General features: G+C 42.9%; 3 protein-coding genes, 3 long non-coding RNA genes and 1 pseudogene across 6 annotated transcripts; 5 read left to right on the top strand and 2 right to left on the bottom strand.

Moving 5' to 3' along the window:
- Nucleotides 1–2,411: 2,411 nt before the first annotated feature.
- LOC118936257 (nidogen-2-like) lies at nt 2,412–4,254 on the top strand. The gene is made up of 5 exons (XM_036968111.1): nt 2,412–2,547; nt 3,057–3,120; nt 3,731–3,862; nt 3,954–4,046; nt 4,130–4,254. The coding sequence occupies exons 1-4, from the start codon at nt 2,434–2,436 to the stop codon at nt 3,983–3,985; spliced, it is 342 nt and encodes a 113-aa protein (XP_036824006.1). The 5' UTR covers nt 2,412–2,433; the 3' UTR covers nt 3,986–4,046; nt 4,130–4,254.
- Nucleotides 4,255–11,175: 6,921 nt separating this feature from the next.
- Nucleotides 11,176–11,713, top strand: LOC110509355. Its single transcript, XR_002471421.2, has 2 exons — nt 11,176–11,229; nt 11,452–11,713. It is a non-coding gene; the product is annotated as an uncharacterized LOC110509355 (long non-coding RNA).
- Nucleotides 11,714–16,822: 5,109 nt separating this feature from the next.
- On the top strand, nt 16,823–18,356 carry opi-1 (oocyte protease inhibitor-1; the record flags this gene model as incomplete). The annotated part of the gene is given in 4 exon segments (NM_001124445.1): nt 16,823–16,837; nt 17,342–17,405; nt 18,041–18,172; nt 18,264–18,356. Coding segments are annotated over 3 exon segments (264 nt in total). The 5' UTR covers nt 16,823–16,837; nt 17,342–17,353.
- Nucleotides 18,357–31,925: 13,569 nt separating this feature from the next.
- On the top strand, nt 31,926–33,091 carry LOC118945316. Its single transcript, XR_005040465.1, has 3 exons — nt 31,926–31,951; nt 32,287–32,350; nt 32,969–33,091. It is a non-coding gene; the product is annotated as an uncharacterized LOC118945316 (long non-coding RNA).
- Nucleotides 33,092–33,164: 73 nt separating this feature from the next.
- Nucleotides 33,165–33,490, top strand: LOC118945317. Its single transcript, XR_005040466.1, has 2 exons — nt 33,165–33,283; nt 33,367–33,490. It is a non-coding gene; the product is annotated as an uncharacterized LOC118945317 (long non-coding RNA).
- A 26,424-nt stretch (nt 33,491–59,914) lies between these two features.
- Nucleotides 59,915–60,066, bottom strand: LOC118945460 (annotated as a pseudogene).
- A 3,813-nt stretch (nt 60,067–63,879) lies between these two features.
- On the bottom strand, nt 63,880–69,480 carry LOC110509544 (pro-neuregulin-1, membrane-bound isoform-like). Its single transcript, XM_036968250.1, has 3 exons — nt 68,587–69,480; nt 66,954–67,154; nt 63,880–65,244 (listed from the first exon to the last, which is right to left on the bottom strand). Exons 1-3 carry the CDS (start codon nt 68,658–68,660, stop codon nt 64,539–64,541), a joined length of 981 nt encoding a protein of 326 aa, XP_036824145.1. The 5' UTR covers nt 68,661–69,480; the 3' UTR covers nt 63,880–64,538.
- Nucleotides 69,481–72,089: the final 2,609 nt, after the last annotated feature.

Below are 72,089 nucleotides of genomic sequence, written 5' to 3'. Positions count from 1 at the left end.
CTTGTCCAACTCCTAGGATAGGTGAGATCAGAGACCTTATGATTGACCCTGAGGCCTCTGAGTTGGTAAGTACCTTTGTTTCAGACATGGACAATCTTACCCAGTCTATCAGGGCATCCTGCTCTCCTGCACAGGGTGAGCAGATCCTTCTTGAAAACCATCAGAGTAAGATCTGGTCTTACACTGTTGGCTTTTACTACGACATGAAAAATACGCTGAAGAGGATTCTTACCTGTCCAGAAAAAGGGGATCTCACAAGTACATTTGTGGAGAGCACAAAAGATTCTTTCACAATGGTTCCAACTTTGTGCCTGGACGTCGGTCATTCCAGTAATGGTGAGGCTGACACATCGGACTCCATTTCTTGTAAACCACTTTTAATAACCCCCTCATCTATGAATGAACACAAAGGACAAAGTGAGACCCCAAAACCTCTCTTGGCTCTCAAAAAGTATTTGCAAGACCAAGTCCTCCTTGACACCACAAAAGCGATTGCCAGCCAGGTTCTTGTCTTGTATAAGACTGAGGTGATGGAGAAGTTATCATCTTCTGTTGGAGAGTGTGATTCTGAAGAGTCTCTCTCCTATTTTATAGGAGCTATTTCATAGTTTTGATTTGTTGTTTTATTCTACAATGTAGAAAATAGTAAAAATGCAGAAAAACTCTTGAATGAGTAGATGTGTCAACTTTTGACTGGTACTGTATTTCTCAACTTTCCTAATATTAAGCACATTGCTTGTATTTACAACAGGTGTACAGCCTGCCTGGCTGTCATGAAAATTAACGAGTAAGTGTGATTCACGATTATTAGCGTCCTCCATTCGCTATTTAAGTGCATAGATTAAATTCTTTTTTTACCCCTGCCTGTTTCAAGTCAGGTGCATGATAATTGTCCATTCTAAATCAAAACAAATTTCACATATTATTTAGTACATGTAAAGACAAGATTAAATCAAGAATAGTCTGATGGGTGACAATATTAGCCCATCACTTGTGAATGATGCCCAGTCGAAGGCAAGAAACAATGCAGACCTTTTTTTTGGCAACTTTTTCAAATTATAGTGCGACACCTCATGTAGCCTAGCCCATAGGCCTATATGTTTTGATAAGGTTTGTGTAGACTGGCGAAAGTCAACCCAGCACAGGACACAAAAATGATTTGGGGTTGTTCATACTGTCGAAGCTTACAGTTAAAATTGAATAATGTCGGAGGGAAATCACCACAAGAGGAAGTCACCATGAAGTTAAATTCAGTCCAAATCACAATCAAGTTAAATGAATCTGTATTAAAGTGCATAAAATCAATCTGAGTAGTGTCTCTGCTTTAAACACACTGCCCACGTGACACCCTAACCCCACATGGAACAGTAGATCGTCACCCACACAGCAGCTTTAAATAATGTAATGATTAACTCCACAACATGTCTCTGAGAGCACTGGTATTCAGCTAGCAAGAAGCTAACATCCCCATGTCAATCCAAAGGAACGTTGGACCCACGATGTATTTCAGTAGCTCTCCAGTGTAATTGCTTACTCTTCCACACAATCCCATAACTGCTTGCACACCTTATTCATGAATCTCTTAAAGGGACAGTGCCATCTAGTGGATATAAATGAATAAAACTATGCCGTTTAACCACCTGGCTGCATTTGAATTACAACTGAAGTGACCAAATAACCTTTTTACAATGGGTGTAGAGCCTAACTGGCATGAACATGCAGCGCATGAGTTTCAAGTTTGGGGAAGATCATTTTCAAAATAAAAATATCATTTCATAACAAAAGCATTACATGAATAATCATACTATGAGGTTGGCTGAGTCCTACTGCGTGGGCTTTGTCCTGCAGCAGGCCGGCAGCCTGGGAGAACGAGACACTATCGTTCATCACACCTTGTAACTCTTTTGCAGTAAAATCTCATAACCCAAGGAGTTCTCTGCAGCTACAACAACAACATCTATTTTCTGTGATTTATGTTCTATTTCTGCAGTACAGTTGATAAACATGGCTATGAATGCTAAGAAACCAACCTTGCTGAAACACATCGTATTCCTGTCACTCTCTATTGGCCTCGTCATACTCACGGGAGCCTATCAGGATCCCTCGAAACTGGACCCATCTTCCTCTACTACTCTCTTCCCTGCCTGTGAAGATTTCTTCAGAGAAAATGACTCAAGTAAAAGTGAAAGTCACCCAGTAAAATATTTATTGAGAAAAGGTCTGAAAGTTTCAACAAATATCTTGAAGTATCAAAATTAAATTATATTTCAAATTAAATATAATCTTTGGGAATGTAGTTAAGTGAAAGTTGTCAAACATATAAATAGTAAGGACACCCCCAATAAAACTACTTTATTAGTACTTTCAAATATTTTTACTTTAGTACTTTACACCACTGGCTAATGGCCGACATCGGCAACTCTCGTTGGGTTAATGAGGCAACTAGTCACACCTGTGACAGGTCCTTTAAAAGGAGAGGTGGAAGAAGTAGACCATAACTCACAGACAACAGAGACACCCAGTCAATCCCTTGGAAGAGTGCAGAAGGTGAGATTGTGTCATTATTTAATAGACTATCTGCATCTCAAATGGCAACTTAATTTTATGTGACCCTGGTCAAATGTAGTGCACTATTATAGGGTGCCATTTTGTGGAGTGACCCCCTGAATTTAAGAGCATAGACTAATAGTTACCTTTGCAGTAAAGAGGTAGTCTATGACTCGCTCTAGGATGCTTCCCCTTCCCTATCTAGTGCACTGTGGGCCTTTGTCAAAGCTGGTTCACTACAACAGGAATGAGGAGCCATTTGGGAAGGATAGATTTTCCTGTGTGCCAGGCTCTTCAACCACATACAATAGATTTGATACCTGAATTTTGGCGGAAGAATTGTAGCGCCGTGTTGCCAATACTCGGTTCTTGAGGTCCTCAGGACTGGGTTTAGCAATTGTTGCATAAGTTTTGTACTTAACACAGGGTTTCCTTAACCTCTCCTCTAGTACCCACAGCCATTCCAAATGTTTTAAAATGCTCAACTAATCTCTCTCGTTCTCTCTCAGGAGACTATCACCATGGCGACATTAACCATCATTCTGCTTGTCAGCACAGCTTTTGCTCTGGGAGGTAAGACCTCACACTTGCTCCCAAAATGTTAATAAAAACATTAGTGGGTGTTGATCTGTCCTCTACACACACGTATGTATTAATGTTTCGTTTCATAACGAGTTGTCCCTTGGCCAGCCATTATCAACTGACACTGGAGAGAGGTTTGTCTTGCTCAAGGGCACATGGACAGATATTTTAACTTGTCATCTCAGGGATTAAAACTTTTGTGTTACTGGCCAAATTCTCTAATCATCTAGTTCCAGAAATGTATATTGGTGTCTAGATGCTGGACTGCGGTATTCTGATATGAATGGTTTGATCATTCATTGATTGGATTGTCTACCAACTATCAGAAAATAACACTGCTACAATTTACCCCCACTTTCAGTCTTGGTTTCATCAGCTGTTTTCAAATGACAGAAACTGAATTTTGGCTGCACAGGACTTTTAAACAAGGAGCAGAATTTCAATATTTAGCCAGGAAGTACCTAGGTTACATCTGAAATGGAACCCTATTCCGTATATAAACTACTTCTGACCAGGGCACATATGGGACGCAACAGAAGATTACGGCATGCATGTGCTGCAATGTTATATCCACATTACAATGCATGTTACTTGTGTCCAGATGCTACGATACGACCCATGACCCCCTGTGAGCGTGCTAGATATGCTGCGACACATGGCCCAATTGGAGCCTACATCCCCACGTGCGACGCCGCTGGACGATACACCCCTAAGCAATGTTCGGGCTCTACAGGTTAACACGGACGCACATACACATTTAATTCAGTTGAATGTTACACATACAATATTTACCCATTTTACTGTAACATGTCTATTTCTGGTAGGTTACTGTTGGTGTGTGACCACTACTGGATAGAAGATCCAGGGTACGGACACTCCACCAGGCACTGCTATCAACTGCTAGCAACTGTTCCAAGGTGTGTGTTTGTACATACTCATTCACTAAATGTTCATTCTTTGCAGCTGATTCTGGATGTTAATGTTTTTTGTCTAATTTTAGATGAAGGGCATTGGAATGGAGTCGTTGAAAAGATGGACATTTGTCTTTACTGTACTACAGGAACTGATTCACATCCCATTTAAATACATGAAGAAATCCAGAGATTAAACTGTTGATTTACTTACTTTATTGTTGGTGTGATATGCTGAACAATATATCTGAACCAGTCCATTTCTGGGAAATGGAGGAAGGAGTAGGACACTATTACCGGCAGTTACAAGAATTGAAGGTAGTCAAATTCCACGTGACCATTTAGTAATTAGGCTTCTCCAAGCTCTGATGCTGGTGATGGTCATTAGTAGTCTACCGCACTTGCTAACTGCCTGGTACTCAGCACTCTATTGTCCCTCTAATCACTCTGTCATCAATGCAAATGTAATTTGAAAATCAAAATCGCTTAATGAGCTCTATAACCTATGCAATTGCGGGAGAACAGCCTGATGGCTTGACTTTAAAAGAGGATCCCATCAGCTTCTACAGGCTAGATCTACTATATTTACAGTACCAGGCAAAGTTTGAACACACCGACTCATTCCAGGGTGTCAGTAAAAATATTTTCTGCAGTGTATAATAGTGATGACATCGAGTATGAAATAACACGTATGTCTTAAACAAATCAAAATATTTTGATATTCTTCAAAGAAGCCACCCTTTGCACACTCTTGGCGTTCTGTCACGATGATTTTCAATCCCAATGATGACTAATCAATTGCTTTGACCAATCCGAGGTTTGTAAAACAATGGGTTTAATTAGGCAAAAGATTAACACATTTTATTCAGAACTTTCTGAAGTCCATTATACAAAGACATCCATTTTATACTGGCTCCTTACTTACAGTTTAATTGTTCTTGGTATTTTCTTAGGCACATTTTACTCTCTCCCAGTCCAACCTAGTTGGCGTTGTTTAATGTTACACCTCCATATCTGCCGTGGAAGATGGTGGACCTAGAGCGGTGTTTGTCAAACCATGAGTCATACCTATGATCGGTCTTCTCACAACGTCTCTAGCTTCTGTACAGTTTGACCTACAAATTCGTATGACCACTCTCTGGAAAGGGGAGACCCTCACGAACAGGGTGGTATACTCGATTTTTCTCTACATCCTCCACAAGTGTCAGGGGACTCGTCAGAACGTCTGTGCCAACTTCTGTTTGTACAATCTTTGGGCTACAAACTAATGTGAGGGGAGGAGGCCCTGGTGCAATCCACCGTGCGCCCAGCGGGAGGCCCTGAACTGCCCATGGCCAAAGCCACAGGTGCCGGGCGCCGCTCGAGAGGTCTCTTGTCTAGCTGGAGGGTCCATTTGGAACGCCATCAACCGGGAAACAAGAACCACAACCTTGGCCAGACCACTTGGGTCAGCCGGGTAGGTCCACTTTAAAGACAGGGTTTGAGAATATGTGTCTCTGGCGCCGATGCATTACGGGATGACCACCACATGCATCGCAGCCTGGGTGTGTCACTCCCCGCACCGGAACACCAATGTAGGGCCACTGGGTCGGCTGGATCTCGCACGAACGGTGCGCGGCTGGAGCGTTTCGAAATAGGGGTCAACCGTCTCCAAAAGGGGCTCCCCTGATAGAGGCCAATCCACATGGGGCGGGAGGAACCGTCCATCAGAACACCAGCCGATAGGGGCCCTCCCAGGTGGAAAACAAATGCAAATCGGTCAGAGGAAATTAAACTGTCTGGACAACAGAGGAGAACCATGGAGACGCACCGTGAACCAAGCGGGGGCTCAATATCCTCCCACCACCAAGCTGGGAAACATGGATCATAAGTTAAGACAAATCGGGCGCCGATTTTCAAATAATATTTTTGCAGGAATCTCATTGCGAATGATTTTTCCGAAGATTGTATCACCGCCGGGCTGGGCAACCTGAGCTTTTGTTATCTTATCCGCCATGGCGCTAGACGTTGGTCTAGACGTGGGGCTTGTTAAACCACCAAATCGGTCACCGGCGGAAAAGGTCCAAAGTACCATGGTTCAGAGGAGCTCACATCCCTCAAGTGTCCGTTTCTCATTTTCTATCCGGGCTGAGCAGTTTGGCACCGCTCCCGTCTCTCTTGGACATGGAACTCTTGTTGTCAAAAACCAGGTTTCTGATTTTGCGCCGGTACCTGTCTGGTCCACCTGCTACTGAGTGTGTCATCACCGGACAGGCCTAATTGTTGACATAAGCACCGGGTGATTGGATTTCGGCAACTGGTAACCTAAACTGAAAAACGGTTCTCAATGCATTTACCGGTGTTCCTAATCTTCATGCCCGCTATGGGAGCACCCCACTACGGCCCTTTATCAATGGGGGCCGGCCTGAGTGTTTTATGGAAGGTTTCAAAAAAAGTTCCCACATCTCAGAAATTGCACTATGTTTTCTGTGCAAATGGTGATTGAACGGGTTACCAGTTGACGATGGGGGGGGGGGGGGGAGGCGGCGGCTCCTGGTGCCACCAGAGCTGGACTGGGTGTCCATACACGGGTTAGGGAGACCCCATAGGGGGGCCCCACACACCTCACCAAGGTCACCTGGTAACCCAATGTAATTCAATGACAGATTCATACTTCTCTCTCATTGCATTAAGTGCAGCATGTGTACCTGGTGATTGAACTGGTTACCAAGGGAGCTCCATATATCCATGCCTCTGGGCTTACTCTCTCTACCCTGCCTGCCTGCCCTCTATCTTGGCCTGTCACTTCAGCTCTGTGCACCTGGTAACCCATAACACCCTGGTTATTCAGATCCCCAGGCCTCCATACATTCTCAACTGTGACCAAATGACACACAAAGACAAGGGTGAATTTTAAATAAATGTTCTTTATTTATCAGTGAATCATGGATTGATTTGTCCCTCAATTAGTGACTGCGCCCGGCTGGCGTTATGAGGCAAACTATGGTACCGGTAGTACCGTGCCTGCGTTTCCAGAGAGTGACACATATGGTCAGCTACAGTTCCCCGGTCTGTAACCGACCCTTGGTTAAAGTTCAATGTGGCAACGCTTCGTCGAATTGTACCGAAGTCACTTTACTTCCAATGCCGAAATCTGCAAATATCTGGCCCACATACTCACAGAGATTACAGTACGGTTGACCGCGGGATGTGAAAAAGAAGAGTTCTGTGTCTGAGGTCATTCCACTCAGATGAGGCCTGATCTGATGGAATCGTTTAAGCTTTTGCGACTAGCAAACCCGTATCCGGGAGCGTAATCATAGGATCAAATGCATTAGCATAACGCAGCGGACATAAATACCACTAGAAACTTTTCCTATTCATGAAAATCGCAAATGAAATGAATAAAATATATTCAAACAGAAGCTTAGCCTTTTGTTAACAACACTGTCATCTCAGATTTTCAAAATATGCGTTACAGCCAACGCTAGACAAGCATTCCTTGTTGGAACTTTTAAAGAACCGTCAGACCTAGAGTTCAGAAACCTGTTCTAGACCTCAGGTCGATAGTGCGTGGTGAGTTAGGTGGCCCATATAGACAGGCCCCAACGTTTCTGTCCGATAACTCATTCAAGGACCCCGTAGCAAGTCATGGAAAAAAGTGGACCAATTCAGCACCAATTAGGGTTTTGCTCAGACACCAAATGACCTATCGAGCCGACACTTGGGATTCGGGGTCGCCTCAGCTAGGCCTACACATAACATAAGAAATGGACCCGCAGCTAGAACGTAACTACGTGTTTTATGGTTTTTATATGGTTTGAACCGAAGGCGTTGTGAATTTTGGGCCAGCTCTGAATTATGTAATAGTTGGCTACTAAACGAGTTGGAAAAAGTGGGTTTGGTGTCAGAATGATATCTAATTGACTGATGGACTCTTGTCCACTTGACTCTTGTCCATTTGCAATATGTTCAAACAGTGAGGTACCATCACCAAAGTGACATTCTGAAATCAACCCTAACGAGCGATTGAGATGAACCAGAATCACTGCCCAGCCATCCCGAGTTCATCGGGCCAGTCAATTTCACATTCCTGCAGAATTTTTATAGCATGACAAATTCGTGATGGTACCTGCCCATTGAACCATATTGCAAATGCACAGTGACTTTTCAAAAGTGAGAAAACATAAACAAATGGACATAATGAAATCATGAAAACAATGCGTATCCATCAGAATATTTTAAACAGTCAATTGTTACTTTATTTTTTTATTTTACCTTTATTTAACCAGGTAGGCAAGTTGAGAACAAGTTCTCATTTACAATTGCGACCTGGCCAAGATAAAGCAAAGCAGTTCGACAGATACAACGACACAGAGTTACACATGGAGTAAAACAAACATACAGTCAATAATACAGTATAAACAAGTCTATATACAATGTGAGCAAATGAGGTGAGAAGGGAGGTAAAGGCAAAAAAGGCCATGGTGGCAAAGTAAATACAATATAGCAAGTAAAACACTGGAATGGTAGTTTTGCAATGGAAGAATGTGCAAAGTAGAAATAAAAATAATGGGGTAAAAATGAGCATAATTCATTAATTAAATACAGTTGGGAAAGAGGTAGTTGTTTGGGCTAAATTATAGATGGGCTATGTACAGGATGCAGTAATCTGTGAGCTGCTCTGACAGTTGGTGCTTAAAGCTAGTGAGGGAGATAAGTGTTTCCAGTTTCAGAGATTTTTGTAGTTCGTTCCAGTCATTGGCAGCAGAGAACTGGAAGGAGAGGCGGCCAAAGAAATAATTGGTTTTGGGGGTGACTAGAGATATACCTGCTGGAGCGTGTGCTACAGGTGGGAGATGCTATGGCGACCAGCGAGCTGAGATAAGGGGGGACTTTACCTAGCAGGGTCTTGTAGATGACATGGAGCCAGTGGGTTTGGCGACGAGTATGAAGCGAGGGCCAGCCAACGAGAGCGTACAGGTCGCAATGGTGGGTAGTATATGGGGCTTTGGTGACAAAACGGATTGCACTGTGATAGACTGCATCCAATTTGTTGAGTAGGGTATTGGAGGCTATTTTGTAAATGACATCGCCAAAGTCGAGGATTGGTAGAATGGTCAGTTTTACAAGGGTATGTTTGGCAGCATGAGTGAAGGATGCTTTGTTGCGAAATAGGAAGCCAATTCTAGATTTAACTTTGGATTGGAGATGTTTGATATGGGTCTGGAAGGAGAGTACAGTCTAACCAGACACCTAAGTATTTGTCCACGTATTCTAAGTCAGAGCCGTCCAGAGTAGTGATGTTGGACAGGCGGGTAGGTGCAGGTAGCGATCGGTTGAAGAGCATGCATTTAGTTTTACTTGTATTTAAGAGCAATTGGAGGCCACGGAAGGAGAGTTGCATGGCATTGAAGCTTGCCTGGAGGGTTGTTAACACAGTGTCCAAAGAAGGGCCGGAAGTATACAGAATGGCACTCAGGACGGCCCCCACTGATAGAGGGCCGTAGTAGGGTACTCCCATAGCGGGCATGGATGACAGGAGTACCGGTAAATGTATTTAAAACACTATTTTTAATTTTTGGGTTACCAGATGCACATTTCAAATCACCAGTTGCACGGAGGAAAATCACAATCTGCATCCATCGTCATATTTTAAACTGTCCATAAAGCACTCAGGACGGCCCCCATGGATAGAGGGCCGTAGTAGGGTACTCCCATAGCGGGCATGGACAATAAGAGTCCCGGTAAATGCATTTACAACCATATTTTTATTTTTGGGTTACCAGTTGCACAACAATGCACGTGCATTTGCAATATGATTCAATAGTGAAAAAAACATCACCAAATGGATATGATGAAATCAACACAACGAGTGATGGAAATGAACAACTATCACTACCCGGCCATCCCGAGTTCATCAGTTCAGTCAATTTTGGCCCCAAAAAAAGTGACTTTTGACTTCCTATGAAATCATATTGCAAATGGACAAATCATGTTCCTTATGCACAAGTAAAAAAAAAATATATATATATGCTAATATCATTTTACAAAAGTATATTCATACAGTTCTTATACATGTGTAATTGACAAAAAAATCGAAAGAATTTCGAAAAACGGTCCAGAAAGCCCTTTTTTAAGGGGTGATAAGTGTTTGACAAAAAAATATTTTTTTCAAAATTTTGCTTTTGGATGTTGACTTGGGTTGCATTTCCAATATGAAAAACCCCATTGGAGCGCACTCGCCACCTGTTGGATTTTTGAAGTGTTACAACTGGCACTTGCCATATGGCATTTGCAATCAACTTTGCACGAATCAACGCCACATTGGGTGGTATTGGACATCGTGTACATGGTTTGTCCAATGCCAATGTTTTGCCATTCATTTTTGTCCATTTCAGGGGGGTATTCCCTTACACCGATCTGACTTCCCCTTTCCCTCCTAAGCAACTAGTAAACATTCACCCGTTTGGTGTTTATTTTTCACATCCTCCGCATCCATTTAGCTGTCGATATTACTGTGTTCGGAGTTTGTTATAACCAATTTATTGATTTGATTATGATAGGCTATAGGTCAGTCCCTATTTGTCACATGCATGTGATGCTTACATGTTTCACAATAAGAGAGCAAGGCTGAGGAAATAGGTCCTGCTTTTTGTTTACAAGTTAGGGATTTCGCTAACAGAACTTTTCAGTCAGAAACGAGGAAGAAACTAAATGGCTGAAATTATGTTGCGTCTTCAGCATGGACAGCACAATAAACACTTGCTTGTGGTGCCTTTTCGCTGCAGTAGGGAGGAGAGCGAGACAACGTGCGCCTGTCACACAGGCACTCGCTGTCATTTCTTTTAATACAGTGTCACCATCGGGCTCTTTCTTGAGTCGTTTGTGTGTCTTAATTATTTAATCAAACAGTGTGCTTAAAGCATCAGACAAGCTCAGTGCCTATGTAGGTGATTGTATTCAAACACATAGGGTGTGTCTGATATGGAAAAATATATTTTAACATTACAACAGGATGACTCTCGGTCGACAAAGATTGTTTGTTGTCGGGGACAGCCCTACAACCAGTCTTACCCTTGCTCTACTCAAAGGGCTGTATTGGAATGGCTTCATACAGTATCTACGTGTTAATCATTGACTAAATTGTCTTTTTAGACCAAGAGGACAAAGAGAAACAAAGTGGAGCAGATCACTGATACAGATGCAGGTCATAAATGAAACTCTAATTTCACTGAATGTAATCCTTTTGCATGTAAATGTAATTTATCTATTTATCTATTGAGCAGAGGACTAATAGCAGAGTGCACACGTTATCCTTTCTTGGGTACTTAACTTCACAAAGTACACAAAATTGGCTAATACATACTTGCCTCAGAAGGTTACATGTTTTCTGACTTCTTTACCTTGGTGAATGCTGCTTTGCAAACAGGTCCCTCTACATCTGTGGAATTCTCTGAGATGGCAGTTCAGGGGACATCTCACCAGGGACAATCTAATGAAAAGATCCTAAGTGAGTGTGTCTCCGGGGCCTGTCAGACCAGGGCTCTTGACCTCCCGCCAATCAATCTGGATGCTTTCAACCCGATTATCATCCGGTTTCTGGAAAAACTTACTGAGGAGTATGTCCAAACTTCTATTGTAGTATTTGAATGCAATGTCACCTGGAGGATTTTATAAATTGTATGTGTGTTGGTGTGCTTTTTGGTGCTAAAAACATCTAATTATCTCCTGTAGGCAATGGAGGCAGTAAAGCATTGTCAGGATGGACCCTGTAAGTCCCTTAACCTTGAAAATGATTCATAAATATATGAATAGATGTTTCAAGTATATTCAACAGTAGTGGAGAGGGTAGCAAGTTTTAAGTTCCTCGGCATACACATCACAGACAAACTGAATTGGTCCACTCACACAGACAGCATCGTGAAGAAGGCGCAGCAGCGCCTCTTCAACCTCAGGAGGCTGAAGAAATTCGGCTTGTCACCAAAAGCACTCACAAACTTCTACAGATGCACAATCGAGAGCATCCTGGCGGGCTGTATGACCGCCTGGTATGGCAACTGCACCGCCCTCAACCGTAAGGCTCTCCAGAGGGTATTGAGGTCTGCACAACGCATCACCGGGGGCAAACTACCTGCCCTCCAGGACACCTACACCACCCGATGTCACAGGAAGGCCATAAAGATCATCAAGGACATCAACCACCCGAGCCACTGCCTGTTCACCCCGCTATCATCCAGAAGGCGAGGTCAGTACAGGTGCATCAAAGCTGGGACCGAGACACTGAAAAACAGCTTCTATCTCAAGGCCATCAGACTGTTAAACAGCCACCACTAACACTGAGTGGCTGCTGCCAACACACTGACACTGACTCAACTCCAGCCACTTTAATAATGGGAATTGATGGGAAATGATGTAAATATATCACTAGCCACTTTAAACAATGCTACCTTATATAAATGTTACTTACCCTACATTATTCATCTCATATGCATACGTATATACTGTACTCTATATCATCGACGGTATCCTTATGTAATACATGTATCACTAGCCACTTTATACTATACTATGCCACTTTGTTTACATACTCATCTCATTTGTACATACTGTACCCGATACCATCTACTGTATCTTGCCTATGCTGCTCTGTACCATCACTCATTCATATATCCTTATGTACATATTCTTTATCCCCTTACACTGTGTACAAGACAGTAGTTTTGGAATTGTTAGTTAGATTACTTGTTATTACTGCATTGTCGGAACTAGAAGCACAAGCATTTCGCTACACTCGCATTAACATCTGCTAACCATGTGTATGTGACAAATAAAATTTGATTTGATTTGATTTGAAGTATATTAGATACAAGCCTTTTATCTATCTACAGTATCATCCACACTATCACAAACAGTTACATTCAAAGAGCTTTTTAGTAGCCTACTGCTTTTCATGATTTCCAATGTATGCCACTTTCATGATTCTCATGAACATATGTAAGATGGTTGGTATCTCTTCGAGGAGCTTGGTTTCAGAGCCCGGCTATGAGTAATCTACCTACACTGTTTCGGTCCTACATGTGATGAGGGCACTGCTTGCAGAGATGTGCCTGGAGATTGTGCGGTTTGTATCTGAGGCCATCCTGAAGGTCATCATCCCTGCAATTTTCCGTTTTGTACGGACATACAGCCATGTGTCTCCAGTATCCGGCAAGTCTCTGACAGAATCAGAGAGATCCTCTAGCACAAACCTGAAGGTTCGCAAGAGAGGCAGCAGCAAATCCTCAAGGTCTTGCACGGCAAAATCAAGCTCCTCTCGTAATGGGTATCTTCAGTCATTCCCAAAGAAACCGGTTTCACCTAACTATTCATAACCCATTTTGTGAAAATATGTTTTGTTATCTGTGTAAGAGTTTACCCTTAATGACCAATTTAATTGATTACTGAATTATGTATTAATGTGACTACAGTATCGACTTTCGAATATGGAATGCTGTATTGTTTGCTTTGTATTCTCAAAGGTCTCAGACAGTGTTGCCAAATACTCAGGGAGATGGTGAGTCTAAATCATCTGAGCCACTCTGGGACTTTTTTGGGATCACTGAGGACAGTCTCCTCACTGGTGTCCAGGATTCCTTCAAAGAGTCGCTGAACAATGTCCTCTGTATACAAAGAGAGGGCCAGGTAGACACTCAAAGTCTATCCCGGGTTATTGTTGGAGAAGTGTTAAAGAAGGTCAATTCCATAATCTCTGTGGCCATCAGAACTCCCATCTCTGGGAGAATGTCCCCTGTCATTTTTGCCAGTGGTGGTGTCTCCAGCACCAAGGTGGTTGAGGAGATGGTGTCTGGCATTTCCAACATACTTCAGATGTATATTAATGGGAAGAGTGTTGAGCAGAATGTTGTTCTCAGAGAGGATGGTGTTGAGGTGGATATGACACATTTAACAGGACAGGTGATGACAGCCCTCAGTGGCACTGTTTTGAACTTCAGCAATAAGGAGGAAAATGACCCCGACAAGAGGGAACTGCTTTGTGTTGTTGCTGACCATATGAAGATGCTTGAATCTTCTAAAAGTTCTGAGGAGATGCTAAAACAAGGAGAGAGCAACCTCAATATCAAAGGTGCCAAATCTAGTCTTCATCTGTCAACACAAAGTATGGACAGACTACTCACTGAGGAGTTTCAGACCAAGGCCACTGAATCGATCCGGGAGATCGTTAAAAGATTCAGGGGTTGTACATCATGTTGTTCTGGCACTACATCATCTTGTCCAACTCCTAGGATAGGTGAGATCAGAGACCTTATGATTGACCCTGAGGCCTCTGAGTTGGTAAGTACCTTTGTTTCAGACATGGACAATCTTACCCAGTCTATCAGGGCATCCTGCTCTCCTGCACAGGGTGAGCAGATCCTTCTTGAAAACCATCAGAGTAAGATCTGGTCTTACACTGTTGGCTTTTACTACGACATGAAAAATACGCTGAAGAGGATTCTTACCTGTCCAGAAAAAGGGGATCTCACAAGTACATTTGTGGAGAGCACAAAAGATTCTTTCACAATGGTTCCAACTTTGTGCCTGGACGTCGGTCATTCCAGTAATGGTGAGGCTGACACATCAGACTCCATTTCTTGTAAACCACTTTTAATAACCCCCTCATCTATGAATGAACAAAAAGGACAAAGTGAGACCCCAAAACCTCTCTTGGCTCTCAAAAAGTAATTGCAAGACCAAGTCCTCCTTGACACCACAAAAGCGATTCTTAGCCAGGTTCTTGTCTTGTATAAGACTGAGGTGATGGAGAAGTTATCATCTTCTGTTGGAGAGTGTGATTCTGAAGAGTCTCTCTCCTATTTTATAGGAGCTATTTCATAGTTTTGATTTGTTGTTTTATTCTACAATGTAGAAAATAGTAAAAATGCAGAAAAACTCTTGAATGAGTAGATGTGTCAACTTTTGACTGGTACTGTATTTCTCAACTTTCCTAATATTAAGCACATTGCTTATATTTACAACAGGTGTACAGCCTGCCTGGCTGTCATGAAAATTAACGAGTAAGTGTGATTCACGATTATTAGCGTCCTCCATTCGCTATTTAAGTGCATAGATTAAATTCTTTTTTTTACCCCTGCCTGTTTCAAGTCAGGTGCATGATAATTGTCCATTCTAAATCAAAACAAATTTCACATATTATTTAGTACATGTAAAGACAAGATTAAATCAAGAATAGTCTGATGGGTGACAATATTAGCCCATCACTTGTGAATGATGCCCAGTCGAAGGCAAGAAACAATGCAGACCTTTTTTTTGGCAACTTTTTCAAATTATAGTGCGACACCTCATGTAGCCTAGCCCATAGGCCTATATGTTTTGATAAGGTTTGTGTAGACTGGCGAAAGTCAACCCAGCACAGGACACAAAAATGATTTGGGGTTGTTCATACTGTCGAAGCTTACAGTTAAAATTGAATAATGTCGGAGGGAAATCACCACAAGAGGAAGTCACCATTAAGTTAAATTCAGTCCAAATCACAATCAAGTTAAATGAATCTGTATTAAAGTGCATAAAATCAATCTGAGTAGTGTCTCTGCTTTAAACACACTGCCCACGTGACACCCTAACCCCACATGGAACAGTAGATCGTCACCCACACAGCAGCTTTAAATAATGTAATGATTAACTCCACAACATGTCTCTGAGAGCACTGGTATTCAGCTAGCAAGAAGCTAACATCCCCATGTCAATCCAAAGGAACGTTGGACCCACAATGTATTTCAGTAGCTCTCCAGTGTAATTGCTTACTCTTCCACACAATCCCATAACTGCTTGCACACCTTATTCATGAATCTCTTAAAGGGACAGTGCCATCTAGTGGATATAAATGAATAAAACTATGCCGTTTAACCACCTGGCTGCATTTGAATTACAACTGAAGTGACCAAATAACCTTTTTACAATGGGTGTAGAGCCTAACTGGCATGAACATGCAGCGCATGAGTTTCAAGTTTGGGGAAGATCATTTTCAAAATAAAAATATCATTTCATAACAAAAGCATTACATGAATAATCATACTATGAGGTTGGCTGAGTCTTACTGCGTGGGCTTTGTCCTGCAGCAGGCCGGCAGCCTGGGAGAACGAGACACTATCGTTCATCACACCTTGTAACTCTTTTGCAGTAAAATCTCATAACCCAAGGAGTTCTCTGCAGCTACAACAACAACATCTATTTTCTGTGATTTATGTTCTACTTCTGCAGTACAGTTGATAACCATGGCTATGAATGCTAAGAAACCAACCTTGCTGAAACACATCGTATTCCTGTCACTCTCTATTGGCCTCGTCATACTCACGGGAGCCTATCAGGATCCCTCGAAACTGGACCCATCTTCCTCTACTACTCTCTTCCCTGCCTGTGAAGATTTCTTCAGAGAAAATGACTCAAGTAAAAGTGAAAGTCACCCAGTAAAATATTTATTGAGAAAAGGTCTGAAAGTTTCAACAAATATCCTGAAGTATCAAAATTAAATTATATTTCAAATTAAATATAATCTTTGGGAATGTAGTTAAGTGAAAGTTGTCAAATATATAAATAGTAAGGACACCCCCAATAAAACTATTTTATTAGTACTTTCAAATATTTTTACTTTAGTACTTTACACCACTGGCTAATGGCCGACATCGGCAACTCTCGTTGGGTTAATGAGGCAACTAGTCACACCTGTGACAGGTCCTTTAAAAGGAGAGGTGGAAGAAGTAGACCATAACTCACAGACAACAGAGACACCCAGTCAATCCCTTGGAAGAGTGCAGAAGGTGAGATTGTGTCATTATTTAATAGACTATCTGCATCTCAAATGGCAACTTAATTTTATGTGACCCTGGTCAAATGTAGTGCACTATTATAGGGTGCCATTTTGTGGAGTGACCCCCTGAATTTAAGAGCATAGACTAATAGTTACCTTTGCAGTAAAGAGGTAGTCTATGACTCGCTCTAGGATGCTTCCCCTTCCCTATCTAGTGCACTGTGGGCCTTTGTCAAAGCTGGTTCACTACAACAGGAATGAGGAGCCATTTGGGAAGGATAGATTTTCCTGTGTGCCAGGCTCTTCAACCACATACAATAGATACCTGAATTTTGGCGGAAGAATTGTAGCGCCGTGTTGCCAATACTCGGTTCTTGAGGTCCTCAGGACTGGGTTTAGCAACTGTTGCATAAGTTTTGTACTTAACACAGGGTTTCCTTAACCTCTCCTCTAGTACCCACAGCCATTCCAAATGTTTTAAAATGCTCAACTAATCTCTCTCGTTCTCTCTCAGGAGACTATCACCATGGCGACATTAACCATCATTCTGCTTGTCAGCACAGCTTTTGCTCTGGGAGGTAAGAGTGATGTACCTCACACTTACTCCCAAAATATTAATAAAAACATTAGTGGGTGTTGATCTGTCCTCTACACACACGTATGTATTAATGTTTCGTTTCATAACGAGTTGTCCCTTGGCCAGCCATTATCAACTGACACTGGAGAGAGGTTTGTCTTGCTCAAGGGCACATGGACAGATATTTTAACTTGTCATCTCAGGGATTAAAACTAGGAACCTTTTGTGTTACTGGCCAAATTCTCTAATCATCTAGTTCCAGAAATGTATATTGGTGTCTAGATGCTGGACTGCGGTATTCTGATATGAATGGTTTGATCATTCAACTGGCTGTATGATTGGATTGTCTACCAACTATCAGAAAATAACACTGCTACAATTTACCCCCACTTTCAGTCTTGGTTTCATCAGCTGTTTTCAAATGACAGAAACTGAATTTTGGCTGCACAGGACTTTTAAACAAGGAGCAGAATTTCAATATTTAGCCAGGAAGTACCTAGGTTACATCTGAAATGGAACCCTATTCCGTATATAAACTACTTCTGACCAGGGCACATATGGGACGCAACAGAAGATTACGGCATGCATGTGCTGCAATGTTATATCCACATTACAATGCATGTTACTTGTGTCCAGATGCTACGATACGACCCATGACCCCCTGTGAGCGTGCTAGATATGCTGCGACACATGGCCCAATTGGAGCCTACATCCCCACGTGCGACGCCGCTGGACGATACACCCCTAAGCAATGTTCGGGCTCTACAGGTTAACACGGACGCACATACACATTTAATTCAGTTGAATGTTACACATACAATATTTACCCATTTTACTGTAACATGTCTATTTCTGGTAGGTTACTGTTGGTGTGTGACCACTACTGGACAGAAGATCCAGGGTACGGACACTCCACCAGGCACTGCTATCAACTGCTAGCAACTGTTCCAAGGTGTGTGTTTGTACATACTCATTCACTAAATGTTCATTCTTTGCAGCTGATTCTGGATGTTAATGTTTTTTGTCTAATTTTAGATGAAGGGCATTGGAATGGAGTCGTTGAAAAGATGGACATTTGTCTTTACTGTACTACAGGAACTGATTCACATCCCATTTAAATACATGAAGAAATCCAGAGATTAAACTGTTGATTTACTTACTTTATTGTTGGTGTGATATGCTGAACAATATATCTGAACCAGTCCATTTCTGGGAAATGGAGGAAGGAGTAGGACACTATTACCGGCAGTTACAAGAATTGAAGGTAGTCAAATTCCACGTGACCATTTAGTAATTAGGCTTCTCCAAGCTCTGATGCTGGTGATGGTCATTAGTAGTCTACCGCACTTGCTAACTGCCTGGTACTCAGCACTTTATTGTCCCTCTAATCACTCTGTCATCAATGCAAATGTAATTTGAAAATCAAAATCGCTTAATGAGCTCTATAACCTATGCAATTGCGGGAGAACAGCCTGATGGCTTGACTTTAAAAGAGGATCCCATCAGCTTCTACAGGCTAGATCTACTATATTTACAGTACCAGGCAAAGTTTGAACACACCGACTCATTCCAGGGTGTCAGTAAAAATATTTTCTGCAGTGTATAATAGTGATGACATCGAGTATGAAACAACACGTATGTCCTAAACAAATCAAAATATTTTGATATTCTTCAAAGAAGCCACCCTTTGCACACTCTTGGCGTTCTGTCACGATGATTTTCAATCCCAATGATGACTAATCAATTGCTTTGACCAATCCGAGGTTTGTAAAACAATGGGTTTAATTAGGCAAAAGATTAACACATTTTATTCAGAACTTTCTGAAGTCCATTATACAAAGACATCCATTTTGTACTGGCTCCTTACTTACAGTTTAATTGTTCTTGGTATTTTCTTAGGCACATTTTGCTCTCTCCCAGTCCAACCTAGTTGGCGTTGTTTAATGTTACACCTCCATATCTGCAGTGGAAGATGGTGGACCTAGAGCGGTGTTTGTCAAACCATGAGTCATACCTATGATCGGTCTTCTCACAACGTCTCTAGCTTCTGTACAGTTTGACCTACAAATTCGTATGACCACTCTCTGGAAAGGGGAGACCCTCACGAACAGGGTGGTATTCTCAATTTTTCTCTACATCCTCCACAAGTGTCAGGGGACTCGTCAGAACGTCTGTGCCAACTTCTGTTTGTACAATCTTTGGGCTACAAACTAATGTGAGGGGAGGAGGCCCTGGTGCAATCCACCGTGCGCCCAGCGGGAGGCCCTGAACTGCCCATGGCCAAAGCCACAGGTGCCGGGCGCCGCTCGAGAGGTCTCTTGTCTAGCTGGAGGGTCCATTTGGAACGCCATCAACCGGGAAACAAGAACCACAACCTTGGCCAGACCACTTGGGTCAGCCGGGTAGGTCCACTTTAAAGACAGGGTTTGAGAATATGTGTCTCTGGCGCCGATGCATTACGGGATGACCACCACATGCATCGCAGCCTGGGTGTGTCACTCCCCGCACCGGAACACCAATATAGGGCCACTGGGTCGGCTGGATCTCACACGAACGGTGCGCGGCTGGAGCGTTTCGAAATAGGGGTCAACCGTCTCCGAAAGGGGCTCCCCTGATAGAGGCCAATCCACATGGGGCGGGAGGAACCGTCCATCAGAACACCAGCCGATAGGGGCCCTCCCAGGTGGAAAACAAATGCAAATCGGTCAGAGGAAATTAAACTGTCTGGACAACAGAGGAGAACCATGGAGACGCACCGTGAACCAAGCGGGGGCTCAATATCCTCCCACCACCAAGCTGGGAAACATGGATCATAAGTTAAGACAAATCGGGCGCCGATTTTCAAATAATATTTTTGCAGGAATCTCATTGCGAATGATTTTTCCGAAGATTGTATCACCGCCGGGCTGGGCAACCTGAGCTTTTGTTATCTTATCTGCCATGGCGCTAGACGTTGGTCTAGACTTGGGGCTTGTTAACCTTTCTGATCTCCCCATCCCGGATCCGGGTTCGTGAATACAGACTCAAGCTCATTACCATAACGCAACGTTAACTATTCATGAAAATCGCAAATGAAATGAAATAAATATGCTAGCTCTCAAGCTTAGCCTTTTGTTAACAACACTGTCATCTCAGATTTTCAAAATATGCTTCTCAACCATTGCAAAACAATCATTTGTGTAACAGTATTGATGGCTAACGTAGCATTTAGCATTAGCATTCAGCTGGCAACATTTACACAAAAAAACAGAAAAGCATTCAAAAAAATCATTTACCTTTGAAGAACTTCAGATGTTTTCATTGAGGAGACTCTCAGATAGCAAATGTTCAGTTTTTCCTGAAAGATTATTTGTTTAGGACAAATCGCTCCGTTTTCTGCGTCACGTTTAGCTATGAAAAAACCCCTGTATCCAGGATTGTGTAAATCTATCAGCAAGCTCATTAGCATAACACAACGTTAACTATTTATGAAAATCGCAAATGAAATGAAATAAATATGCCATCTCTCAAGCTTAGCCTTTTGTAAACAACACTGTCATCTCAGATTTTCAAAATATGCTTCTCAACCATAGGAAAACAATCATTTGTGTAAAAGTAGCTAGCTAGAGTTAGCATTTCGCGTTAGCATTTAGCATTAGCATTAGCGTTAGCATCCAGCACGCAACATTAACAAAAACATAAAAGCCTTCAAATAAAATCATTTACCTTTGAAGAACTTCTGATGTTTTCAATGAGGATACTCTCAGTTAGATAGCAGATGCTCAGTTTTTCCAAAAAGATTCCTTGTGTATTAGAAATAGCTCCGTTTTATACATCACATTTGGCTACCAAAAAAAATCCATAAATTCAGTCCTCAAAACGCAAACTTTTTTCCAAATTAACTCCATAATATCGACTGAAAACATGGCAAACGTTGTTTAGAATCAATCCTCAAGGTGTTTTTCACATATCTCTTCATTGATACATCGTTCTTGGAAACATGCTTTCTCTCCTGAATCCCAGGAGAAAATGCCTGCACCTGAAGATTACGCACAAATTTAGACAAAGGACACCGGGCGGACCTCTGGAAAATGTAGTCTCTTATGGCCAATCTTCCAATGATATGCCTACAAATACGTCACAATGCTGCTAAGACCTTGGGCGAACGACAGAAAGTGTAGGCTCATTCCTTGCGCAATCACAGCCATATAAGGAGAGAATGGAAAACAGAGCTTCAGAAATTCTGCTAATTCCTGGGTGATGCATCATCTTGGTTTCGCCTGTAGAATGAGTTCTGGGGCACTTACAGACAAAATCTTTGCAGATTCTGAAACTTCAGAGTGTTTTCTTTCCAAAACTGTCAAGAATATGCATAGTCGAGCATCTTTTCGTGACAAAATATCGCGCTTAAAACGGGAACGTTTTTTATCCAAAAATGAAATAGCGCCCCTAGAGCTCTAAGAGGTTAAACCACCAAATCGGTCACCGGCGGAAAAGGTCCAAAGTACCATGGTTCAGAGGAGCTCACATCCCTCAAGTGTCCGTTTCTCATTTTCTATCCGGGCTGAGCAGTTTGGCACCGCTCCCGTCTCTCTTGGACATGGAACTCTTGTTGTCAAAAACCAGGTTTCTGATTTTGCGCCGGTACCTGTCTGGTCCACCTGCTACTGAGTGTGTCATCACCGGACAGGCCTAATTGTTGACATAAGCACTGTCAATCACAGGGCTTTAGTGTGCGCTGCGCCATTGGGGGTCAAATTCCGATATACCAAAACTTTAACTCAAAGTACACCTCCAATCTGGATGGGGGGTTTTTTGCACTAAAGGGCACACATAGACAAGCATTTCCATTCAATTGAAACCGTTTTTGTATAAACATGTAAGTGTAGGTTACAGGGAGCATAGGTTCCTTTGAATGCAAACTTTTTTAAACATGGTGTAATTGTTGCCCATCATGAGAGAGGGTATGAGCTGAAATTTGTGACCTCTAGCCCCTCAATTTTTAATAATTTTTTGAAAATTACAGAAATTGGTCTAAAAAAAGAGTTCCCACTTTTCACTGGTGTGCGCCGGCCGGGTAATTGGATTTCGGCAACTGGTAACCTAAATTGAAAAACGGTTCTCAATGCATTTACCGGTGTTCCTAATCTTCATGCCCGCTTTGGGAGCACCCCACTACGGCCCTTTATCAATGGGGGCCGGCCTGAGTGTTTTATGGAATGTTTCAAAAAAAAGTTCTGAAAAACGGCTGAGTTCCCACACATCTCAGAAATTGCACTATGTTTTCTGTGCAAATGGTGATTGAACGGGTTACCAGTTGACGATGGGGGGGGGGGGGGGGAGGCGGCGGCTCCTGGTGCCACCAGAGCTGGACTGGGTGTCCATACACGGGTTAGAGAGACCCCATAGGGGGGCCCCACACCCCTCACCAAGGTCACCTGGTAACCCAATGTAATTCAATGACAGATTCATACTTCTCTCTCATTGCACTAAGTGCAGCATGTGTACCTGGTGATTGAACTGGTTACCAAGGGAGCTCCATATATCCATGCCTCTGGGCTTACTCTCTCTACCCTGCCTGCCTGCCCTCTATCTTGGCCTGTCACTTCAGCTCTGTACACCTGGTAACCCATAACACCCTGGTTATTCAGATCCCCAGGCCTCCATACATTCTCAACTGTGACCAAATGACACACAAAGACAAGGGTGAATTTTAAATAAATGTTCTTTATTTATCAGTGAATCATGGATTGATTTGTCCCTCAATTAGTGACTGCGCCCGGCTGGCGTTATGAGGCAAACTATGGTACCGGTAGTACCGTGCCTGCATTTCCAGAGAGTGACACATATGGTCAGCCACAGTTCCCCGGTCTGTAACCGACCCTTGGTTAAAGTTCAATGTGGCAACGCTTCGTCGAATTGTACCGAAGTCACTTTACTTCCAATGCCGAAATCTGCAAATATCTGGCCCACATACTCACCGAGATTACAGTACGGTTGACCGTGGGATGTGAAAAAGAAGAGTTCTGTGTCTGAGGTCATTCCACTCAGATGAGGCCTGATCTGATGGAATCGTTTAAGCTTTTGCGACTAGCAAACCCGTATCCGGGAGCGTAATCATAGGATCAAATGCATTAGCATAACGCAGCGGACATAAATACCACTAGAAACTTTTCCTATTCATGAAAATCGCAAATGAAATGAATAAAATATATTCAAACAGAAGCTTAGCCTTTTGTTAACAACACTGTCATCTCAGATTTTCAAAATATGCGTTACAGCCAACGCTAGACAAGCATTCCTTGTTGGAACTTCTAAAGAACCGTCAGACCTAGAGTTCAGAAACTTTAGAAACCTGTTCTAGACCTCAGGTCGATAGTGCGTGGTGAGTTAGGTGGCCCATATAGACAGGCCCCAACGTTTCTGTCCGATAGCTCATTCAAGGACCCCGTAGCAAGTCATGGAAAAAAGTGGACCAATTCAGCACCAATTAGGGTTTTGCTCGGACACCAAATGACCTATCGAGCCGACACTTGGGATTCGGGGTCGCCGCAGCTAGACCTACACATAACATAAGAAATGGACCCGCAGCTAGAACGTAACTACGTGTTTTATGGTTTTTATATGGTTTGAACCGAAGGCGTTGTGAATTTTGGGCCAGCTCTGAATTATGTAATAGTTGGCTACTAAACGAGTTGGAAAAAGTGGGTTTGGTGTCAGAATGATATCTAATTGACTGATGGACTCTTGTCCACTTGACTCTTGTCCATTTGCAATATGTTTAAACAGTGAGGTACCATCACCAAAGTGACATTCTGAAATCAACCCTAACGAGCGATTGAGATGAACCAGAATCACTGCCCAGCCATCCCGAGTTCATCGGGCCAGTCAATTTCACATTCCTGCAGAATTTTTATAGCATGACAAATTCGTGATGGTACCTGCCCATTGAACCATATTGCAAATGCACAGTGACTTTTCAAAAGTGAGAAAACATAAACAAATGGACATAATAAAATCATGAAAACAATGCGTATCCATCAGAATATTTTAAACAGTCAATTGTTATTTTATTTTTTTATTTTACCTTTATTTAACCAGGTAGGCAAGTTGAGAACAAGTTCTCATTTACAAGTGCGACCTGGCCAAGATAAAGCAAAGCAGTTCGACAGATACAACGACACAGAGTTACACATGGAGTAAAACAAACATACAGTCAATAATACAGTATAAACAAGTCTATATACAATGTGAGCAAATGAGGTGAGAAGGGAGGTAAAGGCAAAAAAGGCCATGGTGGCAAAGTAAATACAATATAGCAAGTAAAACACTGGAATGGTAGTTTTGCAATGGAAGAATGTGCAAAGTAGAAATAAAAATAATGGGGTAAAAATGAGCATAATTCATTAATTAAATACAGTTGGGAAAGAGGTAGTTGTTTGGGCTAAATTATAGATGGGCTATGTACAGGATGCAGTAATCTGTGAGCTGCTCTGACAGTTGGTGCTTAAAGCTAGTGAGGGAGATAAGTGTTTCCAGTTTCAGAGATTTTTGTAGTTCGTTCCAGTCATTGGCAGCAGAGAACTGGAAGGAGAGGCGGCCAAAGAAATAATTGGCTTTGGGGGTGACTAGAGATATACCTGCTGGAGCGTGTGCTACAGGTGGGAGATGCAATGGCGACCAGCGAGCTGAGATAAGGGGGGACTTTACCTAGCAGGGTCTTGTAGATGACATGGAGCCAGTGGGTTTGGCGACGAGTATGAAGCGAGGGCCAGCCAACGAGAGCGTACAGGTCGCAATGGTGGGTAGTATATGGGGCTTTGGTGACAAAACGGATTGCACTGTGATAGACTGCATCCAATTTGTTGAGTAGGGTATTGGAGGCTATTTTGTAAATGACATCGCCAAAGTCGAGGATTGGTAGAATGGTCAGTTTTACAAGGGTATGTTTGGCAGCATGAGTGAAGGATGCTTTGTTGCGAAATAGGAAGCCAATTCTAGATTTAACTTTGGATTGGAGATGTTTGATATGGGTCTGGAAGGAGAGTTTACAGTCTAACCAGACACCTAAGTATTTGTAGTTGTCCACGTATTCTAAGTCAGAGCCGTCCAGAGTAGTGATGTTGGACAGGCGGGTAGGTGCAGGTAGCGATCGGTTGAAGAGCATGCATTTAGTTTTACTTGTATTTAAGAGCAATTGGAGGCCACGGAAGGAGAGTTGCATGGCATTGAAGCTTGCCTGGAGGGTTGTTAACACAGTGTCCAAAGAAGGGCCGGAAGTCTACAGAATGGCACTCAGGACGGCCCCCACTGATAGAGGGCCGTAGTAGGGTACTCCCATAGCGGGCATGGATGACAGGAGTACCGGTAAATGTATTTAAAACAGTATTTTTAATTTTTGGGTTACCAGATGCACATTTCAAATCACCAGTTGCACGGAGGAAAATCACAATCTGCATCCATCGTCATATTTTAAACTGTCCATAAAGCACTCAGGACGGCCCCCATGGATAGAGGGCCGTAGTAGGGTACTCCCATAGCGGGCATGGACAATAAGAGTCCCGGTAAATGCATTTACAACCATATTTTTATTTTTGGGTTACCAGTTGCACAACAATGCACGTGCATTTGGAATATGATTCAATAGTGAAAAAAACATCACCAAATGGATATGATGAAATCAACACAACGAGTGATGGAAAGGAACAACTATCACTGCCCGGCCATCCTGTGTTCATCAGGTCAGTCAATTTTGCAATTCTGCATGATTTTTGAGCATGCCAAATTCGTGATGGTAAATGCCCATTGAAACATATTGCAAATGCACGTGCATTTGCAATATGATTCAATAGTGAAAAAAACATCACCAAATGGATATGATGAAATCAACACAACGAGTGATGGAAATGAACAACTATCACTGCCCGGCCATCCCGAGTTCATCAGTTCAGTCAATTTTGGTCCCAAAAAAAGTGACTTTTGACTTCCTATGAAATCATATTGCAAATGGACAAAACATATGCCTTATGCGCATGTAATAAAAATGATGATAATAAAATTGGACAAAAGTATATTCATACAGTTCTTACACATGTGTAATTGACAAAAAAATCTAAAGAATTTCGAAAAACGGTCCAGAAAGCACTTTTTTAAGGGGTGATAAGTGTTTGACAAAAAAATATTTTTTGCACAATTTTGCTTTTGGATGTTGACTTGGGTTGCATTTCCAATATGAAAAACCCCGGTGGAGTGCACTCGCCACCTGTTGGATTTTTGAAGTGTTACAACTGGCACTTGCCATATGGCATTTGCAATCAACTTTGCACGAATCAACGCCACATTGGGTGGTATTGGACATCGTGTACATGGTTTGTCCAATGCCAATGTTTTGCCATTCATTTTTGTCCATTTCAGGGGGGTATTCCCTTACACCGATCTGACTTCCCCTTTCCCTCCTAAGCAACTAGTAAACATTCACCCGTTTGGTGTTTATTTTTCACATCCTCCGCATCCATTTAGCTGTCGATATTACTGTGTTCGGAGTTTGTTATAACCAATTTATTGATTTGATTATGATAGGCTATAGGTCAGTCCCTATTTGTCACATGCATGTGATGCTTACATGTTTCACAATAAGAGAGCAAGGCTGAGGAAATAGGTCCTGCTTTTTGTTTACAAGTTAGGGATTTCGCTAACAGAACTTTTCAGTCAGAAACGAGGAAGAAACTAAATGGCTGAAATTATGTTGCGTCTTCAGCATGGACAGCACAATAAACACTTGCTTGTGGTGCCTTTTCGCTGCAGTAGGGAGGAGAGCGAGACAACGTGCACCTGTCACACAGGCACTCGCTGTCATTTCTTTTAATACAGTGTCACCATCGGGCTCTTTCTTGAGTCGTTTGTGTGTCTTAATTATTTAATCAAACAGTGTGCTTAAAGCATCAGACAAGCTCAGTGCCTATGTAGGTGATTGTATTCAAACACATAGGGTGTGTCTGATATGAAAAAATATTAATATCTTTACCTTGGTGAATGCTGCTTTGCAAACAGGTCCCTCTACATCTGTGGAATTCTCTGAGATGGCAGTTCAGGGGACATCTCACCAGGGACAATCTAATGAAAAGATCCTAAGTGAGTGTGTCTCCGGGGCCTGTCAGACCAGGGCTCTTGACCTCCCGCCAATCAATCTGGATGCTTTCAACCCGATTATCATCCGGTTTCTGGAAAAACTTACTGAGGAGTATGTCCAAACTTCTATTGTAGTATTTGAATGCAATGTCACCTGGAGGATTTTATAAATTGTATGTGTGTTGGTGTGCTTTTTGGTGCTAAAAACATCTAATTATCTCCTATAGGCAATGGAGGCAGTAAAGCATTGTCAGGATGGACCCTGTAAGTCCCTTAACCTTGAAAATTATTCATAAATATATGAATAGATGTTTCAAGTATATTAGATACAAGCCTTTTATCTATCTACAGTATCATCCACACTATCACAAACAGTTACATTCAAAGAGCTTTTTAGTAGCCTACTGCTTTTCATGATTTCCAATGTATGCCACTTTCATGATTCTCATGAACATATGTAAGATGGTTGGTATCTCTTCGAGGAGCTTGGTTTCAGAGCCCGGCTATGAGTAATCTACCTACACTGTTTCGGTCCTACATGTGATGAGGGCACTGCTTGCAGAGATGTGCCTGGAGATTGTGCGTTTTGTATCTGAGGCCATCCTGAAGGTCATCATCCCTGCAATTTTCCGTTTTGTACGGACATACAGCCATGTGTCTCCAGTATCCGGCAAGTCTCTGACAGAATCAGAGAGATCCTCTAGCACAAACCTGAAGGTTCGCAAGAGAGGCAGCAGCAAATCCTCAAGGTCTTGCACGGCAAAATCAAGCTCCTCTCCTAATGGGTATCTTCAGTCATTCCCAAAGAAACCGGTTTCACCTAACTATTCATAACCCATTTTGTGAAAATATGTTTTGTTATCTGTGTAAGAGTTTACCCTTAATGACCAATTTAATTGATTACTGAATTATGTATTAATGTGACTACAGTATCGACTTTCGAATATGGAATGCTGTATTGTTTGCTTTGTATTCTCAAAGGTCTCAGACAGTGTTGCCAAATACTCAGGGAGATGGTGAGTCTAAATCATCTGAGCCACTCTGGGACTTTTTTGGGATCACTGAGGACAGTCTCCTCACTGGTGTCCAGGATTCCTTCAAAGAGTCGCTGAACAATGTCCTCTGTATACAAAGAGAGGGCCAGGTAGACACTCAAAGTCTATCCCGGGTTATTGTTGGAGAAGTGTTAAAGAAGGTCAATTCCATAATCTCTGTGGCCATCAGAACTCCCATCTCTGGGAGAATGTCCCCTGTCATTTTTGCCAGTGGTGGTGTCTCCAGCACCAAGGTGGTTGAGGAGATGGTGTCTGGCATTTCCAACATACTTCAGATGTATATTAATGGGAAGAGTGTTGAGCAGAATGTTGTTCTCAGAGAGGATGGTGTTGAGGTGGATATGACACATTTAACAGGACAGGTGATGACAGCCCTCAGTGGCACTGTTTTGAACTTCAGCAATAAGGAGGAAAATGACCCCGACAAGAGGGAACTGCTTTGTGTTGTTGCTGACCATATGAAGATGCTTGAATCTTCTAAAAGTTCTGAGGAGATGCTAAAACAAGGAGAGAGCAACCTCAATATCAAAGGTGCCAAATCTAGTCTTCATCTGTCAACACAAAGTATGGACAGACTACTCACTGAGGAGTTTCAGACCAAGGCCACTGAATCAATCCGGGAGATCGTTAAAAGATTCAGGGGTTGTACATCATGTTGTTCTGGCACTACATCATCTTGTCCAACTCCTAGGATAGGTGAGATCAGAGACCTTATGATTGACCCTGAGGCCTCTGAGTTGGTAAGTACCTTTGTTTCAGACATGGACAATCTTACCCAGTCTATCAGGGCATCCTGCTCTCCTGCACAGGGTGAGCAGATCCTTCTTGAAAACCATCAGAGTAAGATCTGGTCTTACACTGTTGGCTTTTACTACGACATGAAAAATACGCTGAAGAGGATTCTTACCTGTCCAGAAAAAGGGGATCTCACAAGTACATTTGTGGAGAGCACAAAAGATTCTTTCACAATGGTTCCAACTTTGTGCCTGGACGTCGGTCATTCCAGTAATGGTGAGGCTGACACATCAGACTCCATTTCTTGTAAACCACTTTTAATAACCCCCTCATCTATGAATGAACACAAAGGACAAAGTGAGACCCCAAAACCTCTCTTGGCTCTCAAAAAGTATTTGCAAGACCAAGTCCTCCTTGACACCACAAAAGCGATTGCCAGCCAGGTTCTTGTCTTGTATAAGACTGAGGTGATGGAGAAGTTATCATCCTCTGTTGGAGAGTGTGATTCTGAAGAGTCTCTCTCCTATTTTATAGGAGCTATTTCATAGTTTTGATTTGTTGTTTTATTCTACAATGTAGAAAATAGTAAAAATGCAGAAAAACTCTTGAATGAGTAGATGTGTCAACTTTTGACTGGTACTGTATTTCTCAACTTTCCTAATATTAAGCACATTGCTTATATTTACAACAGGTGTACAGCCTGCCTGGCTGTCATGAAAATTAACGAGTAAGTGTGATTCACGATTATTAGCGTCCTCCATTCGCTATTTAAGTGCATAGATTAAATTCTTTTTTTTACCCCTGCCTGTTTCAAGTCAGGTGCAATGATAATTGTCCATTCTAAATCAAAACAAATTTCACATATTATTTAGTACATGTAAAGACAAGATTAAATCAAGAATAGTCTGATGGGTGACAATATTAGCCCATCACTTGTGAATGATGCCCAGTCGAAGGCAAGAAACAATGCAGACCTTTTTTTTGGCAACTTTTTCAAATTATAGTGCGACACCTCATGTAGCCTAGCCCATAGGCCTATATGTTTTGATAAGGTTTGTGTAGACTGGCGAAAGTCAACCCAGCACAGGACACAAAAATGATTTGGGGTTGTTCATACTGTCGAAGCTTACAGTTAAAATTGAATAATGTCGGAGGGAAATCACCACAAGAGGAAGTCACCATGAAGTTAAATTCAGTCCAAATCACAATCAAGTTAAATGAATCTGTATTAAAGTGCATAAAATCAATCTGAGTAGTGTCTCTGCTTTAAACACACTGCCCACGTGACACCCTAACCCCACATGGAACAGTAGATCGTCACCCACACAGCAGCTTTAAATAATGTAATGATTAACTCCACAACATGTCTCTGAGAGCACTGGTATTCAGCTAGCAAGAAGCTAACATCCCCATGTCAATCCAAAGGAACGTTGGACCCACGATGTATTTCAGTAGCTCTCCAGTGTAATTGCTTACTCTTCCACACAATCCCATAACTGCTTGCACACCTTATTCATGAATCTCTTAAAGGGACAGTGCCATCTAGTGGATATAAATGAATAAAACTATGCCATTTAACCACCTCGCTGCATTTGAATTACAACTGAAGTGACCAAATAACCTTTTTACAATGGGTGTAGAGCCTAACTGGCATGAACATGCAGCGCATGAGTTTCAAGTTTGGGGAAGATCATTTTCAAAATAAAAATATCATTTCATAACAAAAGCATTACATGAATAATCATACTATGAGGTTGGCTGAGTCCTACTGCGTGGGCTTTGTCCTGCAGCAGGCCGGCAGCCTGGGAGAACGAGACACTATCGTTCATCACACCTTGTAACTCTTTTGCAGTAAAATCTCATAACCCAAGGAGTTCTCTGCAGCTACAACAACAACATCTATTTTCTGTGATTTATGTTCTATTTCTGCAGTACAGTTGATAACCATGGCTATGAATGCTAAGAAACCAACCTTGCTGAAACACATCGTATTCCTGTCACTCTCTATTGGCCTCGTCATACTCACGGGAGCCTATCAGGATCCCTCGAAACTGGACCCATCTTCCTCTACTACTCTCTTCCCTGCCTGTGAAGATTTCTTCAGAGAAAATGACTCAAGTAAAAGTGAAAGTCACCCAGTAAAATATTTATTGAGAAAAGGTCTGAAAGTTTCAACAAATATCCTGAAGTATCAAAATTAAATTATATTTCAAATTAAATATAATCTTTGGGAATGTAGTTAAGTGAAAGTTGTCAAACATATAAATAGTAAGGACACCCCCAATAAAACTATTTTATTAGTACTTTCAAATATTTTTACTTTAGTACTTTACACCACTGGCTAATGGCCGACATCGGCAACTCTCGTTGGGTTAATGAGGCAACTAGTCACACCTGTGACAGGTCCTTTAAAAGGAGAGGTGGAAGAAGTAGACCATAACTCACAGACAACAGAGACACCCAGTCAATCCCTTGGAAGAGTGCAGACGGTGAGATTGTGTCATTATTTAATAGACTATCTGCATCTCAAATGGCAACTTAATTTTATGTGACCCTGGTCAAATGTAGTGCACTATTATAGGGTGCCATTTTGTGGAGTGACCCCCTGAATTTAAGAGCATAGACTAATAGTTACCTTTGCAGTAAAGAGGTAGTCTATGACTCGCTCTAGGATGCTTCCCCTTCCCTATCTAGTGCACTGTGGGCCTTTGTCAAAGCTGGTTCACTACAACAGGAATGAGGAGCCATTTGGGAAGGATAGATTTTCCTGTGTGCCAGGCTCTTCAACCACATACAATAGATTAGATACCTGAATTTTGGCGGAAGAATTGTAGCGCCGTGTTGCCAATGGTCCTCAGGACTGGGTTTAGCAACTGTTGCATAAGTTTTGTACTTAACACAGGGTTTCCTTAACCTCTCCTCTAGTACCCACAGCCATTCCAAATGTTTTAAAATGCTCAACTAATCTCTCTCGTTCTCTCTCAGGAGACTATCACCATGGCGACATTAACCATCATTCTGCTTGTCAGCACAGCTTTTGCTCTGGGAGGTAAGACCTCACACTTACTCCCAAAATGTTAATAAAAACATTAGTGGGTGTTGATCTGTCCTCTACACACACGTATGTATTAATGTTTCGTTTCATAACGAGTTGTCCCTTGGCCAGCCATTATCAACTGACACTGGAGAGAGGTTTGTCTTGCTCAAGGGCACATGGACAGATATTTTAACTTGTCATCTCAGGGATTAAAACTAGGAACCTTTTGTGTTACTGGCCAAATTCTCTAATCATCTAGTTCCAGAAATGTATATTGGTGTCTAGATGCTGGACTGCGGTATTCTGATATGAATGGTTTGATCATTCATTGATTGGATTGTCTACCAACTATCAGAAAATAACACTGCTACAATTTACCCCCACTTTCAGTCTTGGTTTCATCAGCTGTTTTCAAATGACAGAAACTGAATTTTGGCTGCACAGGACTTTTAAACAAGGAGCAGAATTTCAATATTTAGCCAGGAAGTACCTAGGTTACATCTGAAATGGAACCCTATTCCGTATATAAACTACTTCTGACCAGGGCACATATGGGACGCAACAGAAGATTACGGCATGCATGTGCTGCAATGTTATATCCACATTACAATGCATGTTACTTGTGTCCAGATGCTACGATACGACCCATGACCCCCTGTGAGCGTGCTAGATATGCTGCGACACATGGCCCAATTGGAGCCTACATCCCCACGTGCGACGACGCTGGACGATACACCCTAAGCAATGTTCGGGATCTACAGGTTAACACGGACGCACATACACATTTAATTCAGTTGAATGTTACACATACAATATTTACCCATTTTACTGTAACATGTCTATTTCTGGTAGGTTACTGTTGGTGTGTGACCACTACTGGACAGAAGATCCAGGGTACGGACACTCCACCAGGCACTGCTATCAACTGCTAGCAACTGTTCCAAGGTGTGTGTTTGTACATACTCATTCACTAAATGTTCATTATTTGCAGCTGATTCTGGATGTTAATGTTTTTTGTCTAATTTTAGATGAAGGGCATTGGAATGGAGTCATTGAAAAGATGGACATTTGTCTTTACTGTACTACAGGAACTGATTCACATCCCATTTAAATACATGAAGAAATCCAGAGATTAAACTGTTGATTTACTTACTTTATTGTTGGTGTGATATGCTGAACAATATATCTGAACCAGTCCATTTCTGGGAAATGGAGGAAGGAGTAGGACACTATTACCGGCAGTTACAAGAATTGAAGGTAGTCAAATTCCACGTGACCATTTAGTAATTAGGCTTCTCCAAGCTCTGATGCTGGTGATGGTCATTAGTAGTCTACCGCACTTGCTAACTGCCTGGTACTCAGCACTCTATTGTCCCTCTAATCACTCTGTCATCAATGCAAATGTAATTTGAAAATCAAAATCGCTTAATGAGCTCTATAACCTATGCAATTGCGGGAGAACAGCCTGATGGCTTGACTTTAAAAGAGGATCCCATCAGCTTCTACAGGCTAGATCTACTATATTTACAGTACCAGGCAAAGTTTGAATACACCGACTCATTCCAGGGTGTCAGTAAAAATATTTTCTGCAGTGTATAATAGTGATGACATCGAGTATGAAATAACACGTGTCTTAAACAAATCAAAATATTTTGATATTCTTCAAAGAAGCCACCCTTTGCAAACTCTTGGCGTTCTGTCACGATGATTTTCAATCCCAATGATGACTAATCAATTGCTTTGACCAATCCGAGGTTTGTAAAACAATGGGTTTAATTAGGCAAAAGATTAACACATTTTATTCAGAACTTTCTGAAGTCCATTATACAAAGACATCCATTTTGTACTGGCTCCTTACTTACAGTTTAATTGTTCTTGGTATTTTCTTAGGCACATTTTGCTCTCTCCCAGTCCAACCTAGTTGGCGTTGTTTAATGTTACACCTCCATATCTGCAGTGGAAGATGGTGGACCTAGAGAGGTGTTTGTCAAACCATGAGTCATACCTATGATCGGTCTTCTCACAACGTCTCTAGCTTCTGTACAGTTTGACCTACAAATTCGTATGACCACTCTCTGGAAAGGGGAGACCCTCACGAACAGGGTGGTATTCTCAATTTTTCTCTACATCCTCCACAAGTGTCAGGGGACTCGTCAGAACGTCTGTGCCAACTTCTGTTTGTACAATCTTTGGGCTACAAACTAATGTGAGGGGAGGAGGCCCTGGTGCAATCCACCGTGCGCCCAGCGGGAGGCCCTGAACTGCCCATGGCCAAAGCCACAGGTGCCGGGCGCCGCTCGAGAGGTCTCTTGTCTAGCTGGAGGGTCCATTTGGAACGCCATCAACCGGGAAACAAGAACCACAACCTTGGCCAGACCACTTGGGTCAGCCGGGTAGGTCCACTTTAAAGACAGGGTTTGAGAATATGTGTCTCTGGCGCCGATGCATTACGGGATGACCACCACATGCATCGCAGCCTGGGTGTGTCACTCCCCGCACCGGAACACCAATATAGGGCCACTGGGTCGGCTGGATCTCACACGAACGGTGCGCGGCTGGAGCGTTTCGAAATAGGGGTCAACCGTCTCCGAAAGGGGCTCCCCTGATAGAGGCCAATCCACATGGGGCGGGAGGAACCGTCCATCAGAACACCAGCCGATAGGGGCCCTCCCAGGTGGAAAACAAATGCAAATCGGTCAGAGGAAATTAAACTGTCTGGACAACAGAGGAGAACCATGGAGACGCACCGTGAACCAAGCGGGGGCTCAATATCCTCCCACCACCAAGCTGGGAAACATGGATCATAAGTTAAGACAAATCGGGCGCCGATTTTCAAATAATATTTTTGCAGGAATCTCATTGCGAATGATTTTTCCGAAGATTGTATCACCGCCGGGCTGGGCAACCTGAGCTTTTGTTATCTTATCCGCCATGGCGCTAGACGTTGGTCTAGACGTGGGGCTTGTTAAACCACCAAATCGGTCACCGGCGGAAAAGGTCCAAAGTACCATGGTTCAGAGGAGCTCACATCCCTCAAGTGTCCGTTTCTCATTTTCTATCCGGGCTGAGCAGTTTGGCACCGCTCCCGTCTCTCTTGGACATGGAACTCTTGTTGTCAAAAACCAGGTTTCTGATTTTGCGCCGGTACCTGTCTGGTCCACCTGCTACTGAGTGTGTCATCACCGGACAGGCCTAATTGTTGACATAAGCACCGGGTGATTGGATTTCGGCAACTGGTAACCTAAACTGAAAAACGGTTCTCAATGCATTTACCGGTGTTCCTAATCTTCATGCCCGCTATGGGAGCACCCCACTACGGCCCTTTATCAATGGGGGCCGGCCTGAGTGTTTTATGGAAGGTTTCAAAAAAAGTTCCCACATCTCAGAAATTGCACTATGTTTTCTGTGCAAATGGTGATTGAACGGGTTACCAGTTGACGATGGGGGGGGGGGGGGGGGAGGCGGCGGCTCCTGGTGCCACCAGAGCTGGACTGGGTGTCCATACACAGGTTAGGGAGACCCCATAGGGGGGCCCCACACCCCTCACCAAGGTCACCTGGTAACCCAATGTAATTCAATGACAGATTCATACTTCTCTCTCATTGCACTAAGTGCAGCATGTGTACCTGGTGATTGAACTGGTTACCAAGGGAGCTCCATATATCCATGCCTCTGGGCTTACTCTCTCTACCCTGCCTGCCTGCCCTCTATCTTGGCCTGTCACTTCAGCTCTGTGCACCTGGTAACCCATAACACCCTGGTTATTCAGATCCCCAGGCCTCCATACATTCTCAACCGTGACCAAATGACACACAAAGACAAGGGTGAATTTTAAATAAATGTTCTTTATTTATCAGTGAATCATGGATTGATTTGTCCCTCAATTAGTGACTGCGCCCGGCTGGCGTTTTGAGGCAAACTATGGTACCGGTAGTACCGTGCCTGCGTTTCCAGAGAGTGACACATATGGTCAGCCACAGTTCCCCGGTCTGTAACCGACCCTTGGTTAAAGTTCAATGTGGCAACGCTTCGTCGAATTGTACCGAAGTCACTTTACTTCCAATGCCGAAATCTGCAAATATCTGGCCCACATACTCACCGAGATTACAGTACGGTTGACCGCGGGATGTGAAAAAGAAGAGTTCTGTGTCTGAGGTCATTCCACTCAGATGAGGCCTGATCTGATGGAATCGTTTAAGCTTTTGCGACTAGCAAACCCGTATCCGGGAGCGTAATCATAGCCTCAAATGCATTAGCATAACGCAGCGGACATAAATACCACTAGAAACTTTTCCTATTCATGAAAATCGCAAATGAAATGAATAAAATATATTCAAACAGAAGCTTAGCCTTTTGTTAACAACACTGTCATCTCAGATTTTCAAAATATGCGTTACAGCCAACGCTAGACAAGCATTCCTTGTTGGAACTTTTAAAGAACCGTCAGACCTAGAGTTCAGAAACCTGTTCTAGACCTCAGGTCGATAGTGCGTGGTGAGTTAGGTGGCCCATATAGACAGGCCCCAACGTTTCTGTCCGATAGCTCAATCAAGGACCCCGTAGCAATTCATGGAAAAAAGTGGACCAATTCAGCACCAATTAGGGTTTTGCTCGGACATCAAATGACCTATCGAGCCGACACTTGGGATTCGGGGTCGCCTCAGCTAGGCCTACACATAACATAAGAAATGGACCCGCAGCTAGAACGTAACTACGTGTTTTATGGTTTTTATATGGTTTGAACCGAAGGCGTTGTGAATTTTGGGCCAGCTCTGAATTATGTAATAGTTGGCTACTAAACGAGTTGGAAAAAGTGGGTTTGGTGTCAGAATGATATCTAATTGACTGATGGACTCTTGTCCACTTGACTCTTGTCCATTTGCAATATGTTTAAACAGTGAGGTACCATCACCAAAGTGACATTCTGAAATCAACCCTAACGAGCGATTGAGATGAACCAGAATCACTGCCCAGCCATCCCGAGTTCATCGGGCCAGTCAATTTCACATTCCTGCAGAATTTTTATAGCATGACAAATTCGTGATGGTACCTGCCCATTGAACCATATTGCAAATGCACAGTGACTTTTCAAAAGTGAGAAAACATAAACAAATGGACATAATGAAATCATGAAAACAATGCGTATCCATCAGAATATTTTAAACAGTCAATTGTTATTTTATTTTTTTATTTTACCTTTATTTAACAAGGTAGGCAAGTTGAGAACAAGTTCTCATTTACAATTGCGACCTGGCCAAGATAAAGCAAAGCAGTTCGACAGATACAACGACACAGAGTTACACATGGAGTAAAACAAACATACAGTCAATAATACAGTATAAACAAGTCTATATACAATGTGAGCAAATGAGGTGAGAAGGGAGGTAAAGGCAAAAAAGGCCATGGTGGCAAAGTAAATACAATATAGCAAGTAAAACACTGGAATGGTAGTTTTGCAATGGAAGAATGTGCAAAGTAGAAATAAAAATAATGGGGTAAAAAGGAGCATAATTAATTAAATTAATTAAATACAGTTGGGAAAGAGGTAGTTGTTTGGGCTAAATTATAGGTGGGCTATGTACAGGATGCAGTAATCTGTGAGCTGCTCTGACAGTTGGTGCTTAAAGCTAGTGAGGGAGATAAGTGTTTCCAGTTTCAGAGATTTTTGTAGTTCGTTCCAGTCATTGGCAGCAGAGAACTGGAAGGAGAGGCGGCCAAAGAAATAATTGGTTTTGGGGGTGACTAGAGATATACCTGCTGGAGCGTGTGCTACAGGTGGGAGATGCTATGGCGACCAGCGAGCTGAGATAAGGGGGGACTTTACCTAGCAGGGTCTTGTAGATGACATGGAGCCAGTGGGTTTGGCGACGAGTATGAAGCGAGGGCCAGCCAACGAGAGCGTACAGGTCGCAATGGTGGGTAGTATATGGGGCTTTGGTGACAAAACGGATTGCACTGTGATAGACTGCATCCAATTTGTTGAGTAGGGTATTGGAGGCTATTTTGTAAATGACATCGCCGAAGTCGAGGATTGGTAGAATGGTCAGTTTTACAAGGGTATGTTTGGCAGCATGAGTGAAGGATGCTTTGTTGAGAAATAGGAAGCCAATTCTAGATTTAACTTTGGATTGGAGATGTTTGATATGGGTCTGGAAGGAGAGTTTACAGTCTAACCAGACACCTAAGTAGTTGTCCATGTATTCTAAGTCAGAGCTGTCCAGAGTAGTGATGTTGAACAGGCGGGTAGGTGCAGGTAGCGATCGGTTGAAGAGCATGCATTTAGTTTTACTTGTATTTAAGAGCAGTTGGAGGCCACGGAAGGAGAGTTGCATGGCATTGAAGCTTGCCTGGAGGGTTGTTAACACAGTGTCCAAAGAAGGGCCGGAAGTATACAGAATGGCACTCAGGACGGCCCCCACTGATAGAGGGAGTACCGGTAAATGTATTTAAAACAGTATTTTTAATTTTTGGGTTACCAGATGCACATTTCAAATCACCAGTTGCACGGAGGAAAATCACAATCTGCATCCATCGTCATATTTTAAACTGTCCATAAAGCACTCAGGGCGGCCCCCATGGATAGAGGGCCGTAGTAGGGTACTCCCATAGCGGGCATGGACAATAGGAGTCCCGGTAAATGCATTTACAACCATATTTTTATTTTTGGGTTACCAGTTGCACAACAATGCACGTGCATTTGCAATATGATTCAATAGTGAAAAAAACATCACCAAATGTACATGATGAAATCAACACAACGAGTGATGGAAAGGAACAACTATCACTGCCCGGCCATCCTGTGTTCATCAGGTCAGTCAATTTTGCAATTCTGCATGATTTTTGAGCATGCCAAATTCGTGATGGTAAATGCCCATTGAAACATATTGCAAATGCACGTGCATTTGCAATATGATTCAATAGTGAAAAAAACATCACCAAATGGACATGATGAAATCAACACAACGAGTGATGGAAATGAACAACTATCACTGCCCGGCCATCCCGAGTTCATCAGTTCAGTCAATTTTTGGCCCCAAAAAGAGTGACTTGACTTCCTATGAAATCATATTGCAAATGGACAAATCATATTCCTTATGCACAAGTAAAAAAAAAAAAAAAAATCATGCTAATATCATTTTACAAAAGTATATTCATACAGTTCTTACACATGTGTAATTGACGAAAAAATCGAAAGAATTTCGAAAAACGGTCCAGAAAGCACTTTTTTAAGGGGTGATAAGTGTTTGACAAAGAAATATTTTTTTCAAAATTTTGCTTTTGGATGTTGACTTGGGTTGCATTTCCAATATGGAAGAGCTTCAGGTGCCAGGGTTAATATGGGGAAATCTGAAGTGATGTCTATTGGGGAGGTCAATGAGGGAGACTATCCCTTTAAGGTGGCCAGAGATCACATAAAAGTGTTAGGAGTGTATTTGAGTGTGAAGGAAAAGGAAGCTAGAGATCTTACCTGGAGTGGAGCCATAAATAAAGTTAGAAAGGTGGTTAATATGTGGAAGCAGAGGTAACTGAAATTAAAAGGGAAAGTGATTGTGATAAACTCACTATTGATGTCCAATTTTTTTTTTTGATGTCAACATTTTAGATGTGCCAGAATGGGTATCAACTGAAGTGAACAAGATTTTAGTTGTTTTTTATGGGAGGGAAAAGGGGTGAAATAGCTTTTAAAACTTTGATTGCTGGTTATGAGGAGGGGGTATAAATCTGGAGGATCTAAGCGTGAGGAAAATAGCAATTAGAGTGAAAATTGTACGAAAATACTTGTATAGTGACTTGGAATATGGATGGAACGTTTTTTTTCCAAAGAGTATCTGCGGGAGGATGGGGTGAATGGTTTGTTGATGTGTATGAAAAGGGAAATGTTAGGTAATATACCTTTGTTTTCTAGAAAGGTTTTTGAGGCTTGGGGGCACTTTTTACTGAGTATGATTATGAATGCAACATACTGGAAAATGTACTAAACCAGCCTATATGCCTGAATCCAAAGATAAAATATGATGTTCTGTAAATACTATATGAGGGCTGGGATGAGACAGATTGGGAACATAGTTTATGAGATAATTCCAGGGTTTCTTACATCACAGGCAATATATGACAATGTGATGGAGGTGGATGATGATGTATGTAGAACTGGTGTGGAGAGCATGTTCAAGAAAATATTCCTGGGGACTGGATTAGGTTAATACATAACTCAAAGGTGGCGAAAAGAGCAAGGGGATTACCAGATGTATATGTTGAAAGGAATGGGGAAAACATCATTTGTCAAGTATAACTGTTAAAACGGTATATACAAATTGTATTACTAGGGAGAGAAAAAGCACCAGCATCGGAGAAGAGTTTTTGTAAACACGCATGTAAAATCAATATGGAAGAATGTAAATGTGAAATATAATACATTGGAATGTGAGGACAATGTGTCACATCTGCTCCTGCTACGCCCTCTGGTGTTCTTCTTGACCTGCAGTTACTCCCCCTGTACACTCTCGCTCTCTCCCTCTCTGTGTGATTATGTGGTTGGAGACAGGTGTGCTGTAGTCAGAGCAGATTCCTACCAGCTGCAACTCGTTCCATAATCAAGACCACATCAAATACTCAGTCCTGCCACTTCCACTCTGCCAGATCGTAATCTCTGCTCATTATCGCTCTGTCTCTGGCTCCTGTCTCACCACCACTACCTTGGATTCCCCTCAGGGCCTGTTTACCCTGTTCTACTCAGCTAACTCCAACCTGTATCCACATCTGTTTTTTCTGAATGTTTTATCCTACGTCCAATGTGTCCATCTCTGGGTGGCAAGGGCAGGGCACAGTCTTTGCAACTATGCAAATCTATCTAAGCTCTGTCATTGACTGAAATTGGGTTCCCAGGTACTGGTGCTTAAAAACAGCTTAAAATGTCCAGTGGCGCCCCCTTGTGGACAATCCCGGGGGTGGGGGCCCCCTAGAGGGTGCTCCCTACCTGTGCATGGACCTCCATCACCCCCCTCCCCGAAGTTATTAAGAACCATCTAAAAATATAGACCTGGAAACCCGTTCAATCACCAGGCGCACAGGCTGGACATAGTCTCTGGAGCAGAAGTTGAACATAGTGCAATGACAGAGAAGTCTGGACTCTGTTGTTTTCTGAAGATTTTTTGAAAAGCGTCCCAAATGACCCTATTGACTTGGCCCGGGTGTGGAGTGCTCGGTAGGGAGCTTGGAGCCCTGGAACCCCCATAAATGCATGAAAAAATATTTTCAAAATCTACTCCTGCTAACCCTTTAAGATGTTATCAGATGTTATGAATGTTGAGGGAGGTGTAGTATTGAGCCTTGATTTAAACAAGGCTTTAGAAAGAGTAGAACTTTATTTTCTACTGCAAACGCTTCAAACTTTTGGCTTTGGAAGTACACTGGTGGCCTGGATACAGTTGCTATATGGTGCTGCTATTTGTAGAGTTAAATGTAACAGGTTAATTTACTGACGCTTTCCCCTTGGAGAGGTTGGTAAGGCAAGGGTGCCCGTTGTCTGCCGGCCTTGTATTGTTTGTCAGTTGAGTCTCTGGTGGCTCTCCTTAAAGCAGATGCTCAAATCCGGGGTGTTTTGATTCCAGGAGGTAGAACTGATTTTAAGTTTCCCTGCATTAAAGTCTCCGGCCGCTAGGAGAGCCGCCTCTGGGTGAGTGGTTTCCTGTTTACTTATTTCCTTATACAGCTGACTGAGTGCGGTCTTAGTGCCAGCATCTGTCTGTGGTGGTAAATAAACAGCCATGAAAAGTATAGCTGACAACTCTCTAGGCAAGTAGTGTGGCATGCAGTTTATCACAATATACTCAACTTCAGCTGAGTATCATCAGACAGAGGACATTCCTTCAAAAAGTAGAATCTTTGTCCCCATGTGAAGTTGCAAATGATAGTCTGGCTTTTTTATGGTGGTTTTGGAGCAGTGGCTTTCTTGCTGAGCGGCCTTTCAGGTTATGTCGATATAGGACTCGTTTTACTATGGATATAGATACTTTTGAAACTGTTTCCTCCAGCATCTTCACAAGTTCCTTTGCTGTTGTTCTGGGATTGATTTGCACTTTTCGCACCAAAGTACATTAATCTTTAGGAAACAGAACGTGTCTCCTTCCTGAGCGGTATGACAGCTGCGTGGTCCCATGGTGTTTATATTTGTGTACTATTGTTTGTACAGATGAACGTGGTACCTTCAGGTGTTTGGAAATTGCTTCCAAGGATGAACCAGAATAGACGAGGTCTACAACATTTTTTTAAGAGGTCTTGGCTGATTTATTTTGATTTCCCCATGATGTCAAGCAAAGAGGCACTGAGTTTGAAGGTAGGCCTTGAAATACATCCACAGGTACACCTCCAATTGACTCAAATTATGTCAATTAGCCTATCAGAAGCTTCTAAAGCCATGATATCATTTTCTGGAATTGTCCTACCTGTTTAAAAAGGCACAGTCAACTTAGTGTATGTAAACGTCTGACCCACTGGAATTGTGATACAGTGAATTATATGTGAAATAATCTGTCTGTAAAAAAATGTTGGAAAAATTACTTGTGTAAGGGAACTCCCCCCTGAAATGGACAAAAATGAATGGGAAGTCATTGGCATTGGACAAAACATATACACGATGTCCAATACCACCCAATTTGACGCTGAATCATGTAAAGTTGATTGCAAATGCCAGGTGTAACACTTTGAAAATCCAACAGGTGGTGAGTGCGCTCCACTGTGGTTTTTCATATTGCAAATGCAACCCAAGTCAACATCCAAAACCAACATTTTGAAAAAGTGATTTTTTTTTTCTCCATAACCTAGCAACCCCTTAAAAAATTGCTTTCTGGACCGTTTTTGAAATTCTTTCGATTTTTTTTTGTCAATTACACATGTAAGAACTGTATGAATATACTTGTCCAATTTTATTATCATATTTTTTTTTAACTTGCGCATAAGGCATATGTCTGGTATGATTTCACAGGAAGTCAAAAATAGCAAAATTCTATAAAAAACTTCAAACCCTTAAAAGTGCTTTCTGGACCGTTTTTCAAAATTCTTTCGATTTGTGTCAATTACACATGTATAAGAACTGTATCAACATACTTTAGTCATATTTTAGTATCTTTTTTTTTACTTGTGCATAAGGCATATGTTTTGTCAATTTGCAATATGATTTCATAGGAAGTCAAAGTCACTCTTTTTGGGGCCAAATGCCATAAGAAATTTGACATGCTCAAAAATCCTTTAGAAATGCAAAATTGACTGGCCCGATTAACTCGGGATGGCTGGGCAATCTCAATCGCTCGTTAGGGTTGATTTATGAATGTCACTTTGGTGATGGTACCTCACCGTTTAAACATATTGCAAATGTACAAAAGTCAACTAGCAAGTCAGTGTCCATCAGTCAATTAGATGTCATTCTGACACCAAACCCACTTTTTCCAACTCATTTAGAAGCCAACTATCACATATGTCAGAGCAGGCCCATAATTCACAGCGCCTTCAGTTTAAAACATAATAAAAACACATAGTTACGTTCTAGCTGCGGGTCCAGTTCGGACAGTATGTGTAGGCCTATGTGAGGCGACCCCGAATCCCGAGTTTCGGCTCGATAGGTCCTTCGGTGCCTGAGCAAAACCCTAATTGGTGCTGAAAATCCACTTTTTTCCATGCCTTGCTACGGGGTCCTTGAATGAGCTATCGGACAGAAACGTTGGGGTCCGTCTCTATGGGCCGAGCCAGTTTCAATGCACCTAGTCTTGCGTCTCTGAGACTTTTCTAAATGTCGTCATTTTCGTAATGGTCAAAATGAATTGAAGCCATTGCAAATGTACGAGGCTGTTTCTCGGTCCGAGAACCTTCTAGAGCCAATTAATTAACTCACCACGCACTATCGACCTGAGGTCTAGAACAGGTTTCTAAAGTTTCGGAACTCTAGGTCTGACGGTTCTTTTTTAGCTCGAACAAAGCTAACTATTGCAGGCACTGTCTGTCTCTACGCACCCTAATACGTCCCTCCTTCCAAGCTGTGTGTTTGTGTGATTTTGTTTTTCTTTGAAATTTTATGGGGGTTGCCTAATCACACATATGAAGTTTTGGAAAGATCTGACTTTTTTAACCCTTCGAAACAGTCCCCGTGACACCAATTAAAGGCACTTCCGGTTGGCACAGGAAGCTATAAGTCATCCTCATTGGGGTATGCTTTTACAGAATCCTGAGTTTTAAGTCCTTACGTTAAGAACTGACTGATTTACACAGGGTTAAATGCACTATTTCTATCAAACTGCAGGTAGGGTATGGATATACACTTTTAGGGTGATTTTAACCACTTCCGGTTGGTCCAGGAAGCTTAGAATCGACACAGGTAGACCTCATAGTGTCCTGATGGACTGACATCAAAGACAGGTTCATAAGGCATTCATAACCCACATAGGCTTCAGGTTAACTTGAGAGGAGCAGGCAATGTATTCCTATAGGGAGAGATGTCATTGTAATCTGTGAGATCAAAAAACCCTGTTTTACTGTTAAGGGTTAATGCCACACGGTCAAGGTTAGGCTTGCACAGATGGGGAGGACCTCCGGATCGTACCTGAGGTCGAATTGTGCTTCTCACCGTCACCCAAAAGCAATTGACATTTAGGGCCAGGCTTCATTTTGGGCCTACTTTTTTTCACGGTCGCTGCACTCAGAGCGAGCTACGGTCAAGCGGGGCGTCTCGTTGAACTCGGCACAGTCTGGAGAATATGGAAATGCCATTGCAGGCTCTGTGTGTCTATAAGCACCGCACTTTGTCACTCCATCCTTGCTGTGTGTCTGTGAGAGAGAGCTTTTATTTGACATCTGTTGGGAGAAATGACTGACTTACAGTTCATGGGGGTTGCCTAATCACACATATGAAGTTTTGAAAAGATCTGACCTTTTTAACCCTTGGAAACAGCCACTATGACACCATTTAAGGCACTTCCGGTTGGCACAGGAAGCTAAAAATAAACTCATATCCTGATTGGGGTATGCCTTTACGTTAAGAACTGAGTTATTTACGGAGGGTTTAGTGAGTGTGTGTGTTATTTCAGAAAATCACAGAAATCTCGCAGAGCTCCGCAGCACACTTTAAAAATATTTGTATGAACACCCTGCAACTGGATCTGTAACTGTTAAAAAAAAATAAAAAACTATTTTTTAACATCACCGATTTGACATTGTACGATTTCTCTTAAATGACGATAGATAAATGTCCGGTTCTTTTTTTATTGACACCGGAGGCTCCTTGACTTATTAAAAATGATTTCTCTATTTTCATTTTGGACCTTTAATCCCAGAAAAATGGCCATAACTCAAAAACCGTTGGCCAACTGCCCATTATGCCAAACCTACGCTCACCAAGTTTCGGCTTCTAAATATTTTCCATTTTGGAGATCAGGCCACGTTCGTGATGTTTTGTACATTTGCAATATGATTGCTTATGCCCTCTTGTCGGATTTACCAGGACAGCGGAAAAATGACCAAAATTTGATTATTTTATAAAACGGAAACCGAATGTCCGAGAGAGTTCGTTTGATGACTTCCCGGTAGGTCCGGCACTGCCGCTCGGCCCGACGCCGTCCGCGAATTTTCCAAACATTTTCGGACGTCTAGTAAGGGACCGTACATTTGCAATATGGACTTTCTCACTAACCATACGGCAAATGTCAAAATGTTCCCTTAAGGTATGTCATGCACAAAGCAGATGTCCTAACCGACTTGCCAAAACTAGTTTATTAACAAGACATTTGTGGAGTGTTTGAAAAATTAGTTTTAATGACTCCAATCTAAGTGTATGTCAACTGTATGTGTGTGTATGACACCCTCACCACAACCCTAACCCCAAAACCAAAATCACACACACGTAACATAAGAGTAATCCCGCAAAAAACAAGGGTGGGTAGACTAGCAATAAATAAGGAAGCCTATCATGCAAACACAAAAGACACAGGTGCAACTAATAAGACAAGACAAACAGAAAACAAAAAAGGGATCGGTGACGACGACCGCCGAGCACCGCCCGAACAGGCAGGGGAGCCAACTTCGGCGGAAGTCGTGACAGACTGCGGCACCAGCTTCCGGCAGGGCAGGCGGGGGGGGGGGGCAGGTTTCGGGTCGAGAGCCAGACCCGGTCCCCCGGTGCAAACACGGGGGCCTCACTGCGGTGCTGGTCAGCGCTCCTCTTCTGCCGTCCCCCCGCCAGTCTCAGCGACTCCTGGACGACTTTCCAGGTGTCCTTTGAGCGTTGTACCCATTCCTCTACCTCAGGAGCCTCGGTCTGGCTCTGATGCCATGGGGTCAGGACCGGTTGGTAGCCCAACACACACTGAAAAGGGGACATGTTCGTTGAGGAGTTCTGAGCGAGCTCAGCCCAAGGAACATACCTCGCCCACTCACCAGGCCGGTCCCGGCAATATGACCGCAGAAACCTGCCCACATCCTGGTTTACTCGTTCCACCTGCCCATTACTCTCGGGGTGAAAACCCAAGGTCAAGCTGACCGAGACCCCCAGTCTCTCCATAATCGCCCTCCGAACTCTGGACGTGAATTGGGGGCCCCGATCAGAAACAATGTCCTCAGGCACCCCGGAGTGCCGGAAGACATGGATAAACACGGCCTCTGCAGTCTGCAGGTCCGTAGGGCCGTAGGGAAACCGGGCAACGGGATGAGACGGCAGGACTTAGAAAGCCGATCCACAACGACCAGGATCGTCGTACTTCCCTGGGGACGGGGGAAGGTCGGTAAGAAAGTCCACCGATAAGTGTGTCCACGGCCGTTGTGGAACGGGGAGGTGCTGTAACTTCCCTCTAGGCAAGTGTCGAGGAACCTTGCTCTGAGCGCACACAGAGCAGGAGGAGACATAAAATCTCACATCCTTAGCCAACGTGGGCCACCAGTACCGCCCCCTAAGACTTCGCACTATCCCCTCGATGCCAGGATGACCCGAGGAGGCTGGAGTATGAGCCCAACGGATAGTTTATCACGGACACCCCTCGGCACGTACTGAGCCGGGGCCGGCTCTAACCGTGATGCCCTCTCTATCTCCACGTCCACCTCCCACACTACCGGTGCCACGAGACATGAATGTGGAATGATGGGCGTCGGCTCAACGGACTGCTCCTCGGTATCATAGAGGCAGGACAGCGCGTCGGCTTAGGTGTTTTGGGAGCTTGGCCGGTACGAGACGGTGAAACGAAACCGGGTAAAGAACATGGCCCATCTAGCCTGATGCGGATTTAGTCTCCTCGCTGCCCGGATATACTTGAGATTACGATGGTTAGTCCAGATGAGAAAAGGGTGCTTAGCCCCCTAAACAAGCCAATGTTTTCACACCTTCAGAGCCTTGACTACAGCTAACAACTCCCAGTCCCCCACGTCATAGTTTCACTCCGGACCAAGCTTCCTCGAAAAGAAGGCACAAGGGCGGAGCTTTAGTGGCACGACCGAGCGCTGGGACAGCACGGCCCCTAACCCCAGCCTCGGACGCGTCCACCTCCACTATGAACGCTAAAGAGGGGTCCGGATTCGCCAACACGGGCGCATTGGTGAACAGCTCCTTCAGACGACTGAAAGCTCTGCCCGCCTCTGCTGACCAACGGCCTTGACATACAGGTCATGCTCCAGCAGTCGCCCAAGTACCTTACGCACCAGAGACACGTGCGCCGCACGTATGGCAGAATAGATCAAGATGTCATCGATGTACACTACCACTCCATGCCAGAGCAGGTCTCGGAGAATCTCGTCTACGAAGGATTGGAAGATGGTTGGAGCATTCTTCAACCCATATGGCATGACGAGGTACTCATAATGGCCAGATGTGGTACTAAATGCGGTTTTCCACTCATCTCCTCCCCGGACATGCACCAGATTATACGCACTCCTCAGGTCCAGTTTTGTGAAGAAGCGCGCCCCGTGGAATGATTCCACCGCCGTAGCGATGAGAGGTAGTGGGTAACTAAATCCCACTGTGATAGAATTTAGACCTTGATAATCAATGCACGGGAGCAGACCTTCCTCCTTCTTCTTCACAAAAAATAATCTTGAGGAGACGGGTGATGCGGAGGGCCGAATGTACCTCTGTCCCAGCGATTCAGCAACATATGTCTCCATAGCTACTGTCTCCTCCTGGGACAATGGGTACACGTGACTCCTAGGAAGTGCAGCGTTCTCCATGAGGTCTATCACACGGTCCCCTCGACGATGGGGTGTTAATTGGGTCGCCTTCCTTTTACTGAAGGCGATAGCCAAATCGGCATATTCAGAGGGAATGCGCACGGTGGAAACCTGGTCTGGACTCTCCACCGTAGTCGCACCAACAGAAACTCCTATACACCTGCCTGAACACTTCTCCGACCACCCTCTAAGAGCCCCCTGTCGCCAGGAGATCACCGGGTTGTGATGAGCTAGCCGGGGAATTCCCAACACCACTGGAAACGCAGGTGAATCGATAAGGAATAGACTAATCTGCTCCTTATGACCCCCCTGCGTTACCATGTCCAGTGGCCTCCCTGACCACTCCTGACCCTAATGGTTGGGTATCTTAAGAGTGCATGGGGAAAGGTAGGTCTAACGCCACCAAGGGAATCCCAAGCCTTAACGCGAGCCCACAATCCATGAAGTTCCCTGCTGCGCCTGAATCGTCTAGCGCCTTATGCTGTAGAGAGGGAGAAAACCCAGGAAAAGAGGTTAACACAAACATATGACTGACAGGAAGCTCTGGGTGAGTCTGGATAGGAGCAGGAGGGCCGGGGGGTGGAAACAACAGGGCCTGTTCCGGATGCCCGAGAGCAGCCAGCAGGTTGTCAAGACGAATGGACATGTCTATAAGTTCATCCAAACTGAGGGTGGTGTCCCGACACGCCAGCTCCCTGCGAACGTCCTCCCTGAGGCTACAGCTGTAGTGGTCTATCAAAGCCCTGTCGTTCCACCCCGCTCCTGCGGCCAAGGTCCTGAACTCCAGGGCAAGGTCCTGCTCGCTCCTCGTCTCCTGTCGCAGGTGGAACAGCCGTTCACCCGCCGCACGACCCTCTGGTGGGTGATCGAACACAGCTCGGAATCGTCGGGTGAACCCGGTGTAATGATCCCTCACAGAGTCTGGACCATTCCACACTGCGTTAGCCCACTCCAGGGCTCGTCCTGTCAGACAGGAGACGAGGACGCTCACGCTCTCCTCCCCGGAAGGAGTAGGATGAACGGTCACCAGGTAGAGTTCTAGTTGGAGGAGGAACCCCTGACACCCAGCCGCCGTCCCATCATACTCCCTAGGGAGCGCCAGACTCAGAGCCCCGGAGCCGGATGCTGTAGCAGGGGTAGGAGGTGCTGGTAGAGTGGGTGCTGGAGATGAGGTGGGAAGGATACTCCTCTCCCATCGGTCCATCCTCTCCATCATCAGATCCATGGCCGATCCTATACGGTGGAGAATGCTGGTGTGATGGAGCACCCTCTCCTCCATCGACGGGAGAGGAGGTGCGGCTGCTGATTCCATTTTGAAGGTGCAGGATTCTGTCACGGGGAACTAGGTGCGTGAGGAAGAATCAGGGGCAGAGAGCATATATTTCCACAGGAAGAAGTGCACTTTAATAATTGCACCGAAAACAATGCCCACAACAAAGGGCATGGAAAAATGTGGACCAACCCAAACACGAACACCAAAATCATACACACGTAACATAAGAGTAATCCCGCACAAAACAAGGGCGGGTAGCCTAGCTATAAATAAGGTAGCCCATCAAGCAAACACAAAAGACACAGGTGCAACGAATAAGACAAAACAAACAGAAAACGAAAAAGGGACAGGCAGGGGAGCCAACTTCGGCGGAAGTCGTGACACCCTGGGTACTCGCATGGGCTGAGCTTTCCCCCAAAACCTGTGAGCCCCCAGTATTCCCACCCAGCCCAACCTGTCCCTCTTCCTGAAAACTCCCTCTTCTCATCTCCGAATCCATACTGCTCTCAATGTCTTCCGCCCTCTTCTCCTTCACCTTCCCTCTCTCCTCATCTCCACCACGTCCTCTTCTCCATTGTCTTCTTTTCCATGCGGTGATACAACTGCGTCATCAATCAGTTCCTGACTACTCTCCACAGTTGCACTCCTCTGCTCTTAACCAGCATCCCTCGCAAAATGCCTTATCCTTCTCTCCAACACATTCCCTCGCATAATGTCCCTGCTTCTTGCACTTAAAACACTTAAAATCAGGGCAGTCCTTTAAAATATGTCCAGTTTGAATACATAAGCGACAAACCCTGACCTCATGAATCACTCTGAAATATTCCAGTGTCTCGAATTAGGTGGAATACGCAAAGACTGTACAGTGTCCGTGAATTTCACCTTGCAATATCTCGTACCATCCACTATTTCCGTCCCTGGCCAAACTCTTCTTCTGATATCCGATACAGCAGCTACACCCCAGCTACGCAGTTTATACAGTATGGCGCTGTCCTCGGTATATACCGGCAGATTCATAAACGAGACGAGTTCATTTGTTATCATGTCTCTCACCATTATCTTTGTATCCTTTACCTTGAAACCATCCATTAAACACTCTTTTCCTTTTCCATCATGCATCGTGATTTCATACCTTCTTTCGCCTTTCATTCTGCACCCCACCACCTCTCCACACACATCCTTAAATTATCTTAATAATTCCATCGTCGTTACCTTGTCTTCTCCCACCAACTCCACTGCCACCGTTAATTCTTTGCCGTATTTCAAACCACCTTCAGGTCCATGTATCTTCCGTTGAGCATTGCCTTTGTCCTTGTCCATTCCGTTCATCGTTGTCATGTTGTCCGTCATTAAGAAACAAAAAATTACCCGAAAACTCACTCCCAAGCAGCAAAACTACAAGGGGGGAACAAACTAATCAAACTTAAACTTATTTGAATTCAAATCCAAAATACTATACGTCGAAAAACGAAGAAAAAAAAAAAAGCTCTCAAACAAACAATCTTGAGCAAACACTCACTCACAGCGCAATCACCTACACCTGTCTCACTTTCCAAACAGGAAGTGCTCACTTGGGACTGGTATGGCCGTAAGTAAGACAAAATCTCTTAGTACACCATATAAAGTCAAAGTGAGTCTGATAAACAGACATTGCAGCTTTAAGTTTGGGTCACTCAAAAAGTGGAAGAATTTACATATACTGTAGCCATCACTTTGTAGCACAGGTAGTTGGATGAAATACAAACAAACCTTGATTACATTTCAAAGCGAGGGCACATATTTCAGCCTTGTGGGAAAAAACAGACAAAGGGTTTTATTTCCACCATGGAAAACACACGGCCATCAGACACCAGTCCAGTTCCACTGAACAGCATTATTTCCTTTGATCAGGGTGAGGGAGCACAAAGCACACACAAGCTACATTCAGTAACAATATTCTTATTTATCCTATAAATTAAAGGCAGTTGCTCCCTGACAACAAAAGGAACATTGATCATATTAATAGGACAGTGGAGACTAGCCCATACAATATGCATTTAGTCAAATAAACATTCAGTATCAAATTATTACACAAATCAGTGTTCCTGATGAAATTATGCAAGAGCACCCCCTAGTGGACAAAAATGTATAGCACCTGGTATTCCCAGGTGGTCTCCCATGCAAGTACTAACCAAGCCCAACTCTTGCTTAGCTTCCGAGATCTGACGAGATCGGGTGTAATTTTTAAACTTTTTTATCTTTTATTATTAAAAAAACAGACAGTATTTACAACATTCAGTCAATAATAAATAAGGATGAACAATTCACCCCCTTACAGAATCAAAAAGATCAAAGAAAATAAAAACAATTAAAATCACAATCATCCACAAAAACCAATTAATAGTTAAGCACAAGTTTTCCATTTGATAAAATTCCAATAAAACTCCCCCACACAAACAGTTTTTCAAAATTACCTCTACCATATCAATATATTATCTCTATATCTTTCTCTAAAATACCATTTTCTACTCATAATGCCCTAAATTTCTCATTAATCTTATAGCATCTTGCATGACTCTTGAAAACTTTACTTTTCCCACTTAAAACGAAAATAAACAACCTCCTCCACTCCACCCCACTAGAAATCTATTCTCCCCAATGTTTCACTAAAAGCCCCTTTAAAAACTCCTGAAAATCTTTCAACCTGCTACATTCAACAAAAAGTGCATACAATTTTCCAACCCCACAAATATCACATTCTCTTTTAATATCCCTATTTATTTGATGCAAACCAACATTAGTAAAAATCCTATTATGTTTAAATTTAATATCATTATCTTCAAATTTTATAGAATTATATTTTAAATTTACATTCTTCCATATTGATTTCACATCCATATTTACAAACACAGACCAAACTTTTCCCGAAGCAGGATCTTTTATCTCTTTTAAAATACATTTCTATAAACCATTTTAACTTTTAAACCTGACATATCATGGTTCTCCCCATTACTTTCATAAAATAATACCGGTAAACCCCTAGCTCTTTTAACCACCTCTTTATTTATTAAAACAACCCACTTCCCAGGAATACATCCTAATATTTTCTTGTAATTATTCTCCTCAGTAGTTTTACTTATCTCTTCATCTATTTCAACCACATTATCATATATTGCCTGAAATGGAAGGAACCCAGGAATGACCTCATATGCTATGTCACCTATGTGCCTCATCCCAGCCCTCACAAAATATTTACAAAACAAGGTCATATTATTACACTTTTTATCTTTGGATTAAAAAATATTGGCTGATTTAAAATATTTTCTAAAATAGTACATTCATAATAAATCTTTGGTTAAAACTGCCCCCAAGCCTCAAACACTTCTCTATAAAACACCCTCCCCACCTCTTGCAAAAACTCTTTAAAAAACCTTTTCCACCCATAATCCAATTCACCAAATAAATATTTTTGTACCATTTTAACTCTAATTGCTGTTTTCCTTACACTTAAATCTACCAACTTTAAACCCCTGTCCTCATAACCTGCAATCAATGTTTTAAAAGCTATTTTCGCACCCTTCCCATCCCATAAAGAATCAACTTGTTCAAATCTTGTTCATTTCAGATAAAACCCATTCTGGCATATCTAAAACATAAATAAAAATTGACATCAACAAGGAATTTATCACAATGACTTTCCCTTTTAACTTCAAAGACCTCCCCCTCTACATATTTACTACCTTCCTAACTTTATTTATCACACCACTCCATGTCAAATCCCTAGCTTCCTTTTCGTTCACCCCTAAAAACACTCCTAACACCTTAAAATAATCTTTTACCACCTTAAAAGTAAAATTCCCTTCAGTAATCTTCCCAATATACATTACAACTGACTTCTCCATGTTAACCTTTGCACCTGATGCTTGTCCATATACTTTAAAACACTCCATCACCCTTTTTACACTTCCCTCATCTCTAACTGTTATAGTGGTATCATCTGCATATTGATGAATCAAACTAAAACCTTCTTGTGGAGTCTGTACACAATTTATAAGATCTTTTTTTTAAAATGCTGCTAAAGGTTCTACCGATAAAACAAATAATAAAGCTGATAAAGGGCATCCCTGTCTCACAGATCTCTCAAGATCAAAATAATCAGTTAAAACCCCATTACACTTCACCCTACTTTTTGCCTTCTTATATAATAATTTTATCCATCCTACTATTCTATTACCAAAACCATATTTATCCATTACATTAAACATAAAATCATGTTCCATCCTATCAAAAGCTTTATTTAAATCTATGATTAAAACAATTCCCCCCATCTTATCATGATTCATTTTATTTATCACATCTCTAATTGTATTAATTGTATCAGCTATATCTCTAACAGGTACACTATAATTTTGTGTAGGTGCTATAATATGATATTTTAGCTAAAATCTTATAATCCGAATTTAATAAACTAATTGGCCCTGTCACCATAGAATCTGAAACACTATTATTATCCTCCATATATTGATAAACTTCCAATAAAATAGGTGCTAAAAGACTTCCATATCTTTTATAAAACTCTGCAATTATTTAATCCACTCCAGGACTCTTTTTTAATTGTAACCCCTTGATCACATATTTTACTTCATTCACTGTTATCTTCCCATCACACATTTGTTTATCCTCTATATCAATTTGCACATCCACACTATCCAATATCTCCTTTACACACCCCTCATCCACCTCCCCTTTCTTAAATAAATCCTTTGTTTCTAATATCTCTACATGATCATTTACAACTTCACCCTTTACATTTTCAATCTCTCTAATATATGTTCTCCTCTGTTTATTCTTCTCTAAACCAAGAAAAAATGAAGTACATTTCTCCCCCTCCAAAACATACTTTGCCTTACTTCTGATAATTGCACTCTTACACTTTTCCATTTCATATTTACTCAATTGTGCTTTTAATTCCAAAAACTTTTCTATATTATAATTAGGTTCACTATCACATTTTCTAATTTCTTCATTCAATTTTGCTCTAAATTTATTTTATTCTCTTTTCATCCTAAAACTCTTCTTCTCTTCTTCTCTCTTCTGCCCCGCCCCCCTTTCGGAAAAGCTGACCACGACTCCATTTTGTTGATCCCTGCCTACAGACAGAAACTAAAACAAGAGGCTCCCACGCTGAGGTCTGTCCAACGCTGGTCCGACCAAGCTGACTTCACACTCCAAGACTGCTTCCATCACGTGGACTGGGATATGTTTCGTATTGCGTCAGATAACAATATTGACGAATACGCTGATTCGGTGTGCGAGTTCATTAGAACGTGCGTTGAAGATGTCGTTCCCATAGCAACGATTAAAACATTCCCTAACCAGAAACTGTGGATTGATGGCAGCATTCGCGTGAAACTGAAAGCGCGAACCACTGCTTTAAATCAGGGCAAGGTGTCTGGTAACATGACCGAATACAAACAGTGCAGCTATTCCCTCCGCAAGGCTATCAAACAAGCTAAGCGTCAGTACAGAGACAAAGTAGAATCTCAATTCAACGGCTCAGACACAAGAGGCATGTGGCAGGGTCTACAGTCAATCACGGACTACAGGAAGAAATCCAGCCCAGTCACGGACCAGGATGTCTTGCTCCCAGGCAGACTAAATAACTTTTTTGCCTGCTTTGAGGACAATACAGTGCCACTGACACGGCCTGCAACGAAAACATGCGGTCTCTCCTTCACTGCAGCCGAGGTGAGTGAGACATTTAAACGTGTTAACCCTCGCAAGGCTGCAGGCCCAGACGGCATCCCCAGCTGCACTCTCAGAGCATGCGTAGACCAGCTGGCCGGTGTGTTTACGGACATATTCAATCAATCCCTATACCAGTCTGCTGTTCCCACATGCTTCAAGAGGGCCACCATTGTTCCTGTTCCCAAGAAAGCTAAGGTAACTGAGCTAAACGACTAGCGCCCCGTAGCACTCACTTCCGTCATCATGAAGTGCTTTGAGAGACTAGTCAAGGACCATATCACCTCCACCCTACCTGACACCCTAGACCCACTCCAATTTGCTTACCGCCCAAATAGGTCCACAGACGATGCAATCTCAACCAAACTGCCCTAACCCATCTGGACAAGAGGAATACCTATGTGAGAATGCTGTTCATTGACTACAGCTCGGCATTCAACACCACAGTACCCTCCAAGCTCGTCATCAAGCTCGAGACCATGGGTCTCGACCCCGCCCTGTGCAACTGGGTACTGGACTTCCTGACGGAATGCCCCCAGGTGGTGAGGGTAGGCAACAACATCTCCTCCCCGCTGATCCTCAACACTGGTGCGTTCTGAGCCCTCTCCTGTACTCCCTGTTCACCCACGACTGTGTGGCCACGCACGCCTCCAACTCAATCATCAAGTTTGCGGACGACACAACAGTGGTAGGCTTGATTACCAACAACGACGAGACGGCCTACAGGGAGGAGGTGAGGGCCCTCGGAGTGTGGTGTCAGGAAAATAACCTCACACTCAACGTCAACAAAACTAAGGAGATGATTGTGGACTTCAGGAAACAGCAGAGGGAACACCCCCCTATCCACATCGATGGAACAGTAGTGGAGAGGGTAGCAAGTTTTAAGTTCCTCGGCATACACATCACAGACAAACTGAATTGGTCCACTCACACAAACAGCATTGTGAAGAAGGCGCAGCAGCACCTCTTCAACCTCAGGAGGCTGAAGAAATTCGGCTTGTCACCAAAAGCACTCACAAACTTCTACAGATGCACAATTGAGAGCAATTGTATCACCGCCTGGTACGGCAACTGCTCCGCCCTCAACCGTAAGGCTCTCCAGAGGGTAGTGAGGTCTGCACAACGCATCACCGGGGGCAAACTACCTGCCCTCCAGGACACCTACACCACCCGATGTCACAGGAAGGCCATAAAGATCATCAAGGACATCAACCACCCGAGCCACTGCCTGTTCACCCCGCTATCATCCAGAAGGCGAGGTCAGTACAGGTGCATCAAAGCTGGGACCGAGACACTGAAAAACAGCTTCTATCTCAAGGCCATCAGACTGTTAAACAGCCACCACTAACATTGAGTGGCTGCTGCCAACACACTGACACTGACTCAACTCCAGCCACTTTAATAATGGGAATTGATGGGAAATTATGTAAATATATCACTAGCCACTTTAAACAATGCTACCTTATATAATGTTACTTACCCTACATTATTCATCTCATATGCATACGTATATACTGTACTCTATATCATCGACTGTATTCTTATGTAATACATGTATCACTAGCCACTTTAACTATGCCACTTTGTTTACATACTCATCTCATATGTATATACTGTGCTCGATACCATCTACTGTATCTTGCCTATGCTGCTCTGTACCATCACTCATTCATATATCCTTATGTACATATTCTTTATCCCCTTACACTGTGTACAAGACAGTAGTTTTGGAATTGTTAGTTAGATTACTTGTTATTACTGCATTGTCGGAACTAGAAGCACAAGCATTTCGCTACACTCGCATTAACATCTGCTAACCATGTGTATGTGACAAATAAAATTTGATTTGATTTCCTTGCATATCTGATAGTAAATACTTTTTATTTTTTCCCCAGCATTTTCCCACCAACAACACTTATCATTTCCTTTATGCTTATCTTCCATTTCATATTCTATCAATGCTTTAAGTTGTTTACCATATTCCTCATCTCCCAAATACCCTGCATTCATACACCATGTTCCACCTTCTGTTCTTCCCTTATCTTAACCCACTGAAAATGTTTACACTGCATGATCACTAAAAGTTGTAAAAACATACTTTATAACTTTCATAAAAGTCCCGAAGCCTTCTCTTACCAACACCAAATCTATCCTTGTTTGTTTTAATTCACCTAACACCACCTGCCTTCTAGAAAATTATCTTTTGTCTGGATTTTCATCCCTCCATACATCTATAATTCCTTTTTCTAACAATAACTTCTTTAAAACCTCCCTAGATGAATCACTTCTAAAAGTAGCCCCTCTCGTCATATTAAGTCTGCCCATTTTAACATTAAAATCCCCAACCACTATACAATTTCCCTCACACCATTTTCCTAATTCTATAAATAAATCCTTCTGCTCTATTTCATGATTAGGCGCATAAACATTCATTCTAAAAACCATACTCATATATTCAAAATCTAAAATTAACATCCTCCCATTACTATCAGCATGTATATGTTTTACAGTTTCCACCACATCCTTTCTCAGCAAATTCCCCCTACCGTTGTTTACAAAAATAACATCTCTCCATATTTGTTTTACTTCTAATGTACGGTCAATGTCCCAGTGTGTCTCTTGTAGACACAAAATATCCAAATTCTTCATCTTAACTATATTTTTCCATTTTCCATAAACCATTAGCATTTACTGACATGAAATTAACTATTTCAATAAATAAGAGATAAAACATATATTCTCATTGTCCTCTACCTGTTTTCTCCCTCTGCCGTCCTTTTTCACATCTGCCGCTTTCCTCTTCCTGTAGCCTTCCCTTGTTCTATCTTTTCAATATCTTCTGAATCAGAAATAGACTCCAATTCCATTTCTTCCAACCAACTCATTTTATTTTGTCCCGTATCTTTTGTATTCCCTGTATCCATTTCATTCTATTGTATAGTTGTCAGTAACAAACTCCCCTCCATTTCACTACGTCCCGAGGTACTCACATGGGCTGACCTTCCCCCCCAATACCTATGAGTCACCAGTGCTTCCAATCAGCCCAATCTTTCCCTCTTGAAAGCTCCCTCTTCGTATCTCAGAATCCATACTGCTCCCGATATCATCCGGCCTCTGCTCCATCTTCTCCCCCATTCCTCTCTCCTCCTCTCCACCCTCCTCCACGTCCTCTTCTCCATCTTCTTATTCTGCTCGCGGTGATACAACTGCTTCACTAAAAAGGTCCTGACTCCCTCCACAGCCAAAACCTCTCCACAATTGCACTCACCCACTCTCATTCGGCATCCTCTGCAAAATTCCCTTTCCTTCCCGCCAATACATTTCCTTACATAGAGTCCTTGCTTCCTGCACTTAAAGCATTTAAATTCAGGGCAGTCCTTCAAGATGTGTCCAGGTTGAATACATTGCCTACAAACCCTGACCTGCTTATCATGAATGACACAAAAGTACTCTCAACCTTCCAGTGTGTCAAATTTAGTAGAATACAGCAATGATTGCACAGTGTCAGTGAATTTAACTTTACAGTAATGAGTACCATCCACTATATCCGTCCCTGGCCAAACTCTCCTCCTGATATCCGAGACTGCAGCTACATCCCAGCTACGTAGCTTGTCTAGTATAGCGCTGTCCTCTAGAAATACAGGAAGATTCATAAAAGAGACTGAGTTCATTAGTTACCCTATCTCTCGCCATAATTCTTGTGTCCTTTATCATGAAGCCATCCATTATACGCTCCTTCCCTTTTCCATTGCTCATTGTAATCTCGTACTAATCATCGTCGTCACCTTTTCTTCTGCCAACGTTAATTCTTTGCCGTATTTCTTTACTCCTTCATCTCCATGTTTCTTCCTTTGATCATTTTCTTTGTCCTTGTCCATTCTGTTTGTCGTTGCCATGTTGTCCGCCATCACTTTGTAGCACAGATAGTTGGATGAAATACAAATAAACCTTGCTAAAAGTTTCCTATGCAGCTATCCTACAAGCCAGAATACATACACAAAAGCTCTGAATGTAGAAAACCTATTTCATTGTTCTGTGCTAAGGAGGAGCACATGTAAGGACAATTTCATATTGTAAGCGCATGGGGCATGTACGACACGTCATGAGCAGGGGAGGGAGGGGGGGGGGGGGTCAGAGCGGCTTCTCAACTATCTCTTGATTGAAGTACCAGCGTGGCAGAAATACCATGCTACATTTCGCAAAATTATGTTTCCACAAAATATCAACAATGTTTTGCTACAAACAAATGTTTCCATCTTTCAATTAAGTGTAACATTGGTCCACAAAGTCTCTTTCACACCTGATTTCAAAGATCTTCATAAGCACGGTCAGTTGACTCATCCTCAAGCTTGACGCCAAGCAACGGTTTATCATTAAACAAGACTTGGGGGAGAGCGCAAATGCAGTCCCCCACTACCAGAAACTAGGCAATCTTTGGGAAATTTGCAGGGGTCAGCACAGCCGAAGTGCAATGGCTGAGCCTCGCCCTGGGTGACCCGCCCTCTTGATCACGGTATCTCCCTTGCCAGGTAAGTATGAGTTGTACACATCGGTGGAGGGCAAGTCTTTCCAGTGCCAATATTTTTGGTTGATGGTAACCACTTTGTGTTCTGATAATATCACATCGACCTGCGTAAATTCCCTTTTAGGAACGCACTTACAGACAGAGCAGTGAAAAAGTTGTTAATTTTGTTTACTAGATTATATCAGTGAACCACTAGGTTCCCATAATGCACTGAAATAATCACCAATGACTTTTTAATATCTTAACCCCCCTAGTCTCTCCCCTGTGTGCTGCCCTTCTGGCAGCTTTATGGGACTTGTACAGCTGGTGAGCAATCAGCCCTTGATTACTCACCAATCCCCAATCAGCCCCAATTAGTCCTGGCGGAAGAGCACATCGAGGCCTGGCACTTCCAGTAGATGGAGCCACCGCCTCATGATGTATACTCTGTCTGTCACCAGGCCTCAACGAGTCTCCCCCTGATGGCTGACTTGCTGTACGCCACAAAACATTTATTTAAACTTATTTAATCAAAGAGCAGTTGAGGACAAGGCTGATGAAGTTGTTGATGTCTGGCACCCTGGCAGCATGGGATTGGTGCCCACAGCAAAGTAATTTCCCTAATAAACTCAGCAAAAAAATAAACGTCCCTTTTTCAGGACCCTGTCTTTCAAAGATAAATCGTATAAATCCAAATAACTTCACAGATCTTCATTGTAAAGGGTTTAAACACTGTTTCCCATGGTTTTCAATGAACCATAAACAATTAATGAACCTGTGGAACGGTCGTTAAGACACAAACAGAGGGCAATTAAGGTCACAGTTATGAAAACTTATGACACTAAGTTCCTAAAATGATCCTCTCTTCCTAAAATTATCCGCCGCCATTATTGCAACCCCTATCACTAGTCTGTTCAACCTCTCTTTCGTATCGTCTGAGATTCCTAAAGATTGGAAAGCGGCCGCGGTCATTCCCCTCTTCAAAGGGGGAGACACACTAGAACCAAATTGCTGCAGACCTATATCCATCCTGCCCTGTCTTTCTAAAGTCTTCAAAAGCCAAGTGAACAAACAGATCCCCGACCATTTCGAATCCCATCGTACCTTCTCCGCTATGCAATCTGGTTTCCGAGCTAGTCACGGGTGCTCCTCAGTCAGGCTCAAGGTCCTAAACGATATCATAACCACCATCAATTAAAGACAGTACAGTGCAGCCATCTTCATCAACCTGGCCAAGACTTTTGACTCTGTCAATCACCGTATTCTTATCGGCAGACTCAACAGCCTTGTTTTCTCAAATGACTGACTTGCCTGGTTCACTAACTACTTCTCAGATAGAGTTCAGTGTGTCAAATCGGAGTGCCTGTTGTCAGGACCTCTGGCAGTCTCTATGGGGGTGCCCCAGGGTTCCAATCTCGGGCAGACTCTTTTCTCTGTATATATCAATGATGTCGCTCTTGCTGCGGGTGATTCTTTGATCCACCTCTACGCAGACAACACCATAATGTATACATTTGGCCCTTCTTTGGACACTGTGTTAACAAACCTCCATACGAGATTCAATGCCATTACAACACTCCTTCCGTGGCCTCCAACTGCTCTGAAATGCTAGTAAAACTAAATGCATGCTCTTCAACCGATTGCTGCCCACACCCGCCTGCCCGACTAGCATCACTACTCTGGATGGTTCTGGATTGTTCTGACAACAATAAATACCTATGTGTCTAGCTGGACTGTAAACTCCTTCTAGACACATATTAAGCATCTCCAATCAAAAATTAAATCTAGAATCGGCTTCCTATTTTGCAACAAAGCCTCCTTCACTCATGCTGCCAAACATACCCTTGTAAAACTGACTATCCTTCCGATCCTCGACGATGTCATTTACAAAATAGCCTCCAACACTTTACTCAGCAAATTGGATGCAGTCTATCACAGTGCCATCCGTTTTGTCGCCAACGGAACATATACTACCCACCACTGCGACCTGAATACTCTCATTGGCTGGTCCTCGCTACATATTCGTCGCCAAACCCACTGGGTCCATGTCATCTATAATGCTTTGCAAGGTAAAGCTCCGCCTTATCTCAGCTCATTGGTCACCATAGCAACACCCACCCGTAGCATGCGCTCCAGCAGGTATATTGCACTGGTCACCCCCAAAGCCAACACCCCCTTTGGCCGCCTTTCCTTCCAGTTCTCTGTTGCCAATGACTGGTTCGAATTGCCAAAATCACTGAAGTTGGAGACTTATATCTCCCTCACTAACTTTAAGCATCAACTGTCAGAGCAGTTTACCTATTGCTGCAGCTGTACATAGCCCATCTGTAAATAGACCATCCAACCAACTACCTACCTCATCCCTTATTTGTTTTTCTGCTCTTTTGCACACCACTATTTCTACTTGCACATCCTCATCTGCACATCTATCACTCCAGTGCTAATTTCTCAATTGTAATTACTTTGCCACTATGGCCTATTTATTGCCTTACCTCCTTCATTTGCACACACTGGATACAGATTTTTCTATTGTGTTATTGACTGTACGTTTTTTTTCCCCATGTGTAACTCTGTGTTGTTTTTGTTGCACTGCTTTGCTTTATCTTGGCCAGGTCGAGGTGGAAATGAGAACTTGTTCTCAACAGGCCAACCTGGTTAAATAAAGGTGAAATAAATAAAGAGGCCTTTCTACTGACTCTGAAAAACACCAAAAGAAATATGCCCAGGGTCCCTGCTCATCTGCGTGAACATGCCTTAGGCATGCTGCAAGGAGGCATGAGGACTGCAGATGTGGCCAGGGCAATATATTGCAATGTCCATACTGTGCGACGCCTAAGACAGTGCTACAGGGAGACAGGACAGACAGCTGGTCATCCTCACAGTGGCAGACCACGTGTAAAAACACCTGCACAGGATCTGTACATCCGAACATCACACTTGCGCGACAGGTACAGGATGGCAACAACTGCCCGAGGTACACCAGGAACGCACAATCCCTCCATCAGTGCTCAGACTGTCCGCAATAGGCTGAGAGAGGTTGGACTGAGGGCTTGTAGGCATGTTGTAAGGAAGGTCCTCTCCAGACATCACCGGCAACAACATCACCTATGGGCACAAACCCACCGTCGCTGGACCAGACAGGACTGGCAAAAAGTGCTGTTTACTGACGAGTAGCAGTTTTGTCTCTCCAGGGGTGATGGTCAGATTTGCGTTTATCGTCAAAGGAAGCCTGTACACTGGAGCGGGATCGATTTGGAGGGGCAGGATCCATCATGGTCTGGGGGTGGTGTGTCACAGCATCATCGGACTGAGCTTGTTGTCAGTGCAGGCAATCTCAACGCTGTGCGTTACAGGGAAGATATCCTCCTCCCTCATGTGGTACCCTTCCTGCAGGCTCACCCTGACATGTCCCTCCTCAATCCCATTGAGCATGTTTGGGACCTGTTGGATCGGAGGGTGAGGGTTAGGGCCATTCCCCCCAGAAATGTCTGGGAACTTGCAGGTGCCTTGGTGGAAGAGTGGGGTAACATCTCACAGCAAGAACGGGCAAATCTGGTGCAGTCCATGAGGAGGAGATGCACTGCAGTACTTAATGCAGCTAGTGGCCACACCAGATACTGACTTAATTTTGATTTTGACCCCTCTTTGTTCAGGGACACATTATTCCATTTCTGTTAGTCACATGTCTGTGGAAATTGTTCAGTTTGTGTCTCAGTTGTTGAATCTTGTTATGTTCATACAAATATTTAATCATGTTAATCAGATTACACATTCAATATTCTTCCAGGTCATTGACTTGGTAATTAATGTGTTATTAGCTAACAGGCCAAGAAAAGCATAAAAAAATACTAAATAATACATTTTATTTTACCATTTGAGTCAACCAAAAGTGAGTATGGAAATCTTGAAATAGTGTATAAAATGTTGGTGCTGTGTTAGGTGAACACTAAATACTTTGTTGTATGCACCTCTGTAAGTAGACTATGACTGCATTCATGTAAATGGGGAGAAATGACATGCACTTGAACACATAAGCAATATCGCAGATTCAGTAGAATACCATTGTATTGAGCTTACAGTGAGTAGTTCATACAGGTATATAGGTAATCCATAGTGCTGGTGGATTCTTTTGTTTTAAGGGTCAGGTAGAAACGCCAACAGCGAGAAGAAAATTATGAATATATGGACCAGAGTCATGATGCAGTTCCCTTAAGCACATCAAATGGAAATTAAAGGCACCATTAATATTTTTCTCCATTGAAATACTCTGAACCATTGGTATATAGTAGTGTATATGGCACTTTCTTTCATGACATGAGCATGTTTGTACACATTTCTATTTATTTATAAAATACTTTATTCACTACTTTGCTAAAATAAACGTTGTCTTTCTTTCTTTTTTTTTGCAAATATTTAATTTATAGAAAATAAAAGTTTAGTAGTGACTATTATTTATTTTTGAAGTATTTTAAGTATTTTTCTAAGCAATATTTACATTTTTGACATTATACAGCAATTGGATCTTGGTTGGCGATGATGCTGGATAACCTGGCTTGCAGGTCATCCTGTGGGGAGAGTCGGAGTGCTGGGTAAGTTCTGCAGCTGTCTGTGAGTGGCTCCACACCTGCAGCCATGTAATCCTGTAAACTCAGGAAGGGCGTGTCCTCTCCCACGCAACAGTCCTCCTCCGTGTCGCTCTCCGAGCTGCTCCTCGCCGTACTGCTGACTCGGTCGTTGGACTCCGTTTTGTGGCCCGCCATGTGGCCATTGGGCTTTGTGCTATTGGCACAGCGGCCATTGTTGTTGTTTGTGAGTTTTTTAGGGAGGCTTTGCGGGGGAACGGTTGGTACCACAACCGTGGCGGCGACCGCCTCGTACTCCTGCGTTGTCTCGTAGTTGTCGTTCTCGACCATCCTCAGCGGGCTGGGCGGGGGGCTGTGGGCCTTATGGCCATAGTTGTAGTGGGCACAGTTCCTTTTGGACTGGCTGTGGTGGTGGTCGGGGCGCGGCGGCTTGTCACGGGGCCACAGCGTGGTGGTGAACAGCAGGGGGTCCTCCTCTTCGCCAGTGGGGCTGACTGCCACCGAGGGGACTGAGGTGGCCAGGCTGGACAGTGGGGCCGAGATCTCAGAAGGAGGGGAGGCCGGGGTCACGGGAGAGAGCAACTCCACAGGAGACAGGCGCGTTGAGGTGGTCATTGCTGATGCATACCTGACAGACAGGACCAAAAGAGAAGCCACTATCAATTAGGAACATAAAAGTGAGAACACACAACTGTATGCATGGACACCACTTGAATCCTTATTAGGGACACATGCTTTTTAGCTAAAATAACTAAATCCATAGCATTACATTTTGTTCCCTATAGGTACAGTCAAATCCTCAAGTGCACATCCGATGAGCGTAGGCTCCTTTACTGAAGTGCAGTGCAATTCACCAGTCTCCACTCAAATACTTTATTTTTTACATTCCTCTACTCTTGTTCAGGATACACATTCATTCCCGATCCATTTCATCAAGCAGGTATAGAACTGTATAGGCCTTTCTCTTAGTATGTGTGGGGAGGACAGAGACACAGATGTGAAGAACACTGGAGCATTTGTCTCCGTCTGCCCCAGCCAGTCATTAGAGTTATGTGCACAGATGGGTTCTCTCTGACTCAGTGTGGCCTGTGACCTTTGCTGCACAGCTCGACTGACAACACGGTTACACCTGCGCTCATCAGCACCACATTGGTTTACTAATGAGGATTTATGAAGTCATCATTGTCCATTAGGTTTGATCTAGGAGGGACTGTTTGTGAAGTCTAAATATAGGTGTAATGTGTGCTCCATCTCCGGCCTCTAGGTCACCAGGCTGCTCATTATGGCGCACACCTGTCACCAGCGTTACTCGCACCTGCACATCATCAGACTCACCTGGACTCCATCACCTTCCTGATTATCTTCCCTACATATTTCACTCCCTTTGGTTCCCTCCCCAGGTGTAATTGTTTCTGTTTCCTGTCTGTGCATTGTTCGTGTTTCAAATCAAATCAAATGTATTTATGAAGCCTTTCGTACATCAGCTGATATCTCAAAGTGCTGTACAGAAACCCAGCCTAAAACCCCAAACAGCAAGCAATGCATGTGTAGAAGCACGGTGGCTAGGAAAAACTCCCTAGAAAGGCCAGAACCTAGGAAGAAACCTAGAGAGGAACCAGGCTATGTGGGGTGGCCAGTCCTCTTCTGGCTGTGCCGGGTGGAGATTATAACAGAACATGGCCAATATGTTCAAATGTTCATAAATGACCAGCATGGTCAAATAATAATAATCACAGTAGTTGTAGAGGGTGCAGCAAGTCAGTACCTCAGGAGTAAATTTCAGTTGGCTTTCCATAGCCGATCATTAAGAGTATCTCTACTACTCCTGCTGTCTCTAGAGAGTTGAAAACAGCAGGTCTGGGACAGGTAGCACGTCCAGTGAACAGGTCAGGATTCCATAGCTGCAGGCAGGCACATTAGTTTCTTGTTTTACATTATGTTGTGTTTATTTATCGAAACACTCCCTGAACTTGCTTCCGGACTCTCAGTGCACATCGTTACAATAGGACAGCTCATAGGAAACCTCTAATAATTAAAAAATAACTATTTCATTCAGAAGAAAGAAAATGATAGCATGGCAATGGAAATACCACAAATCTTGGATTAAATCTTGGTGATATATAAAATGAATGTTATTCCCTAAACATGATATCAAGTATAATCTCTAAAATATACCTTATTCTTAAATGGATATCTCTATTTAACTCAGTGTCTGCCACTTCTTAATGACCTATCATTAGTCACAAACCCTCAATTAGTTGTATGGGCTGAAGGGAGGTTATTGTGTGTAAAGCAGCACGTAGCACCATTAGCTACATTAGGGCATCTTTCTCCTACCTGTCTCTGAACAGCGAGTCCCTGGAGGAGTCTGGCGTGTCTCGGGTGTTCTTTAGGTAGACACTCAGGTCTCTGGCGCCGCCCGTGGCGTCCAAACGACCCCGGTGGATGGGCGTGGCGTGCCGGCTGTTCTCCATTGATGACATCACCAAGACAGAGCAGCTGTGAGATGAGGCACTCTCGCTGTGGCAGTTGCTCCAGCTGAGGGGAGACAGAGGAGAATGAAGAGGGTAGACAGAAGAGGGGAATTAATTGCTTCTCTTAAATGATGCATAACACTGGCTGCTTCAGACCCTGATGTAAGCTGTAAACACGTTAAAACATGTCTATTGCAAACCTGGGTTCAAATACTTTTAGAAATCATTTCAAATACTCCAGCTGGGCTTGATTGAGCTTGCCCGGCTTAATGGACCAATAAAATAGTCCCAAATCTGCTATAACTGCCGTTCTTACACTCCAAGCAGGCTAGAACAAAACCACAAAAGTATTTAAAGGATTCAAATAGCACTTAAAGTAGTTTGCAATATCAGTGGGCTTTGTGATGAATATCAGTGGGCTTTGTGATGAATATCAGTGGGCTTTGTGATGAATATCAGTGGGCTTTGTGATGAATATCAGTGGGCTTTGTGATTCATCTGATTCAATAAATGAAGGAGCAGAGCTGGCTTTTTTCCCCAAAATGTAATTTAAGGTGCCCCAAAGCTTTTTACTATCATTCTTTATATTGTCTCATGGTGTAGTTTATTTTCATTTTTATTTAGTTTCGTCACATGATTTCTTAATTTGAAGTACATTTGCCAATCAGTTTGGCTGCCAGTCTTAATTGCCATACCTTTTGCCTCATCCCCCTCAACCATACAATTTTTCAAGTCCTCATCAATTCAAGGGGATTTAACAGTTTGTATAGTCATTTTCTTAATGGGTGCATGCTTATTAGTAACTGGAATAAGTAGTTTCATAAATGTGTCACGTGCAGCGGCTGGTTGCTTCTCATTACACGCCACAGACCAGCAAATATTCTTTACACCATCAACATATGAATCACTAAAAAACATATTTTATCGCCTCTTATAAACTATATTAGGCCCAGCCTTTGGAACTTTTGTTTTCCTAGATATTGCTACTATATTGTGATCGCTACATTCCATGGATCTGGATATTGCTTTGGAGCAAATTTCTGCAGTATTAGTAAAGATGTGATAAATACATGTTGATGATTTAATCCATGTGCTGTTTAAATTCAAGGTCAGAATACGCATGGAGAGAAAAGATCATAAAGAGATCATTACGTTCAATTTACGTGCCTTAACTGGGGTCGGAATTCCCCCCAATGTGAATTCATTGCTTTTCAAACCCCTGACATAAACGGAGAGGATAGAGGAAAGGAGGAAAAGTGGGGTTGGCTGGGGTGAAATGAGAAGGATTAGGATAGAGTAGAGAGGCTGTAATGCATGTTGACAGTTATGACAGATTGACGGAAATGAACAGAACATTAGGACTTTATCTTTGACACATTATTACAGTATCTTCTTAGAGCTATTGCTCATCTCTTTTTAAAAGCGGACGACTTTCACAGATGGGAGGAGAGGAAGGAAAGGAAAAAGGAAAGGTAGGTAGGATTGTACAGGATTACCTTTGACTGGAGGTGTGGGTGACCGTTGTCGATTGATGCACTGATGATGTGTACTGGCTCGTGGAGAAAGACATTTCCGTTTCCTTCACGAGTAGATGCTGTGTGGGCAATGCATTTTTAGACACAAATTGCTATAAGAAGGGAAACAATCAAAAGAAGCGTCAATAGTAAGGCCATGAAATCACGTTCACATTATGAAACGTGCAGTACCTGTAGCTCTATGTACTCTGAAACAAGTCAACAAAAAATATATGCAATGCCTTAAGAAAGTATTCAAACCCTTTGACTTTTTCCACATTTTGTTGTTTTATAGCCTGAATTTAAAATGGAATAAATTGAGATTGTGTCACTGGCCAACACACACAACAGCCCATAATGTCAACGTTGAATAATTTTTTTCGAAAGGAAGGAAATCTCTCAGGGATTTCACCATGAGGCCAGTGGTCACTTTAAAACAGTTACAGAGTTTAATGGCTGTGATAGGAGAAAACTGAGGATGGATCAACAACATTATAGTTACTCCAAAATACTAACCTAAATGACAGGATGAAAAGGAAGCCTGTACAGAATAAAAATATTCCAAAACATGCATCCTGTTTGCAATAAGGCACTAAAGTTAAACTGCAATAAATGTGGCATAGAAATTAACTTTATGTCCTGAATACAAAGCGTTATGTTTAGGGCAAATCCAACACAAAACATCACTGACTACCACTGCATCATGTTATGGGTATGCTTGTCATCGGCAAGGACTAGGGAGTTTTTTAAGGATAAAACTAAATGGAATAGGGCTAAGCACAGGCACAATTCTAGTGGAAAACCTGGTTCAGTCTGCTTTCCAACAGACACTGGGAGATAAATTCACCTTTCAGCAGGACAATAACCTAAAACAAAAGGCCAAATATACACTGGAGTTGCTTCCCAAGATGACATTGAATGTTCCTGAGTGGCCTAGTTACAATTTTGACTTAAATCTATGGCAAGACTTGAAAATGGCCGTCTAGACATAATCAACAACCAACTTGACAGAGCATGTAGAATATATTTTTTTTATAATGTACCAATATTGTACAATCCAGGTGTGCAAATATTGTTATCCACAGCTCTGACAAATTGAAAACCATAGTCATTGGCGACTCCATTACCCGCAGTTATAGACTTAAAAGAATCATCCAGTGATCATACACTGTCTACCAGGGGGCAGGGCTACTGACATTAAGGATAATCTGAAGATGTGCTGGTTAAAGATAAAACTGGCGAGTGTAGAGAGTATAGAGATATTGTTATCCACGTCGGCACCAACAATGTTAGGATGAAACAGTCAGAGGTCACCAAGCGCAGCATAGCATCAGCGTGTAAATCAGCTAGAAAGATGTGTTGGCATTGAGTAATTGTCTCTGGCCCCCTCCCAGTTAGGGGTAGTGATGAGCTCTACAGCAGTCTCACAACTCAATCGCTGGTTGAAAACTGTTTTCTGCCCCTCCCAAAAGATAGAATTTGTAGATAATTGGCCCTCTTTCTGGGACTCACCCACAAACAGGACCAAGCCTGGCCTGTTGAGGAGTGACGGACTCCATCCTAGCTGGAAGGGTGCTCTCATCTTATCTACCAACATAGACAGGGCTCTAACTCCCCTAGTTCCACAATGAAATAGGGTGCAGGCCAGGCAGCAGGCTGTTAGCCAGCCTGCCAGCTTAGTGGAGTCTGCCACTAGCACAGTCACTGTAGTCAGCTCAGCTATCCCCATTGAGACCATATCTGTGCCTCGACCTAGGTTGGGCAAAACTAAACATGGCGGTGTTCGCCTTAGCAATCTCACTAGAATAAAGACCTCCTCCATTCCTGCCATTATTGAAAGAGATTGTGATACCTCACATCTCAAAATAGGGCTACTTAATGTTAGATCCCTCACTTCCAAGGCAGTTTTAGTCAATTAACTAATCACTGATCATAATCTTGATGTGATTGGCCTGACTGAAACATGACTTACGCCTGATGAATATACTGTGTTAATTGAGGCCTCACCTCCTGGATACACTAGTGACCATATCCCCCGCACATCCCGCAAAGGTGGAGATGTTGCTAACATTTACGATAGCAAATTTCAATTTACAAAAAAATTGAGCTTCTGGTCATGAAATCTATGCAGCCTACTCAAACACTTTTTATAGGTACAGCTAAGAAGCCTCCTGGGCCATATACAGCGTTCCTCACTGAGTTCCCTGAATTCCTATCGGACCTTGTAGTCATAGCACATAATATTCTAATTTTTGGTGACTTTAATATTCACATGGAAAAGTCCACAGACCCACTCCAAATGGCTTTCGGAGTCATCATCAACTCAAAATGTCTCCGGACCTACTCACTGCCACAGTCATACTCTGGACTTAGTTTTGTCCCATGGAATAAATGTTGTGGATCTTAATGTTTTTCCTCATAATCCTGGACCACTATTTTCGGACCACTATTTTATTACGTTTGCAATCACAGCAAATAATCTGCTCAGACCCCAAGCAAGGATCATCAAAAGTCGTGATATAAATTCTCAGACAACCCACAGATTCTTTGATGCCCTTCCAGACTTCCTCTGCCTACCCACGGACATCAGAGGACAAAAATCAATTAACCACCTAACTGAGGAACTCAATTTAACCTTGCGCAATACCCTAGATGCAGTCGCACCCCTAAAAACGAAAAACCTTTGTTATAAGAAACTAGCTCCCTGGTATACAGAAAATACCCGAACTCTGAAGCAAGCTACAGAAAATTGGAACCTTCAAGCTGCATACTGGACCCTATTCCAACTAAACTACTGAAAGTGCTGCTTCCTGTGCTTGGCCCTCCTATGTTGAACATAATAAACGACTCTCTATCCACTGGATGTGTACCAAACTCACTAAAAATGGCAGTAATAAAGCCTCTCTTGAAAAAGCCAAACCTTGACCAGGAAAATATAAAAAAACCTATTGGCCGATATCGAATCTTCCATTCCTCTCCAAATTTTTTGAAAAAGCTGTTGCACAGCAACTCACTGCCTTCCTGAAGACAGACAATGTATACAAAATGCTTCAGTCTGGTTTTAGACCCGATCATAGCACTGAGACTGCACTTGTGAAGGTGGTAAATTACCTTTTAATTGCGTCAGACTGAGGCTCTGCATCTGTCCTCGTGCTCCTAGACCTTAGTGCTGCTTTTGATACCATCGATCACACACATTCTTTTGGAGAAATTGGAAACCCAAATTGGTCTACACGGAAAAGTTATGGCCTGGTTTAGATCTTATCTGTCGGAAAGATATCAGTTTGTCTCTGTGAATGGTTTGTCCTCTGACAAATCAACTGTAAATTGTGGTGTTCCTCAAGGTTCCGTTTTAGGACCACTATTGTTCTCACTATATATTTTTACCTCTTGGGGATGTCATTCGAAAACATAATGTTAACTTTCACTGCTATGCGGATGACACACAGCTGTACATTTCAATGAAACATGGTGAAGCCCCAAAA

The sequence above is a fragment of the Oncorhynchus mykiss genome, chromosome Y (assembly GCF_013265735.2).
Source record: "Oncorhynchus mykiss isolate Arlee chromosome Y, USDA_OmykA_1.1, whole genome shotgun sequence".
Classification (NCBI taxonomy): Eukaryota; Metazoa; Chordata; class Actinopteri; order Salmoniformes; family Salmonidae; genus Oncorhynchus; species Oncorhynchus mykiss.
Note: the sequence above shows the minus strand (reverse complement) of the source record. Positions and strands in the feature narration are given on the sequence as shown.

Coding starts and splice junctions, on each gene's coding strand:
- LOC110509544 (XM_036968250.1), bottom strand. CDS start 68,660: ATGTCTTTCTCCACGAGCCAGTACACATCATCAGTGCATCAATCGACA. Junction 67,155..68,586: donor ACCCACACCTCCAGTCAAAG/GTAATCCTGTAC, acceptor GTCTCCCCTCAG/CTGGAGCAACTGCCACAGCG. Junction 65,245..66,953: donor GACTCGCTGTTCAGAGACAG/GTAGGAGAAAGA, acceptor CCTGTCTGTCAG/GTATGCATCAGCAATGACCA.
- LOC118936257 (XM_036968111.1), top strand. CDS start 2,434: ATGAGGCAACTAGTCACACCTGTGACAGGTCCTTTAAAAGGAGAGGTG. Junction 3,121..3,730: donor CACAGCTTTTGCTCTGGGAG/GTAAGACCTCAC, acceptor ACTTGTGTCCAG/ATGCTACGATACGACCCATG. Junction 3,863..3,953: donor GCAATGTTCGGGCTCTACAG/GTTAACACGGAC, acceptor TATTTCTGGTAG/GTTACTGTTGGTGTGTGACC.